The sequence below is a fragment of the Ailuropoda melanoleuca genome, chromosome X (genome assembly GCF_002007445.2).
Source record: "Ailuropoda melanoleuca isolate Jingjing chromosome X, ASM200744v2, whole genome shotgun sequence".
Classification (NCBI taxonomy): domain Eukaryota; kingdom Metazoa; phylum Chordata; class Mammalia; order Carnivora; family Ursidae; genus Ailuropoda; species Ailuropoda melanoleuca.
In genome coordinates this window covers 16,330,328-16,402,416 of record NC_048238.1, presented here as the reverse complement: position 1 = coordinate 16,402,416, position 72,089 = coordinate 16,330,328, and the positions used below count along the sequence as shown (strand labels likewise).

The following is a 72,089-nucleotide window of genomic DNA, read 5'->3' as shown; positions in this document are numbered from 1 at the left end:
ATCCGAGCTGCCGGTCCTCTGAAGAAGCTTCTGTTGTCCTATATAACTGGATTCCAAATTATTAGATCAAAATGTAACTGCATATTCCTAGTTAGTGTGTCGAACACTGGCCAATCTTGGTAGAAACATTAAAACGTTGGCCTTGTTAGGCTTTAGCGAAGTTTCATGTTACAGTTCTATTTATGAGCTTCAGCTGCTGATACAGTGCTTCCAGTACTACTTTATTATCTTAGTGATCCTCTCAATAACCCAGGTGATTCTGTGTTGGAAATTCACCTTATAGCTGTTCTTATTCCCAAAGTTGGAGTACATAGACATGTAGATGTCTTTTCCTGTAAATATTCTAGACATTAACCCAGACTCTACTTAAACATATATACTGAACTTGGGCTGCCTATCTCCTTGTCTGTGTTTAGAAGAAATTCCAGAGGGTTTTCCCCCTTCTCTGGGGTTTCTTTGTTGGAAGTTACTCTATCAAGAAGCTTTTTGTATTATTAAGCTTAGCCACCTGTAAAATGTGTTGCCCCACATTACTCCTTGGGGACCTAACAGAATATGTCTGGTTGATTAAGGAAACAAGGAGTGCAGAATAATTTCTGTTCACTTACGCACTTTCTTATAGACGTGGGCACCTCAGTCTAGCAAGGATCTTGTCATTGTTGCACCTTAAAAAAATCTCCAAGCCATCAAGTGGCTTTTGGGCCGAAGGAAGTTTGAGTGAATTGTGTGTCTCATGCACAGGTGGTTGGTTTTCATGTTTTTGCTATCGCTTTTCTCTTGGATCTTGGGACCCTTTTAGTTTGCTCCTGTGTTTGCCCAACTCTGATGAAGACTGGCACAAATGAAAATGATAGTGTTCTGGAACAAGGGGGCCCTGAACTGGACCCAATATATCACTTTAATAAACTTCAACATGAAAACATCTGAACGGGGGACAAATGACATGAGAATGTATACTCCACATGTTTCATGCCATATAATAATGTGTTTTCTTAATTTTAATTTTGTGGTGAAATGTGACTTTCAGATTAAAAAATCTGACGACTTTTGGAACTTTTTTTTTGAGTTGTATGGTAAAGCGTTTGAAAAAGATCCATAATTTTGACTGAGGTTTGCAACCAGGAGATAAAAAGAAGTCTCAATAGTAATCTTGTTCATGTGCTTTTAAAACCAGCTACAGTTTAAGGCTTTATTAGTTATGAAAACTGTGTATGTTTGTGTATGTGTATATATTAAATAAAATACATGCCTCCAGTAATGCAGTGCCATTGATCTTGATGAATATCAGGGGAAAATCCCTTTCATGACAAGCACACAGAAAATGACAGCATGGTCTGACTTTCAAAAAATGATTCACCATCTTTCTTACAGCTTTATTTTGCTAAATGTTTGTTTTGTTGTGATCCGTTGTACCTCACAGCACCATTGTGACCATGGTGATGCCTCATTTGCATCATCTGTACGTTGTGTTTAACGTGAAATACATTTTCATCGAAGAGTCTGATGGCTTGCTAGTGTTTTGTTTGTTTCTGTAGGCTCAGTGAAGAAATGTTCTGAAACCAAGTCACATCTTTTAAAACCTATGTGGAGAAAAACCAAAAATCCTGTGTTGGTGTCCTTTCCCTGTCAAACTCATTAAAATTTCTCTGTTGGCAGTTCCAAGTGCAGCCAACTGTGGAAATAAGCTTAAGTGATGAGCTGTCCCCAGGACATGATGAACTTCTAGGTACAGTAAAGTTGCTGTACTTTCATACCACTGATGTGAGGCAATTCTAGCTAACTAAGATGTGGTTATCCTTAATGTAATCCACAAAAACATTCCACATAACAATCTGGCATTTAAACAAAATTATAATGGGTATGGTGACCCTTATTTTCCAGTAAGCTAAAACCCAGACCAGCTTTTTTTTTTTTTTTAATCTGATTCACGAATTGTCTACAGCCTGGGAGACAATACCAGCCAAGACCAAGAGCCAGGAGGGCAGAACTGGAGTGGGAATGTTGAAACTGTCATGATAACTTTTCTGGGCTGCTATCTCTGAAGCCGGGGATCCAGTCAATGCAGCCCTCCTCAGCTCTGCTGACAAAGCCTCTGTTGAGTGCACAGGAGTGGACATCCTCTTTCCCTATGCTGGTCTTTGAAAGTAGCATTACAAGTAGCTTCTGTCGTCTTGAGCCCTGGCCATAAGGTCGCAGTGGTGGCCAGTCACTCCTAAGAGCAATTTTTATTTTGTGAACATCCTAAAATTTTCTTAGTATGTACAGGTGTTCTATTAGTCAAATGCTTTGTTAACTAAATTTGGAAAGCAAATGTAAGGAACTGTTTTGTTTCTAGAGGTACACTGTGGCACATTACCCATTACTTTGGGGGCACAACGCAGAGTGACCTCCATCCCTGCTCTTCAGTATTGTTCAAGAAACACAATTATGTGAGAAAGTAGAGTGAGAATGCTTAGGAACAGAAAAGAGAAGCCTTTACAGGTAGTGCTTGGGGGCAGGGCAGACCCAAAGAGAAACAAGTGAAAGACTCTTACAGTATTTTCACAGGTGAGCCAACTACTAAAGAAAAATCAGTAGTTTTCTTACCCATTAACAATTAATAGGAAGTTGATGCCAAGAAAACCCAGAAAATTCCTGGAAATAACAAACTATATCTAAAACTTGATTGAAGGATATTAGATGTGAATGGGAGGACGTGTCATGTCCCCAGGTGGGAAAACCTGTGTGTGTGAAGGAGACTCATAGTAGGAACACTCACTTTTGTGCAGTATTTATAAATTAAATCAAGTCCCAGTCAATGGAATTTCTTTTTTCACAACTTGTAAATATAATTATACAGTACATGTAAGAAAGTAAACACAAAGCTAAGAAACTTTAAAAAATGAGCTTTTAAAAAGGGAGCATTTCCCCCGAACAGCTGAATATTGTGATAAAACTTCCATAACTAAAACAGTGTAGTCTGATAAATAGAATTTGGAACCTAAAATAGACATCAATGACATTCCCAAGAGACATAAGAATATAATGTATGATGGGGCAGGAGTGGAGAGAGAGCATTTCGCTTCCTGTGGAGAGAGAGCATTTGGCTTAACGTCTCTTGAGGGTCAACTGAGTTTAGTATCTCTGATGGGATGGGAATGAGGGCCCAGAAGTCAATGAGGAAATTATAAAGACAGGAGCAGGGTCCAAGGTGTGGGTACCAGTTTTGGTTCAAGGTTTAATTCAGAGGAAAATTTAAGCACAAGGCTTGGCACAAGCCACTAAAGATCTTGAACTGATGCCCCGCCATGATCTCAGGAGGTGAGAAGCAGTGGCCTCTCCTTGCCATGGTTTAAGCTTCTTCTGCAGGAGTGAACCTGAAGAGCAGTACGTTCTCAGTTCCTGCTGTATGTGAGGTGGTCCTAAGACTTCTCCAGGTTATGAGGTTGGTAGGAGAGGATTACTTCCTTGAGGACACAGTGCTGGAACTTGACAGACTGGGGTAGCCTCCAGGGCCCCAGCTTTGGTACCCCCAGGGGAGTTGACAGGTTCTTCTGCCCCTGAGCAGCAGAAGTGCTTTTGCTAGAGCAGGTGCTTACAGCTGAGAAGGGCTAGGACCCCCACGGGGAATCTTCGTTCTGAGTGTGCTTTAAAAAAAAAAAACTATTGAGATATCATTCACATGTTATAAAAAATATCCTCCCTTTGTACAACTCCATCTTTGATTCATTCACAAAATTGTGCTGCCATCACTACTATCTAATTTTCATTTGAGTGTGCTTTTGCGAGCATGTCTTATCCATCCATCCACTCAAAGCAGCAGAGCGGGCTGTATTATTAGTTCACGTCCCCATTGTACCTAGAAGCAAGAACATGGGATTTGAAAGTAGTATTCCCTGAACCAATCACTTCCCCATCTTCCTGTCCCAACAAGCCAAATTAATGTGGTGTTTAGGTAACCTGATTTATGTGAGCTGTTTTGTGTTGTTTCACATTCTCTGTGCATAAATATTGGATCGACTGCCAAACACGGGCTCAGATACCCAGTATGGTCCTTCTAAGTCGATGAGAAACATGGAGTGGGTGAAACTGAATTAAAATGCTTTCAAAATTCTGAACCCTTGAAAACGTGCCTTTAACACTGACCATCAGATCTATGGGGCATGGAGTGGCTTTACTTGCTCTTGTTTTCGGGACAGATGGCCCATGTTAACCAGGAGGGAAATAGTTTTCTTTTTCGACCCTAGGATCCATGTCAGGGTCCAAGACAGTGCGCACTCCACACACGGTGCAAAGAAATCACCCTTGCTGCAGCCCAGAGTCTGTCACCTTGCAAAGGGCAGAGGGAGCCGATAGGCTTCAGATGTGACACCTAGAGAATTCACTCCCACCCCTCCCTTCAGCTATGCAGTAAATAAGAGAGAAGCTTCTGTGAAGAAGTTAGGATAGGCCAAAGTTTAATCCTTCCAGTTGGCTCTGAGGGATGGTTGATGTTAGGGAAAAAGTCTGAAGTGACCAGCCTTCTGGACTTCCAAGATAGTATTAAGGCAGTCTTTCCCCATGTCCCCTTATCTTAGGAAATGCAAAATATGAGGAATAGAGTTCCAAGAAATTGAACCTTTGTGTAAAATAACTTCTTTTTCAAATTACAGCCAGCAGCCCTCTGTGGTATCTGTCTTTTTTTTTTTTTAAAGATTTTATTTATTTATTCGACAGAGATAGAGACAGCCAGCGAGAGAGGGAACACAAGCAGGGGAAGTGGGAGAGGAAAAAGCAGGCTCCTAGCAGAGGAGCCTGACGTGGGGCTCGATCCCATAATGCCGGGATCACGCCCTGAGCCGAAGGCAGACGCTTAACCGCTGTGCCACCCAGGCGCCCCGGTATCTGTCTTTTAATTACATTTTCCTAGCAGTGTGTGTATGCTCATCTTGAAATGACCAGAAAGTTGTCAACAAAGAAGTGATAGCTAAGAAGCAGCTAGGTCAGGCACAGTAGACTTGTGGAGAGCTTGTTGGAATGAATGTGGTCCCCAGGGTGGGATGCAAAGATTGTTTTAGAACAAACAGAATCTTACTGGTGCCACCATAAGGAAAGGATAAATTTCATTTGCTTAATGGACCTGACCTTCGGAGGGCTTCTCAGGGGACACTCTTGTGCAGTGACGGCCCTGATGGCTGGTATGGGGTGTTCAGTGTTCACTGATGGTAAGAAATTATCAAGAACATGGAAATAAGGCCAAAAGATAACTGCATGCCCTTTCAAAGACCTGCTAAAGTGTGGTCTCAGCACAGCAGCCCGAGGGCCGCTGAGTCTCAGGGGATGCAGCTTTGTATGACTGGCCATGTGCTTGGACTAGGACCCGGGCTCTGGAGTTATTCACTTGTAGACAGAAAGTTGCAGATGACTTTCATCTTACAGAAAAGCTAACTAAAGGTTATGTCTCTGTGTTCCTGCAGGCCACTGAACAATTTTGTACCTAACTTTGTGATCTCATCCCAGCATTTGTTTCCCCACTGAACATATGTCCTGTGGTGATGTGTGTATACCTACATCCACGTGCCCAACAAGCAATCCCCATATCCTCCCCCGATCCAGTTCTGTCATCCTGCTCCTTAACAAATTCAACATATTTTTGACCCATGCTCATGTATATTTGCATCACAATTCTGCTTGTAATCTTTAGGAAGTTGTACTTTGATGATGAGAAAGCAAGCCTTAAGTCGTCGGCAGGTTTGGAAAATTTTAAGCAGCTGCTATAATGGCCTTAATGGTTTACATTAAATGCTGATGTGGAGGATGTCATGATGCACTATATGGATGGACCTCCTCTTTAAGCGTGAGATATTTATCCTTCCAGATGTCTCTTTCCAGATGCTGGAAGTACAGTTGGTGAAGCTTGTTGGTGGAGTTCCTCTCTAAGAATTGCCTTTGACTAGGGGAGGCTGCATCACTGAGGTTAAACCCCCTCACTTGGGTAGCCTGTATCCAATGGGTAATTTGGGTGTACAAAAGCCCTTGCCTCAAGGTGGGACAATTCAGAAGGGCTGTCTTAGCTTCAGATCTGCTTCCTGTGGGTTCACCTGAGGCCTTTGTTGAGGCTGCATTGCAGCCCAAGTTCTCCCTCCTGTTTCCTCCACTCCTCTGTGCACTCCCCCATGCACCTCCTGCATGCCAACTGGCCTCAGACTCTGTTCCTGGAGAACCAGACCTGAGCCAGCTAGGCATTATACTAAGGGCTTTCCATGCACTCTCTTAAACCTTAGGAATGACTTTCTGAGACAAGCACTGTTGTTATGCTCACTTTACCAGGAGGACCAAGGCAGGTGAAGTTGCTCATGTAAGGCTACATACAGTCAGGAAGTACTCAGCTGGGCTCCAAATCCAAAGTTTGCTTTTGAGCCCTTGCTTGCCCTGGCCTACTACACCTCAAAGTTCCTGCTTAGGGAAATCACACAGGCTCAACCCTTTGAGGCTCTTGCCCATCCACACAGCTCCTAGCTATATTTGCAAGTTTGCCAGTTGTCATTTGTACTTGTGATGGGTAATGAGGCCAGGTCTGCTGTTACATATTTGTGTATTATTACAGTTTGGGATGAGACATTTATTTGTGTGATTCTTTGACTAATGTCTATCTCCTTCACTGTAAGCTTCTTGACATCAAGGCTGCCTAACTGTCTAATATTCTTACCACCTAACACAGGAATTCAGTAAATATTTGTGAGTAAATAAACACAGTTGTTACTGAGGAAATCTATGAATTAAAATCCATGGCCTCTGATCTGCATATCTTTCTGCCAGACCGACATTCTTGCATGAGATGACACTCTCAAGGATCCTGGTTTTTGTTTTTGCTTTTAGATTCCCCAGCGCCTAGAACACCACCTGTCACAGAGTAACCCCACAATAAATCTTTGTTAAATGAATGTTGTTGTTGTTTTAATTGGGAATAAGTAAACCAGTTTGGATGGTTTCACTGAACACAGCAGGAAGGGCTTCAGTTTTAAGGGTATTTATTAACCACATATAATATATAATAAGCTCCAAAGGCAGCTCAGTGACATCAGGATTCTGGGGCAGCATTTCTCTGAGTGTCTTGGCTTTAAGAAGGTTGCTGTGGGGGCGACTGGGTGGCACAGCGGTTGGGCGTCTGCCTTGGGCTCAGGGCGTGATCTCGGCGTTATGGGGTCGAGCCCCACATCGGGCTCCTTCGCTATGAGCCTGCTTCTTCCTCTCCCACTCCCCCTGCTTGTGTTCCCTCTCTCGCTGGCTGTCTCTATCTCTGTCGAATAAAGAAATAAAAATCTTTAAAAAAAAAAAAAAGAAGAAGAAGGTTGCTGTGGCCAGCATCCCATCCTCATGCCATTATGGTCAAACGCATGAAGATGTTAATGGCAGGCTGCTCCTTGTACTCCTCCCTCCTTCTACCAGGAAGGAAACTCTATTGCAGAAGCTCCCAGCAGATAGGTACTTCTCCTTGGCCAGTACTAAGTCTTATACGGACCCCGAAGGGTCTTTCCGTGGCCAAAGAGAAGGGGATGAGCATGTACGTTAGTTAAAGTAATGCTAGCCTCTATAACAATTACCCCCCAAAGATGCCAAATGTCTAAGATACAACAGAACTTGTTTCTCCCTCATGAGAGGTCCAAAACAGATGTGCCTTATTATATCTCTCCTCTCAGCGGTTATTCAGGGACTAGGCTCCTTCTATCTTGTACCTCCTTCATCTTCCAGCTTTATCATATTTTTCTGCATGAAGCCTACAGAATAGGGAAAGAGTATGGAGAATACACACTGCTTCCCAACCAACTTGTCCTCTAAGGGATGCATACCATTTCCACTCATTTCATTGGCAAGAACTAGTCACATGGCCCCACATAAATGATAGATGATAAATAGATAGATAGATAGATGATAGATAGATAGATAGATAGATGCAAGGATTGCTGGGAAGTGTAGTCCCTGGCTGGTTTGCTTCCTACCAGAGATATTGCTAACCCCTAGCTTTCCAAAAATTCTGGTTATACCACTTCACTTTTACAAAAGACCTACATTCATATTTGTTTTTGCTAACTGAAAGAAATCAGAAAATAATTTTCACATTTGAGAAAAAAGCTGTTACCACACTAAGGTAGGTCTTTCATAAAAGTGAAGTGGCCTAATGCAAACTTTCAGAAAACAGGGGATACTCTTGGCTGTATGCTATTTTGGCTTAGGAAAGTTTTCATAAGAAGCTTGGATGGAAGGGGAAACCTGTACTATGCAAGGGGAAGCACAAGTAATTTGGTGTATAGTTCGTTGTTTCTGCCATGCCATCATTAACTTAGCCAGAGCTGTGTAATGGGAATATAATGTGAGCCACATATGTCATTCTCATTGTCAACTAGGGCACCTGGAAAGAGAGGGGCAGTAAATATTTTGATTGCATTATCATAAAATCTACCACAGGGTCCGTTACGTTCTCTTTCCCTACTAGTCTAAGGGAGAGTAAGAATTGGTATGAAAAAGTAGAAGAGACTATGGGTGGTACCTAATAAATATGGAGTTAAGTCAAATTTATCAGACAAATGAAATTCTTTGAGAGCTTAATAACTTTTGGATTGGGATGTGAGTTGTACCAGGACACAAAACCAGACTGCTTATGGTAGGAAGAGATATATGAACTGAATTTATCAAGGATCTGGGGGAAGAGCTTCAAGGAAGGGGCAGTAAAGATTTAAATAAGGGAATAATGAACTTTAAAAAATGTTTTGCAGTAAAATTAAGTTTTAAACCTAACCTCATTGTTCCTTTTTTTTTTTTAAGATTTTATTTATTTATTTGACAGAGATAGAGACAGCCAGCGAGAGAGGGAACACAAGCAGGAGGAGTGGGAGAGGAAGAAGCAGGCTCATAGCAGAGGAGCCTGATGTGGGGCTCGATCCCATAACGCCGGGATCACGCCCTGAGCCGAAGGCAGACGCTTAACCGCTGTGCCACCCAGGCGCCCCTCATTGTTCCTTTTTGACTTGCATCAATGTAGGTAGTCCATATCTTTTTTTTTTTTCAAAATAATTGCTGAGCTGTAACACGTTTTTAACACCACAAATGTGATATGACTTTCAGAATCAGGGGCAAGCTACTTCACATATTACATTACACAAGAGTTTATCAGAAATAATTTATGGGACCTGGTAGTAACTACCAAATCTTGTTTAGAAATTTGTCCTCCATCTCAGTAGGAAAACAGACATAAAGACAGTGACTAGAATGAGCAAAAAGGAATCTGCAGCATAAGCCTGTTTAAAAACATTTTCTTCCAAGCAGTATAAATCATTTGCTCCCTGTTGTTGACAAAGCCCTTAAAAACGTAAAGGTAAAGAAAGGACAACATCCCCCCCCCCAAAATGCCTATCTTATGGGACGGAAGAAAAGGAGGAGGAAACAGGGCCAGGTAGGCATTATACATCTAATTTCATTTACAGTAATAAGCAACCCAAAGTCAGATAGTTAAGGAAGGAGAGAACTCACCTGGTTTTGGCAGTCCTGGGTTAGAAGGACTAACGTAGATACTGAAGGCATGGCCAACACCATACAGCCATCTGTACAAAAACTATGAGAAATATCTGGGCCAACAGCATTGTCAAGGGATGAGAAAGCTATTTGTCCTACTTATTTCTAATTATCTAATACTCACATCAGCATTTTAAAAAGAAAGCTGTATAGAAGGGCAGCTGGAGAGACATGTCAGGGCAGCTGGCAGCTTTCCCCAGAAGCAGTGTCCCTCCAAAAAAAATGACAATGAGAGTGGGCACTTGGTCTAAGTCTGTATCAATACATGATTCCTTCTTCTTTTTTTTAATTTGACTTTTTTTCTGGTTTAATAATTCGTAGTCTATGAACATTGGGGTGCATATGGCCCTTCTCTTCACTACGTCTGTATCTTTGGGGTAAATACCCAGTAGTGAAGCTGTGGTCCATATATACAATGGAATATGACTCAGCCATCAGAAAGAACGAGTTCTCAACATTTGCTGCAACATGGACGGCACTGGAGGAGATAATGCAAAGTGAAATAAGTCAAGCAGAGAAAGACAATTATCATATGATTTCTCCCATCTATGGAACATAAGATCTAGGAAGATCGGTAGGGGAAGAAAGGGATAAAGAAAGGGGGGGTAATCAGAAGGGGGAATGAAACATGAGAGACTATGGACTCTGAGAAACAAACTGAGGGCTTCAGAGGGGAGAGGGGTGGGGAAATGGGATAGACTGGTGATGGGTAGTAAGGAGGGCACGTATTGCATGGTGCACTGGGTGTTATACGCAACTAATGAATCATGGAACTTTACATCAGAAACCAGGGATGTACTGTATGGTGACTAACATAACAAAAAAAATTTAAAAAAATTAGTAGTCTAAAAACTGCCGTGAATTTCAACAAGCCTCTAGTCCATCTTCTGGTTTACAGGGAATACAAGCCTCAGAGAAATGGTTCTTAAACCCAAGAGTGCTTCAGAATCCCCTGGAGGGGCTTTGTTGAAACATACTGAGCCACACCCTCAGAGGTCCTGATTCAGCTTTAAAGCAGAAGTTTTAAGATCTAGTGCACGGTCCCACTCTTGCTCCTTTTTTTTCTGATCAGACACCAGTAATGTCTCAGAGAGGGTCTATACCTTCAGCCTGCATCCCAGACAGAAGAACCAAAGCTGACCTCTGATAGACTTGAAATGTAAGCGAGAAATTAACATTTGTTGTTATAAGCCAATCAGATTTTGGGGTTGTTATTGTAGCATAATTTATTCTGACTAATACAGAATCCTTGTATTAAGTGTACTCAGCATTCAATAGCAGATTTGGCTTTGCAAAGAAAAAGAAAATAAATGGAAAGGCAGATAATAACCTATTTCTGTTAGGCTTGTTTTGTGTATGTGTGCATGTGCATTATTCATATACGCCCCAAGAGCTATGTGACCTTGTGCAAGCTACTTTAACCTCTCTGTCCACACAAGTGAACAGCAGATAGTGTGAGGGCTGTCTGCTTGTGCTGTCTATTAACCAATAAGTCTGAACAAAGATCACCTTTTTCAAAGATGATTTAAAGAATATATCTATATCTATCTATCTATCTATCTATCTATCTATCTATCTATAATAAAGTACACAAAAACTAATCACGGAAGGGAGAGAAGAGCATATTTATGAAAATTATTGACTACAGAATCTAAAATGAAAATTTTATCACCAGTTTAGCATCCTTTTGCAAGAAGGCAAGATGAGATGCAAAGTCAATAGGACGGTTTGAAAGAGAGAAAGAGAGAGAGAGAAGAAGGAATGAAGCAAGGAAACTAAAATCTCAGTAATAGAATTTAAGTAGAAACAAAAGCAGAAATAATGCTTTGGGAAACCTTATCAGTAAGGTTGAAAGCAAATTTGAGTTGTACAGAATGTCAAAAAAGGAAAAGGGACACAGATAATTGCTCTCCCTAAAAGAGAGACCAGAACAAATGGAGGAGAAACAATTCTTGAAGGTAGAATAGAAGAAAACCTTCCTGGACTGAAGCCATATACACGCAGAGAAAAAGGTCTCACACCTCTTAACCAGACAGATGGGACAATACGTGCAATGGAGTGGAAGCAAAAGCAGTATTTGCCTTAAACGGCAAACACTTCAGTATGGCCAGAACACTGAGTACAAGGAGCAGAAGCCTAGAGAGGTGAAGTATGAACCAGATAATAAAAGGCCTTATATGGTCCCCCACCATCTCCATCCCCCCACCCCCCGCCCTGCCCGCCAGTCCAGAACAGTCTCTGGGAGCAGTGTGGGCCTGCGGGGCTCTGATTGCAGTCTTCCCACAGGGGGCCTGCTGACCCACAAGTACAAGTATGAGGACAAGGACAGGAAACAACCTGTGGGCCACTTCTTTGGGAATAACTGGGCTAAGAGCTGCAGGAATCGCTCTGGAAGGAGCACCACTTCGAGGCCATTGCCCTGGTGGAGAAGGCCCTGCAGTCTGGCTACTGCGACAACATCCCCAGCATAACCTCGGCCGCCCTCCGGTGGATGTATCACCACTCCCAGCTCCAGGGTGCCCACGGGGGCGCAGTCATCCTGGGCATGTCCAGCGTGGAGCAGCTGGCACAGAATTCAGCGGTGACTGAAGAAGGGCCCCTGAAACCGGCTGTGGTGCAGGCCTTTGATCCAGCCTGGCACACCTGGTTGCCTATGAGTGTCCCAACTACTTCTGCTAGGGCCAGTCCTGGCTCAAGCTGCCAAGGGTTTCTCTCTTTTCGGTCACCTCTTCTGTTCTCTCATCCTGACCAGTCTGCCTTAAGTTGATTTAACATGGTCTTTTTTATTGTCAAAAAAAAAAAAAAGGCCTTATATACTATACTGAGGACTTTTCTCTGTGAAGCAGGAAGCAACATCACATACGAAGAGAGGAAAATGATCATTGCTATGGGGCTTAAAGAAAGTAGTAAGGGTTAATAACAGCAATTACTGGAAATGAGAGAGGTCACATAAAAGAGGCACCAAGGTTCTAGCAGGTATCCATAAATTTGTAGTGGCATCATTCTGTTATAGTTGTGTGACTTTTTCTTCCCAAGTGGTACTTGAAAACACAGATGTAGGAATGGAAAACGCAGATAACTGGAGTGTTTAAAGGTGGTGGTTTGATGTTACCATGTGTCAAAGGGCAATTCCAGGGGCTCTGCTTACAAGAGTGGTTGAAGTCAAAGGCCATGGACTTAAGTCAGGTAGAAGGTTCAGCAGATGTGAGAGCTCTCTGGTCTTTGAAGACCAAGTACATTGGGAGTAAGGGAGAGATAGGACTGCAAGGATGAGGATTGTGAGTCCAAATAAATAAGATTTGGAAACTTAAGGTTTTAGAGATGAAGAAGTATAAAGTGATGAATGTCTAGATTTGCTAGAATATGTGCCTGGGAATGGGTGGATAAAGTAGAGGAGAGGTAAAGTCATCTGGGTTGAGGAAGTTAAGGAAACATGGCTCAATCATGGGTGTTGGACTCATTGGGATGATGGCTGTAATTCAATTCAGATGGAGAGGAAAATTCTAATGCAATCAGCTGACAGTGACAAGGGAGGGTAAAAGGTGATACTACCAAATGAGGTGAACCCTGAAAGAGAAATCTTGCAAGGAGTAAATACTATATCAAAGTATCAAGTGAGAAAGCTCTAAGAGTGAGGACATACTACCTTTGGGGCTGGTGGGTGGAGTGAGGAAGGAGAGAAATCAAGAGAGCAGACAAAAGTGAGTCAGTATTTTGAACTGGATGGTGGGGAGATGTTGGTACCGTTAACCTACTTGGGAGGTCCAGAGCAGAGGTTCCGTTTTCTGGGTAGAAACTTAATGTGAGGCCATGGGGATGGACAGAGATTGAGTAGGCAGGGAGCGGCTACAGAAGTGCAGGTTCAGGTGGGCTGGTTCTGGAAGGGCCTCGAGGGCCAAGCCAGGAGCTGGAAAGCCGAGGCTCATCTGCTCCGCCACCTTTGCCTCCTGTGTATAAGGCTGGAAGGCCCATGGGACCAAGCTCCTGCACCTGAGTGAGGGATGAGTTCCAACTCCTAGGATCCCAGGATCGCAGGACCTAGAACGCCTCGTGCATTGCTTCTTTCCCGGCGGACTGGCAGCACATGGCGCATGCGTCCTGGACAGAGCGGCAGAGGTGGGAATGGCCAGCAGAGGGCGCAGGCGCTGTGGCCGGAGCAGCCCAGGCGGGGCAGCATCGCTGCGAAGGAGTTGAAAGCAGGGGTCGGTGGGAGAGCGGGCCAGCGCAAGGCCGCGAACAGTGGGCGGGGCCAGAGTGGGGGCGGGGCGAGGCGGTTCCGGAAGGAAGTGGTTCCGGGTCCTTGGCCCCACGGTGGTAGCTGTGGTACCTCTGCTGTGGGAGGCGGCGGCTGTGCGAGGGGCGAGGCCCGAGGGGCTGGCGGCTGGGCTGGCGGCTGCACGCACTTCCCGGCCGGGTGAGTGTCCCCGGGGGGCGGGCGGGGCGCGGAGGCCCCGGCCCGCAGGGAGGGCGTGTCCGTCGCCCGGGAGGGGCGGTCTTGGGGCGGCGGGTGGGGCGCGCCTTCTGGTCTCGGACTCCCAGGGGACCACTCCCCTCCCACTGCCTCAGGCCACTGGGCTGGTGCCTTCTCAGGCGCGGCGACCGGGGCACCTGCTGCCGTGGCTCTGATCCTTTTCCGTCGTCCGGCAGGCTGCGGCCCCGGCGGTTCGAAGCGACTGTCATGGGGACCAAGGGGTGGTGTTCAGGGACCGTGCCCTTGTCCCTGAGGCGAACCCGGACGCGTAGCCTGCGGGACCCGAGCCGAGGAGACCCTGCTTTGTCCTCCCAAGGCTCTCGGCATCTTCTGATAACGTCCAGAATGAGTCGTGAAGGATGCTCTTTATCCTGCATTGCAAAGTAAAACTTGTTTTTCGAAACGTATCTTGAAAATTGGCGCATCTCCTTGTGCTTTTCTAAGGTTATTAGGGAACTGGGCCGTTCACTGTCAGGATTGTCCTGTCGGTAAGTCAGGAGGAAAAGAAATGGGAAAGAAACTTCTTCTCCCAAATATTTTCCTGCCAAAGTGCTTTTTGAGCTGCCTCCTATGTGATTGCTTTTCTTTTCTGGAACAAAGTAAAAACTACAGGTAGAAATCAGGAAGGTCTGTCTGACTTCTGGCCCAGCAACCTTTTTAGCATTTTTCTGAATGAGAACTGGGATGAATGAGACTGGGATTTGGAAAGGAAAGATTTTGGTGGGGATTCATAACGAGTGCTTTATTTTTCAATGGTGTTTTAATTGTTATACTAGTGTTTATGAAATGTTATTTCTCAACGGTACTTTTAAAATGGCTACTAAAACGTTCTTTTGAAAGCCCCTGATGTTGTTTCACAGCTCCCCCCTTAAAGGTCTTATTAGAAATAATTATATATATTGGGGCGCCTGGGTGGCACAGCGGTTAAGCGTCTGCCTTCGGCGTTATGGAATCGAGCCCCACATCAGGCTCCTCCACTATGAGCCTGCTTCTTCCTCTCCCACTCCCCCTGCTTATGTTCCCTCTCTCGCTGGCTGTCTCTATCTCTGTCGAATAAATAAATAAAATCTTTAAAAAAAAAGAAATAATTATATATAGAAACATTTCGTAGCACATTTATTTACAAAATTTCTAAAATATGCAAAACCATGATGAAGAAGATACACTGTTTCACCAAAGTAACCATTGTGAATATGGTTACTGGGTATACATGTCCATTCTCTTTCTGTGCAGAGATGAATGTATGGATTTTTCTAAAGTGGCTTCTCTTTTGTAACCTTTTTTTTTACTTCATAGCATGCCATTACATGGCTCTAATAATTGATTTAGTTGGTTATTCCATTTTTCACTACTTAAATACATTGTTGAAGAAATGTAAAATCTGCACATCCATCATTACTTCTTAGTGTACATTCCTAGATGATAGAATTGTTGGGTTTGTTTTTTTAAAATGTAAATTGCTCAGTTTCCCTCTGGAAAGGATGTGCTATTTTGCACTCCCACCAACAATCTGTGAGTGTCTTTTTCTACACCCTAGGAAAAGGCAACATTTAAAGGATTTCTACAGGATCACTTTTGGGCCATTTCTGTTCTTCTCTCCAATGAAGTACCATTATCATTCTCCAACTATCACTTTTTAAAAATTTTTTTGATAGCTATTCAGTTTCTCATCTTCTATTCCTCTTTTACCAGTTTAGTAAGGAAGTGTTATCCATTTGAGTCAAAGGCATCGTAGAGTGAACAAGAGATTTGAACTCAGGACTTCCTTGAATTCCAGTGTCTCTGATTCCTTGAACAAATCACTTACTTTTTCTAAGAGGTGATTTCCTCAACTCTAAACTAGATATTATAGTGCCTTTGCCTTATCTTTCTTATAGGGTGGTTATTTAAGGGTCAAATGGGACATTTATGAAAGGTACATTTAAACATACTTTGTCTTATTAACAATTATCGCCATATTGTAAAAATTTCAGAACACAAAAGCATCTTGATTTTTTTAAGTAAAATTCTGAATTCAGAAAAGCCATTCTCTGATACCCTTTGCCTCATGCTCTTTCACTTCTTAAATCTGAAGTTTTTTTACTTCTGTCCTAGATTATATTCACAATGCTATCAGAGTTATGAAATTAGGTGAATAAATGAATCTGCACACATACTGAAGGAGCACATATTTAAAGGCACTATATATAAAGCTGAGGGGGACAAATATAAAGCTAAATAAAACACAATCCTTGAGATCATGGTAAATAAAACAGCGTCTTTGTGCCCTACAGCTACAGAACGTTCAGGCAGCTAGAGGGCAGAAAAGCTGCTTTCCAAATTTAGACGGCAATTTTAGATGTGATGCAGGATGTTAACTATTCTCAAGTGTCCTAAAGTCCAATTCTGCTGACCGAGCATCTGCGCAAATGACCAAGCAGTCTCTTCAGGGTCATCTTTCTAAAGGTAGGAATTGCGAGCTGGGGAAGTGTTAGTATTTGAGTCTGAGAATCTGTATTCTGGTTTCAGGTCCTTCACCTGGGGCAGATTGGTTAGCTTTTTTGAGGCTTGTTTTTTTTCACCTGTGAAATGGAGGTTAATTCCAGCTCCCTCGGAGTTTGTTGTGAGGATTAAATGAGATATTTGCAAGACACTTATTGAACCAGGAAGTACTAACACTCCCGTGGTCCTTCTTATCCACTGAAACCTTAGCATCTTGAGGAAAGAAACTAGGTCTCTTGCAACTTTGTGTGCCTCCCCACTACTAGTCACTGGCACTTAGTAATGTTTGCCAAATTAACGTAAACTATGACTGCTGATAAAAATTTAGTATGGACTGTTGAAGAAGGTAATATGTAAATGTAGGATAGTGAGAGAAATTCACTACAGTATTTGGAGTTTTATTAAGGAATAAAAGGAAACACTGAATTAATTGGACTCAGGTTCATCTCTACTATGACTGTCATTCTATGTTATATCCCCAGTGCCAGGCACATAGTCCCTCCTTATCAACAGTAAACCTACTCTCTAGACCCCTGTCACCCAGCCACAACCCAGTTTCTTCCTCCTTTTCCAGTCAGCCTGTTAGAAGGAGTTGGGTTTTCCTGTGTTTTGTTTTTTTAAGATTTTATTTTTTTTATTTATTCTTTTATTGAGCTCTTATTATGTCATATCATGTAGATACTAGGGATTTAGTGATAAATAAATGTAGCCCTTACCCTAGCGGAGGAGTTCATCTCCTGATATTTAAGAGAGACATTAAACAAATAACCTCAAATATAGAAAGATATAATAGAGGTAGGTCAGGAAGACTTAGGTAATAGGGAAACCTCTTTAAGAAACTGGCTTTTTGGGGCCCCTGGGTGGCTCAGTCGGCTGGGTGTCTTCTTTTAGCTCAGGTCATGATCCCAGGGTCCTGGGATGGAGCCCTGCTTCGGGCTCCTTGCTGAGCAGGGAGTCTGCTTTTCCCTCTTCCTCTGCTGCTCCCCTAGTTGTGCTCCCCCTCTTTCTTTTTTTTTATAATAATATTTTTTTATTATATTATGTTAGTCACCATACAGTACATCCCTGGTTTCTGATGTAAAGTTTCCATGATTCATTAGTTGCGTATAACACCCAGTGCACCATGCAATACGTGCCCGCCTTACTACCCATCACCAGCCTATCCCATTCCCCCACCCCCCTCCCCTCTGAAGCCCTCAGTTTGTTTCTCAGAGTCCATAGTTAAGATTTTATTTTTAAATAATCTCTGCACCCAACATGGCACTTGGCAACCCTGAAATCAAGAGTTGCTTGATACACCGACTGAGCCAGTCAGGTGCCCCTAGAAGGAGTCATTAATAATTAGCTTTCTTAAATCTCCTTACCTTCCACTTAGTCCTAAAGCCATGTGTTCACATTTTTTATTCCTTTTATTGGACCTCTATGCAGCTTTTGTCATGAAAGTCTCCTTTCTTGAAATATTCTTTAATTTATGAGATTCTGTGCTCTAGGGTTCCCTCCTTCCTTAGAGGATGTTCTTTGTCTGTCTCCTTGGCTGGTTCATCTTCCTTGAAAGGTTGATGTTCCTATAGGCTTGATCCTTCTCATGGTACATGAGGTCTGGAATGATTTATAGAGCATTGAGGCTGTCTGGTATTTGAAGGATTGGTAGAATTCTCCTGTGAAACTGTCTGGTCCTGATGCTTTTTCAGGGATATTTCCTTAATAACTTTATTTCTTCTATGAAAATCAGTCTATTTAAGCTTTTTTTTTTTTAGCTGTAAAAAACTAGGGTTTATTCATTTTTGGGGGGGGGGTTCGGGAATAGAATTTGGTGATTTATCGCTTACATATAACACTCAGTGCTCATCACAACAAGTACCCTCAATACCCATCACACATCTAGCCCATCCCCCACCCACCTCCCTCCATCAACCCTCAGTTTGTTCTCTATTGTTAAGAGTCTCTTATGGTTTCCTTCCCTCTCTCTCTCTCTCTCCTTTTTTTCTCCTTCCCATAGATTCATCTGTTTTGTTTCCTAAGTTCAACATATGAGTGAAATCATACGGTATTTGTCTTTCTCTGATTGGCTTATTTTGTTTAGCTGTTTAAGCTGTCTAACTCTAATGGGGTCAATTTTGGTAGTTTGTATTTTTCTAGCAAATTATCTCTTTTGTGAGACTTTTCAAATTTATTAGGTGGACAGCTACACAGTAATCTCTCATGATTTAAAGAATTTTCTATTTCAATGGTTGCTTTCTCCCTCACTCTGTCTTATTTTTGTATATTTGTGTTCCCCCTTTTTTCTTAATCACATTATATAGTGATTTATCTATTTTAATTTTTTTCAAAAACTACAGAATTTTATATTATTACTCAGATCTAGTTTTCTACTCTCTGTCTCATTTCTTCCCCCGTTTTTATCTTTTTTTTAAAAAAGATTATTTATTTATTTATTTGTCAGAGAGTGAGAGAGCGAGCGAGCACACAAGCAGAGGGAGCAGCAGGCAGAGGGAGAAGCAGGCTCCCCGCTGAGCAGGGAGCCCGAGGTGGGGTTGGATCCTAGGACCCGGGGATCATGACCCGAGCTGAGGACAGACGCTTAATTGGCTGAGCCACCCAGGTGTCCCTGTTTTTATCTTTATCATTTCCTTTCTTGTGCTTTCTTTTAGTTTACCTTGTTATTTTTTTTAGGTTTTTTTTCTTGGAAATGAATTTATTTGTATTACTTCATTTTTATTGATAAATATGTTTAGAGCAACAAATTTTCCTTTGATCACTGCTTTAAATGTATCCCGTAGAATGTGATACGTGGTGCTGTCATTGCAATTATTTCTTTAAAAATCAATAATTTCAGGGGCGCCTGGGTGGCACAGCGGTTGAGCGTCTGCCTTCGGCTCAGGGCGTGATCCTGGCATTGTGGGATCGAGCCCCACATCAGGCTCTTCCACTATGAGCCTGCTTCTTCCTCTCCCACTCCCCCTGCTTATGTTCCCTCTCTCGCTGGCTGTCTCTATCTCTGTCGAATAAATAAATAAAATCTTTTTAAAAAATTTTAAAAAATCGATAATTTCAGTTATTTAATAGGAGGTTTTTAAATTTCTTTTCTGGAAGAGCTTTGCTTTTCTTTTATAAGTAAATTCTAGTTTTATTACATTATAATCAGAGGATATTTGTAATTCTTCTATTTCGTGGGAGTCACTGATGTTTTCTTTATGATGTAATATATGAGTACTTTTGGTGAATGTAGCATGAGCATGAGATAAGAATGTATATTCTCTAGTATCAGAGTATAGAGTTTGATAAATATCGTTAAGATTTACTCTATTGATTATGCTGTTTAGATCTTCTATCTTCTTATTTCTGGACCACTGAATTGTCTAATATACCACTGAGAGTGCATAAAGTCTCCTGTTAGTAGGTGTTTCTCTTTCTCTTTGAATCTCAAGTAGTTTTCATTTCATAAATGTGGTTGCTGTGTTATATTCATGTGAATATGTGTATTTTTATGTGTTCTGTCTAAATCATGGATTGTGGCTTTCAGCACTATAAAGTGTCTTTTTCTGTTTTTGTTTTTGTTTTTTTGGTCATGATAAATGCTTTAGAACTTGAATTCTTTGCCTGACCCCAGAAATGCCATCCTGCTTTCCTTTTGTTACCAATTGCCTGGTATACTTTGGCCATCCTTTCATTTTTAATGTTTCAACATCACTTTGTTTTAAATGTGTCTTGTACAACTCCTTGAGTTTTGTTTTGCAAGGCAGATTGAAACTTTTCATTTTAATAGGCAAGTTAAGCCCATTCACATTTATTGTTAGGACTAATATATTTAGCCTCAACTCTATCAAAATATTTTGTTATATTTGCTGTTTCTTTGGCTATGAGGTGTATTTTTTTGCTCTTTTATTTAAAAAATTGGGGGTGGTATTTAGGAAGGCTTGTATTTTTGTTCTTATGGTTGACCTTTGTCCTTATACCTTTATAAATGTCCTTACTCCCCTGGTTGTTTATTTAACCTTTCGTGTGTGTGGAAAAAATACATTGTATTCATGAAATCAAAGTAGGTTAATGAGAGGCAGCAGTGAGATTCTTTATCCACTTCTAGCTCCTCCTTATTGAAAAATTGACACCTAGCCTCTGTAGCCAACAGCATTAATCCATGTTCTGGTCTCCTCAGGTCTGGCTGCCTCTGATTTGTTGGTCACCCTCTTGTTCTGTGGGCTCTGACTCTGTCCAGTTCTGTGTGATTGTGGCTTCTTTGTTGCAAAGGTTTTCCTGGGGAATTCTTTGCATTGTAAATGCTGGGTTCCTATTTAATATGAAATTTTTGTCAGCTGATTTTTTTTCTTTTTTGGTAACATCTTTACTGAGGTATAATTATACCACACAATTCACCCGTTGAAAAGTGTACAATTCAGTGTTTTTTGGTATATGCAGAGTTGTGCAGCCATCACCACAGTACAGTTTTAAAACATTCATCATCCCCCAAAGAATCCCTGTGTCTATTCCCAGTGCCCCACCATCCCACCACCCCACCCAGGCAACTGCCAGTCTACTTTTTTGTTTCTGTTTCTGTGGATTTGCCTATTCTGGACCTTTCATATAAATGGAAGCATACAATATGTGGTCTTTTGTAACTGGCTTCCTTCCCTTAGCGTAACAATTTCAAGGTTCATTCCTGTTTGACCATGTGTTAGTACTTCATTCCTTTTTATAGTCAAATAATGTTCATTTGTATGGGTATACCAATTTTGTTTATTCACTTATTTCTAAATGGGCAGTGGAATTATTTCTACTTTTTAGCTATTATGACTAATGCTGCTATGAATATTTGTGTACAAGTTTTTGTGTGGACATCTATTTTTATTTCTCTTGGATATATATGTAGGAGTAGAATTGCTGGGTCATATAGTAACTCTGTTTAATTTTTTTAAAGATTTATTTAGTTAGTTTTGAGAGAGAGAGCACGAGTGGGAGGGGCCAAAGAAGAGGGAGAGAGAATCCCAAGCAGACTCTGCACTGAGCGCAGAGCCTTACGCGGGGCTTGATCTCACGACTCTGAGCTCACGACCTGAGCCAAAACCAAGAGTTGGACGCCCATCCGACTGTGTCCCCTAGGTGCCCCTGTTTAATTTTTTTAAAAGATTTTTTTTAGATTTTGTTTGTTTATTTGAGAGAAAGGGAGGGAGAGCGCAAGAAAGCACGAGTGGGGGGAGGAGCAGAGGGAGAGGGACAAGCTGACTCCGTGCTGAGGAGCGGAGCCCAACACAGGGATCTATCCCACCACCCTGAGATTATGACCTGAGCTGAAACCAAGAGTTGGATGCTCAACCAACTGGGCCACCCAAGAGCCCCTCTGTGTTTAATTTTTTAAGGAACTGCCAGACTGTTTTCCCAAGCTGCAGCATCATTTTACATACCCCCAGCAATGTATGAGGCTTCCCTTATCTCTCCATCATTTCAGCACTTACTATAGCCGTCTAGTTGGTGTGAAGTGGTATCTCATGATTTTGATTTGCATCTCCCTAATGATTAATGTTGTTGAGCATCTTTTTATGTGCTTATTGGGCATCTGTATACCTTCTCTGGAGAAATGTTGATTCATCTCCTTTGCCCATTTCTTAATTGGGTTGTCTTTTATTATTGAATTGTAAGAGGTTTTCTTTTGTATGTTCTAGATACAATCCTTTATCAGATATGATTTGCAAAACATTTTCTCCCATTCTTTGGGTTTCCTTTTTGCTTTTTTGATAGTATCCTTTACAGTGTAAATGTTTTAAATTTTGATGATGCCTCATTTATCTAATTTTTTCTCCTGTTGCCTGTGTTTTTAATGTAATATCTGACCAAAGGTCACAAAGATTATTTACCTTCCTGTTTTCCTCTTACAGCTTTGGCTCTCACATTTAGGTCTTTCATCCATTTTCAGTTAATTTTTGTATGTAGTGTGAGGTAGGGTTGAACTTTATTGTTTTGCTTATGGCTATCCAGTTGTCTCAGCACTGTGTGTTGATTTGTGTAACCTCTTAATATCTGATTTATCAGGTTCCCCCCTCAGTATGCCTTAAACCCATCTTTTGCCTATACAACATCAACATTGAACGTTTACCATTATTTTCTTCTCCTGTGTCATCTTCTCCCATTTTTTAGTTGTAGTTTTTCTGTTTTGTCACAGTGTGCCACAATTTTACATTAGTCTTTCACCTTCATCCTCCTCTTTCTTTTAATGTCTTATATGTATATTTACATATTTTAATGCTCACCATTGGTCCTTTACTGACATTTTCTCACTCATAATTTGGTTGGATGAAGCTCATCCTCTATCTGGTAGATTTCTCAGAAAGGGCTAGTTAAGTACAGAAATTCCCTATGTTCTTGTATGCTGAAAACTGTTTTTTCTTTAGCCTTGGTATTTGAAGTATAGCTTGGCTGATATAAAGTCCTTGGTTCGCACTTAGTTTCATTGATTTTATTTTATTTTTTTATACTAAATGCTGACCCGTTGTTGCCTTGCTTTGTATGTTAGTTTTGCAATATATGATGCTAGTCTACTTCCTTTGGATTTTTAAGTTATTTATTCTTTTTACCTAGAGGTCTTGAGGATTTTATCTTTTTTTAAAGATTTTGTTTGTTTATTTATTTCAGAGAGAGAGAGTGCAAGAGCATGAGCGGGGGGGGGGGCGGGGGCAGAGGGAGAGAGAATCTCAAGCAGACTTATACCCAGTACATAGCCTTATGTGGGGCTTGATCCCACAACCCTGAGATCATAACCAGGGCCAAAACCAAGAGTCAGATGGTTAATGGACTGAGCCACCCAGGCACCCTGAGGATTTTATCTTTTTTTTTTAATTTTTTTTTTTTTAAAGATTTCATTCATTTATTCTACAGAGATAGAGACAGCCAGTGAGAGAGGGAACACAAGCAGGGGAAGTGGGAGAGGAAGAAGCAGGCTCACAGCAGAAGAGCCTGACGCGGGGCTCGATCCCACAACGCCGGGATCACGCCCTGAGCCGAAGGCAGACGCCCAACTGCTGTGCCACCCAGGCGCCCCGAGGATTTTATCTTTGAAATCAAATAGTTGCTACTAGGCTATGTTTCAGAGTTTATAGTTTTAGGTTTATTTTCCCAGGTATCTGGTGAGCCCTTCATTGTACAGATTCAGGTATTTTTCCATTTCTGAAAAGCGTTCTCTCTCTCTCTCTCTTTCTTTCTTTCTGAGAGAGAGACATAGAGCATGAGCAGTGGGGGGGGGCAGAGGGAGAGGGAGAGAGAATCTTAAGCAGACTCCATGCCCAGCATGGAACCTGACATGGGGCTCAGTCTCACAACCCTGAGATTATGATCTGAGCCAATATCAAGAGTCGGATGCTTAACTGACGGAACCACCTAGGCGCCCCTGGAAAGTTTTCCTGAATTTTAGTTTAAATGTTAGTTTATTTCCATTATTTGGTTTTTCTTCTCAGAGACTACACTAATACAAATATTATTCCTTCTTTGCCTGTCTTCTAGTTCCACTACTTTCTCTCTGACTTAATCTCTGTCTCACTCACTCACTTACTGTCATTTTCATTTTTTTTGGTTGTTTTCTTGCTTTTCTTCGATGTTGCTTAGTAAATTTTCATTTGAGCTTATTCTCCCTTGAACACCTTGTAATTTATCTTCACCTCTGTGATAATTTAGTCTTTTTTCTCCCATTTTTTCCTCTGAGTTCAGTTAACTTTTTTTTCTGTCATCTCACTCCGTTTTTTAAATTTATTTCTGTTCTTAGTTTTTAAGTTTCTGGTTCAAGGTGAGGTTTTTAAAAAATATATCCTTAAATGCTTTCGGATATATTTAATTCTGCTTGGAGTATAGACTTAGGGTTTTCATCTGCTTCCTGTTTTTGGGGGGAGGAATTTTCCTCAGTTGAGAAATTCTCTTTTTTAACTTTCTTGTAAACACATGGAAATCATTAGACTTTAAAAATTTTGCAAACCTTGTGAGTATGAAATGGTATCTTACTGTTTTAATTTTATCTTCCTGATTAGGTATGATTGAGTATCTTTTCAGCTAATTGGACATTTATGTTCCTTTTTATTGTAAAATCAAAGGGTAGAGCTGCCATTTACTGAGGTGGGACAGAAACCATGGGAGGAGCAGATTTTGGAGGGAGGTCAGGATTTTGCTCTTGGACATGTTTGTAGCACCCAGTAGTTTGTTGGATATGTAAGACTGCAGTGCAGAGGATAGGTGAGGGCTGGAGGTATAAATTTGGGGGTTGTTACTTTATAAAGAGTATTTAAAGCCATGAGACTAAAAGAGAGTGTAGACTGGGGAAAGAGTGTAGACAAGGAGAGGTCCAAAGACTGAAGTCACTATTTAGAGGACAGCTGGCTTCACTGTTTTGGGGTCAGAGTGATGAAGGGGGAGATAAGGAGAAACCAGCAAAGGAGACAGAAGGAATTGTTAGAGGTAAGAGGAAAACCAGGAAAGTGTAGTATTCTGCAATTCAAGTGAAGAAAATGTTTTTGGAAGGAAGTATGATTGACCGGCAAGTGCTACTGTAGGTTCAAGATAAGGAGGAAAAATAACCATTGTATTTAGTGACATGGATTTGATTAGTGATCTTGACTAGAGCCCAAGATGGTGCCGTGGTGGATTAGGAGGCCAGACTGGTGAGGGGCCAAGCAAGGATCAGAGAGAATGATTATGGTATCCAGGCAGCCCTTTGAGGAATTGGGTTATAAATGGAGAGAAAATGTGGTAGCCCCAGGAGGGTGTGGTTCTGGAGAGTTGGGAGCTTCACAAGGGGAAGGTTTTATGGTGATGGGAAGGATCTACGGAAGAAGGGGAAATGTTGTGGGAGGAAGAGGAGACTTGCTGGAGCTGGGTCTTTCACTTGAGTCAGGGAGTGTGTCCAGTGCTGTCGTGGTAGAGATGGCCTCCTTTGGAACCCGCATTCTCTTCAGCATCTTCCTGGGAGTGTAGGTCCTTGCTGTCTAGTCCCATCTTTCTGTTTTTAAGGGCAGGTGGGTTCATTCACTACCCCTGGCCCTGCACAGTTCACTCTGAAGTAGCAGTGCAAACCAGTTTATCTACTGTTATTGACATCTTCTTACCTGGTCACAAACCCTGCTGGTGTTTCAGTCTTTTCTCTCTTTGTGTCCTGAAGTTGGTTCCTTTGATTAATTTTGGTAGTCACAAATAAATTACTTTAAATCAGAGATTGGCAAACTTTTTCTGTAAAGGACCAGATAGTAAATATTTTAGGCTTTGTGCTCCAAGGACAGTTTCTGTTACATATTCTCATCCCCCTCCCCATCCTCCCTCCTCCTCCTCCACCTCCAACCACAGCAATAACAACAACCCTTAAAAATGTAAAAACCACTCTTAGGTTTTTACTCTATGGTTTTAAATGAACTCTCTTTCTCTCTCATCCATTAAGCCCTGAGCCAGTACTTTTCATTACTAGCTTGTGTATTAAGCAATTGCAAACAAAGTTAACTTTTTAAAAAAGTTTTATTGAGATGTAACTTACAGGTTTGAAGTGTGCAATTCCATGGTTTTTAGTATGTTTGCAGAGTTGTACAACCATCTTCATAATATCTGATCTAATTTCAGAGTGTTTTCATCACCCCATAGTTAACTTTTTTACAGCTTTGAGGTATAATTTATATGCAATAAAATTCACCCATTTTCAAGTGACTAGTTTGAATTTTAATAAAGCTAATTTTAATATATTGAAGGAATATATTCTGAGTAATACTTTTTTTTAAGATTTTATTTATTTATTCGACAGAGAGAGAGACAGCCAGCGAGAGAGGGAACACAAGCAGGGGGAGTGGGAGAGGAAGAAGCAGGCTCATAGCAGAGGAGCCTGATGTGGGGCTCGATCCCATAATGCTGGGATCACGCCCTGAGCCGAAGGCAGACGCTTAACCGCTGTGCCACCCAGGCGCCCCTGAATAATACTTTTTTAAAAGATTTTATTTATTTATTTATTTGAGAGAGAGCGCACGCACACGAGCAGGGGGAGGGGCAGAGGGAGAGGGAAAAGTAGATTCCCCTGCTGAGCATGGACCCCAAAAGGGGTTCGATCCCAGGACCCTGGGATCATGACCCGAGCTGAAGACAGACGTCCAACTGACTGAGCCACCCAGGCACCTCTGAGTAATACTTTTTTAAATCACACAGTTAGTAAATCTTATTTCCTCCGAAGTCACCCCCATCTTTTCCTTTAAACCAGTAGTTCTGTATTCCTTGAACCAGCAGCATCCATATCACTTGGGAACTTGATAGATCAAGTAAGTCCCACCTTTGGGGTAGGGTCCAGCAATCTGCGTTTTAACAAGCCTTTCAAGTGATTCTGTTGCACACTGAAGTTTGAGAGCCACTACTCTAAAGTCTATTGCTGAGTGCAATTGCAGGGCTATGGGATATGAGCATGTTCAACTTTAAATGGGTACTGTCAACTCCTTCCAAACTGGTTAATACTTCTGTACACTCCCTAGCAGTGTATGAAAGTCCCTGTTGTTCCACATCTTATGACTATAGGTCGTTAAAGTTTTGTGTTCTCTGATAAGTTGTTTGGAGTCTTTTGCTTATTGAAACAAATAGAGTTATTGAAACAAATAATTACAATGTATTCAAATAATCTCAGAATAAACCCAGAATTCCCAAGAAGAAAGAAACTCGGGGAAAATAAGATAGTCCAGGAAAGAATCCCTGGGGGAGATAATGGTCAAACAGTCCTGAAAGAATAGAGATTAGTCTAGCAGAGTGAGAGAAGGCCATCTGTGTGGTAGGGCGAGCATGGCTTGATCAGGGAAAAGCTAGTATGGTGTGGTGGACTAGTTGGGTATGTGGAGGAAAAGACATACATAAGGCTGGGGAAAAGGTAGGAAGTGACTATATATATATATATATTTTTTTTTAAGATTTTATTTATTTATTTGAGAGAGAGCAAGCACGTACAAGCAGGGGGAGGAACAGAGGGAGAAGGAGAAGCAGATTCCCCGTTGATCAGGGGCCTGACGCCGGGCTCCATGCCAGGACCCTGGGATCATGACCTGAGCTGAAGTTAGAAGCTTAACCGACTGAGCCACCCAGGCGCCCCTAGATATATATGTTTTTGTTTGTTTGTTTGTTTTTAATATTTATTCATTTGAGAGAGAGAGAGAGGAAGAGAGCACAAGCAGGGGAGAGGCAGAAGAAGAGGGAGAAGCAGACTCCCTGCTGAGGGGCTCGATTCCATATATATATATATATATTTAATTTGTTTAATCTTTTATCCTGGGCACTAGGGTTATAACTAGTTTGGGTGTTTTTTTTTCCTTTCCTGTTATAAATAAAGCTAATATTAAACATCTTAGTATATATAGCTGATTTTTTCCTTTTAAATTATCTTAAAGTTATAAGTTTAAACTGAAATTATTAGATTAAAAGAAAAGAGGTATGATTAGTTTCATAATTTCTTACATATTTTAAGATTACCCATTATTAGGGAAATGCAAATCAAAACCATGAAATACCACTTCACCCCATGAGAATGGCTATAATCAGAAAGACAGACAATAGCAATGTGAGGATGTAGAAAAACAGGAACCCTCATACATTGCTGGTGGGAATATAAAATGACATAGCTGCTTTGGAAAACTTTGGCAGTGTCTCTAAAAGTTAAACATAGGGGCGCCTGGGTGGCCCAGTCGGTTAAGCATCTGACTCTTGATCTCAGCTCAGGTCTAGATCTCAGGGTCATGAGTTCAAGCCCCACGTTGGGCTCCATGCTGGGTATGTTGCCTACTTAAAAAAATAATAATAAAAGTTAAACATAGAGTTATCATATGACCCAGCAATTCCACTCCTAGGTATATACTCAAGAGAAGTAGAAACATATGTCAACACAAAAACGGATACACAAATGTTCATAACAGCATTATTCATAATAACCAAAGCTATAGAAATAACCCAAATGTCCACTGGGAGAGGAATAAATAAATAAAATGTGGTATATCCATACAGTGAAATGTTATGCAGCTGTAAAAAGAATGAAGTACTGATACATGGTAAAACAGGGATGACCCTTGAAAACATTATAGTAAGGGAAAGAAACCAGTCACAAAATATATATTTTATGAGTCCATTTATATGAGAGCTCCAGAATAGGCAAATCTATAGAAAGAGAAAATAGATTAGTGGTTGTCAGGGGCTAATGAAAGGAGGCAAGGCAGGGGGAGCAACTGCTAAAGGGGTTTCTTTTAAAGGAGATAAAAAGGTTCTAAAATTAGATTGTGGTGTTGTTTGTACGTCTCTGTGAATATACTAAAAAACATTGAATTGTACCCTTAAAATGAGTGAATTGTATGGTATGTAAATTATATCTCAAAAAATCTGTTTTTCAAAAAAAAATAAAAATAAAAATAAAAAAGTAAAATGGAGGGGTACCTGGCTGCCTCAGTCAGTAGAGTATGCAACTCCTGATCTTGGGGTCATGAGTTCAAGCCCCATGTTGGTCATATAGCTTACTTTTAAAAAATAAAAATAAAAAAATTAATAAAATGAAAAAAATATATTATCCTTCAGAAAAATGATGTTCTTTCATCATCACCAACAATATTTGGCGTCACCCCCCCTCACCAACCTTGGAATTTTAATTTTTGTTCAGCTTCATAGGTATGAACTGATACCCAAAGCTTCTGTTAAGTTATAAACTACCTCAGTAAAATGTTAACAACAGAAGACAGGAATTTTTCTCTATTTCTGTCATTGCTGTATCCCTAGAACAGTGGCTGGCAAATAGTCACTCAGTAATATTTGTTGAAGGAATGCATTTTGATAGTTTTAATGAGAGAATTTTCCCCTTTAGTTAGTGTCTTAATTTCATAGTACCTCTGAACTAATTGTTCTTACTAGCGTCAATTTCTTTTTGGAAAGAGGCACTGTATAAATAAATGAATTGAATTCAGTGTCCTTCTGGTGAGTGATGTGGTTACAGTCCTTTAGCCTTACATACTTTTACTTTCTTCTGAAATTCATTGTAACAGTAGTTTGCAGATGTTTGACTGTGGGGACTCCCTTTTAAAACAAGTGTCCCCGGGGCGCCTGGGTGGCACAGCGGTTAAGCGTCTGCCTTCGGCTCAGGGCGTGATCCCGGAGTTGTGGGATCGAGCCCCACATCAGGCTCTTGGACTATGAGCCTGCTTCTTCCTCTCCCACTCCCCCTGCTTGTGTTCCCTCTCTCGCTGGCTGTCTCTATCTCTGTCGAATAAATAAATAAATCTTTAAAAAAAAATAATTAAAAAATAATAAAACAAGTGTCCCCATAATAATAGTTGTGCTTTTTATATCAGTCAGTGGAAAAACTACATAGTTACAAGAAGCCATTTATATTTTAACAATGACCATGCTATCTTCAGAAATTTGCAAAATAGAGGTTACAATATATGAGACACATACTTATTCATTCCATAGTCTGTACATGGGGGTTCCATGTGTAATTCATGGATCCATGGCAATAATTTTGAAAGCCACCGGTAGTTTGGGGCCAGTAAGTTGGGAACTACTCAATTATAGTATTGGAACTAAAGAGGATTACTAAAATATAAATAATAGCTAATATAAAAGATTATACCCTAATCACATGTTTAAAAAATTTGGTTCCTAAAGCTGTCAGCTTCTTTTAAAGACTTAATATTTTAAAAATCAAGTTTACGTAACTTTTAAAATGTATTTATTTGATATTATTTGTTTTACCAAAAAAATCAAAAGCAAACTTAATGTTTACTTATGCTTATGCTTAATCAAGTTTTGGGTTATTTATCTGGTGGAAGTTAGGTAACAATTTAGTACTATAATTAAGTATTTTAATTCTTATTATCCAGCAATTTAAAAAGCAAGGTGTATCATCAAGTAACCCTAAACATTTTGACTGTGATTATGTGAAGTATTTATGTACGTGGTGAAAGACAGGAAGTTAGTTGTGGTTCAGATACAGGAGTTCTGGGTAAGGATTTCCTCTTTTTGGAACACTTACTTAGCAGTTGCTGTGTGCCAGGCACCATTCTGAGCTCTCTTCATGACAACTCAGGGATCATCACACTACAGTGTATTTGGCTTTTGGGGCCTGTTTTTGTGTGGCCCTTGAGCTAAGAATGGTTTTGTATTTTTAAAGAGTTGTTTTAAAAAAAAAAAAAAGAAGAAGAAGAAGACGAAGAAGACGATGTGGTAAAGACCTTCTTTGGCCCACTACGTCTGGCCCTCTATAGGACAAGTTTGCTGACCTCGGATTTAATTCATTCTGTCCTCACAACATTCCAGTAAGGTGGGTTCTGTTATTATCATCCCCATTTTACAGATGAGGAAACTAAGGCACAGAGAACTTAATTTTTTGTAGGTGGTGTTCACTGCTTTTAGAGCAGATTGCAGGCTCTTTCTATAAACTTGATAATACTGTGTTTCTTTGCAGTGTAAAAGTGGATAGTGGCTCAAGTGTCAAAGGATGGCACGGTCACGCTCTCGATCCCCCAGGTGGAAACACAGGTGAGCAATTCTTAGTTTAATAGAGTAAGCTTGGGTTTGGGATGTGCTTTGACTTTCAAGTTCACTAGTACTGTTAAGAACCTATTTTAATAAGCTCATGGGACCTGGTTATTCACAATAGGTACTTCACAGTGAGAGAGGTTGTATTTCTAGATTCTGAAAGCTGACAGCTTTTTAAAATTATGGCTGGCAGCTTGAATTAATCCATAATAAAAAGAAAGGCAATGGCCACAGCAAGGGAGAATGAGAAACATCTTTGGATGTTATATATTTATTGTATCAGTAAGTGGTTTAGAACTCCTGAGTTGGTTTAGAACTCTTCCCAACTTACTGGCCCCAAACTACTGGTGGCTTTCAAAAACACTCAAGAGTTTTCAGTCTTTGAAAAAACTGGGAGTTAGAAAATCAGGAGTTACTTATTTCTTCTTCATGGCAGAATAATAGAGTTTTGAATAACTCAGTTGTAGTTCAACTTTCTTCTTTCCTGATTGGCAGTATCAATAGTATATATATATATAATTAGATTGGAACAGTTCAACCAGTATTTATTGTGTACCCGCTACAGGTTCTGGTGCTACAAAAGCAAGATGACACCTTCTGGGGCCTCAGCAAGCATGCAGACTGGCTGGGAGATTGGCACTACAGTCAGCTCTGATACTGTGGGTTAACTGCAGTGCTACCGACTGGGATAGAGTATTCTGGGTCCACAGAGAAGGAATAATTCTGCTTTTATGGAGGGAAAAAGGGGATGCTAAGAAAGTCTTCAAAGAAGAGATGAAATTTTAGCTGGCCATTTAAGGATGGGTAGAATTTGTAAAGGCAGAAACAAAGAAGAAAAGTATTCCAGTTAAGGGGGACAACAGGAGCAACAGCACAGAGCTATGAAAGTGCCTAGTATAGTCTAGGACTTAAAAAAGGACCATAATTACATACATAAAAAGCAGGCCAAAACTTCATGTTGATACGACTTGGCCATTATGCTTGTTCATTATGGTTCTACGATGACTAATCAATCATTGTAATTTGCAAGACCAAGTTGTAACAAGAAGGAGCTTCAGGAAGAAAAGAGAATGTAAAAAATGGATGATTTTAATATGGAGGGCATCACAGGTGGTTTTGTTTCACCCTTTTGTGATAGGCCCTGATGGAGGGGCACAGAAGACCTGCCAAACTTAGTGCCTGATTTCTAGATTCCTTCTCTTCGTTAAAAACCGTCAAGTATCTGATATTTTACGTTCCTTGCAAGCTAACACGTTAGCCTGCCACAGGGCACTCCTGGGTCAGAGACAAAGGCCTTTATGACTCACGGTACAGCAGGCAGCCTGAGCATCGTGTCCCTGTGTTTCCCTCACTCCCAAGTCTCCTGAGGGTGGGAGCTGCAGAGCAAAGCCCTGCCGTGACCACACAGCTGAGGAACCCAAGCCTCATCAGGGGCTACAAGCAAAGCCACTCAGCCTTTGCCTTGGAGGAGACATATCCTGGATAGCAAACAAATTGATCCTCTTTCCCTGAGGGAGGCCCTATCTCCATCTTCCCAGGCTGTGGTGTCTTGGAACAAAAGCTGTCAGTTCCTCTGCTTACCAATGCTGAATGCAAGAGACCCATGGAGAATTGTCTCCCAACAGACTCCTCAGATCTGTTTTGTTTCTTCAGGAGAATTGAAAATGATAGTAACCATTCCAGCAATCTCCTTCAAAAAAATGGGTTTTTATACAATAAAACCCCTGATGTGAAGTATAATAACAAAGCAATATTCATTATGAGGTAAGGATTAAAGTAAGAGATTGAGTATTTCATCCAGTCTGGAAGACCTCTGTCTCTGGTTGCCAGCTTTTCTCCTTAGCGATGGAAGAGATGCAGTCTTCCAGATGGTCCTCAGAGGCTCTGCCTGCTTCTTCCTGTGATGAGGTGCCGCCAGCTGGATGACAGAGTTCCTCTTTAAGCTAAATAACGCCCTTGCTAGTACGTCTAGCTTGGTGACTCCAGAGGGAGATATTGCCAAGTCTAGTATATAATCCCAGTATGTACATAAGGAGGATAAATCTGCCTCCATTCTTATAGGGAAGACACAGACAAATGGAAAGGGTCTGACTTGTAGTTGCTCCGATTCCCTGGCAACTTCTGAAGGTGGGTTGTACAAAAGCTGCAGGGGTAGCTGCCTCATTGATTAGAAGACATTAAGCCCTAAGGGAGGAGATTGGGAAATTGGACAGGTTAGTTGGGAGGAAAGGCCCCCAGGTACAAAATCAAACTTTATTGTAGTCCAGATAATGGTGCTCTTTGCTTTTGAAGTCCAGGCAACTCAGACTTGTTTCCCTGGATATAGGAGCCTTCTTCCTCCTCCATGGGAATGAAGTCTTGATGTTGGCAATGCTGAGGTATTGGGGAGGGTAGTTACAGAAAAGATACGCTGTTCCTGGGGAGCATGATGGCTACGTTAAAGTCCACATTCACCAAAGTTATATGCTCTATTTCAATAGCACATGTAAGGGAACAGGTTCAGAAAAAAAAAGCAATTTATTGGGGCACCTGAGTGGCTCAGTCGTTACGTGTCTGCCTTCGGCTCAGGTCATGATCCCAGGGTCCTGGGATTGAGCCCCGCATCCGGCTGCCTGCTCAGCGGGAAGCCTGTTTCTCCTTCTCCCATTCCCCCTGCTTGTGTTCCCTCTCTCACTGTCTCTCTCTCTGTCAAATAAATAAATAAAATCTTAAAAAAAAAAGAAAAGCAATTTATTTATGTTAGTAATATTTATGGAGGAGCTAAGTATGAAATTCAGGTCTTAATACCTTCTTTCCCCTCCCACTGCACACACTAAGTGTGTAGTTTTTGGCCTTAGTAGAAAGAATAGTCAATCAATTGGGGAAACTTCAGGGTCAGTCTTGAGTCTGAGTTTGGGTTTATTGTGGTATCATAAACTCTTAGAATCTAATTTAATTTCAGAGGTTATGTTCAATTTCCCAGAGACTCTCCTAAACATTATTTGTGTGAATCTAGACTTCCTGTTGCTTGTTTCTTCCCTGACTGTTGAACCTGATACAGGCTTTTGCTGACTGGCTCTTTTGCCCAAACTTTGCTGTCAGCAGTCTTCCAAAATGAATCTTACTGTATACCTAAGCTGGTCCTCCTCCAGCAGGATGGGTGTGCTCAGCCCATTTTAATATGCACATGGGATACATTAGTTCAGATAGAAAGAATATGCTTGTTGAATTGGCCAGAACAGTAATCAGACACCCAAATGGACAATTTAGAATACAGATATAGCAAAGTGATAAATTTGGTATGAGTGGAAGAAGCAGTGGAAAGCAAAAGTCTTATTTAGGTAGTTAATATTAAGATAACCTTTGTTTATTGTCTTTAAATGAACTGAACTTTTCTATTTGTTTACATAGGTCTTTATCACCAGTACCTAGAAATTCTGACCACTACAAGCAAAGATATTTTCATGGGCATTATGGCTGTGAATATAGGAAGGATCCAAAAAGACCCATCACTTGGCGAATGGACAGTGAGAAACATGGACAGAGTAAACCAAGGATTCCTTCTCGTGGAAATGTGCATTACCGATCTTATGAACATAGATCACCTTCCCCAAACCTAAGAAGAAACTCTTTAGAAAATGCTTATACTTATAAGCCTTACCGAGTACGCTCATCAGAAAGAGGAGATGGTAACAGAAGATCTAACTATATGCCGAAATACTCAGAGGGTGTACCCTACGAAGAACACCAGAGGAATTGTTATTCCCAGAAAGTACAAGGAAGGTATATTCCTGATGACCACAGAGTCCAAAGAAGTGGAAAAGGAGGGAAACCGCCTCAGAGGTCAATAGCAGATTCTTCTAGGTTTGAAGGAAAGTGGCATGAAGATGAGTTGAGGCACCAGAGGGTACAAGATGAAAACCATTCTCAGTCACTTAGAAGAGGCTCTGAAGACTTTGAGAAAAGGAGCTCTTTTCAGAAGAGGTATAGGAAAATATTAAACCTGGGTAATTTGGTATAAAGCCTCAAGAGCAAAAGTCTGTTTACTTTATGGTTGAAGAGAACCACCTTGAAAAGCTTTTGTCTAAAAAGATAAAAAGTATTGTAATGTAATTATGGTCTGCTGGTAGTAATGAAGTATTTATTTTTAGAGTAAATTGTGTTGATGGCTAGAATTGTAACAAAATATGGTATTTTCCTCTTTTGCTACCTTGTGCCTCTATGAGTTGGCTTGAGGGATTATAGTTAACTTGCCACTGCATTCTGCATTTAAAGCCATGCTGCCCAACATTCCACACATATAAATTCTCACTTTCTTTTCTCTAGTGCAAGTGTAAACTGCTTTATGTCAACACAGGTATCCTGAGGATCGTGATTTCAGAAAATATGGACACACATCAAAGAGACCTAAAGATGTGGAGAGGTATGAAAACAGAGAGTCTGCCAGGAACCCACAGTGGAAGTTTGGGCATTCTCTTCCATCTTACCAAGAGAAGAAAGAGCAGCGGAACCTTGGACCCCAAACTCATCAACATGCTCTGTGGGAACCACCAGAGACCAGTTCAGCAACCAAGGTATCCTGTGACTATCACCACAAACGTCGTAAGACCTCAGGTGGGGACCAGGAGTTTCCTGATGGAAGAATTCAGAAGTACTCTAAGGAGGAAGATAGAAAATCCAGTTCTCAAAAAGGCCCTGAAAATAGACACTCCGTTTGTTTTAATGCTGGAAGAGGGAGAGACACTGAAGGTGGGCAAGTCAAAGAACCTTCCAAACCATCTAAGAAAGACTGCACTGACTGCACGTCCTCTACCCATTCAAGTAAAAGTGATGTTGGCTTGAGACCCTGCAGTGACAAACAGAAGGAGAAAGGAAAGAAAGAAGGGGATGGCAGAAAAGAGAGCGACTCTTCCAGTAACCAACTTGATAAAAGTAAACTTTCCAATGTGAAATCTTCTTCTGCCAGTCTTAGGAAGAAATCACTTACTATTAAAATAGATGTGAAGAAAACAATAAATACATCCAGGTATTGTTTTTGTTTTTTCTTAGCGCTGTTTAAGAAAAGTATCTATTTCCACCACCTTTATTTGAAGCTTTGAAAATGGAATTAACGGTGTGTTTAGAGTCCATTGAGTGGGGAGGGAGTGCCTGGATTTTTCACAAAAGCCCTGTAATGAGGATTAATCCCACGATTAGTAATACAGTGTGATCTTATGTCTGCTGGTTTCTGCACCCAATCTCAAGATACTTTTTGGGTGCAGGGCACTCTATGGAGTTGTTTCTCTTCATGAATTTATGTGTTTTTATGCTGCTGGATTTTCTGTAGCCAGGGATAGGCTGGGTGGAGTTCAAGGAGACCTATTCCTTGCTCAGTTTCTCAGAGCCTGTTTTCCCTGTTGCCTCAAATCCAGAGAATTTTTTTATCTGGAAGGACCATTCACTGGCCCTGATTTTATAAAGGAGGAAAGCAAGGCCTTGAGAGATGAAGCAGCTTGTCTAAGTCAGAGCACCTGCGGCTCAAGGAGGCAGGTGACCTAATGTGGTTCTTGCTGCCATCTCAAAACAGTTGGTGCTCAGCCAACTAGATTCTCCTAGGTGGAGGAAATTAGGCTAGGGTCTAGAAAGAGGCCTATTTATAAGACATTCACTTTAGCTCTTAATGATTCTTTAAGAAAAAATAGACTACCCAGCAGTAGGTTATATTCTTGCATGCTTTGTTCCATTATGCATATTACCTCTGTTTATGGATTCTGGAAATAATAAGGCACTGCAGTTGGCTGTGTCAGCAAAGTCTGTTCTATACCTTAAGACACTACCAGTATGTGAATAAAAAAGTGATGGGCCATGCTGATTTGGTGCATTTACGTTCACAGTTCACTCATACTTGTGTTGTAGTCAAAAACAAGATAAAACAAAATATAAGGTCAGGATGTGATAGGGAAGGAGGTAAACCCACAGTCTCTCTCTCTCTCGCTCTCTTTTTTTAAAGATTTTATTTATTTACTTGACAGAGAGAGAGACAGCCAGTGAGAGAGGGAACACAAGCAGAGGGAGCGGGAGAGGAAGAAGCAGGCTCCCAGTGGAGGAGCCTGATGCAGGGCTCAATCCCATAACGCCGGGATCACGCCCTGAGCCGAAGGCAGATGCTTAACGACTGAGCCACCCAGGTGCCCCCCACTCTCTCTCTCTTTTTTAAACAAATATATTTTGATCCTTTTTTTAAGTTAGATATGTCCGTCCCCCTCCCTTGTATTCATTGTACTTATAAAAATATTATAAAATATACATTCATATATTTGTATGTGCACAGAAAGCACTTATAAATGACTACATTATAGAAAGTTGGACAAATAGAGGGAGGAAATCACCCATAATTCTACTACCCTAGAACAGTTTTATTAATATTTTAGTACAGTTCCTTTGGTTATTTTTCTGGGTATATTTATACATGGTTGTCATAGTACTATATTCATAATTTTGTATCCTATTTCATATAATAAGTCCTAAATTATTTTGTACTATTATATTTCCTTCTAGTTCTTAACCTTAAGAGCACAAAAGCCACTGTAAGTGTCAACTTTAAGGATGTTCCCTCAAGCTTTTTTCTTTCCAACATTATGCTATGAAAATGTTCAAACACACAGAAAAATTGAAAGAACTGTACAGTAAATACCTATATAGCCACCACTGAGTGTCTACAATTAACATTTTACTCTACTTTCATAATCACCTATCGGTTCATCCATCAATCATTCCATCTTATCTTTTCCATACATTTCAAAGTGAATTGTAGATATCAGTGCACTCCCCTTTAAATACTTCAGTATTTCATTTTTGCTCACAAGTTTTTCCTTTGGAGGCAATATTGCATACAATCAAATCATAAAAATCTTGAAGTTTTTTAAAAGAAGTAATGATACCCCCATATTTAATAATGATGTTAAAAAAGAAACTTAATTCTTTAATTAACTTAAAAGAGAATAAATTGGCTTAACACTTTTAAAGGATGCTAGAAATACCAATTTTGAAGGATTTCACTGTAATAGACCTCATTAGAAATATTGAACACAGTTAATTTTATAATTGGAAGAAGAAATGGAAGCTCGATTTTCATCATGTGTCACAAAAATGAACTTCTTAAAATTGAAGCAGCTGTATCTTTTCTTTTGAATTTATAAACTATAATTTTGTGAAATTCATGACCTGTTAGCACATGTCTGAATTACCTGACAAGGACCTGTAGGATGATGGCTTGTTTAGTAGAGCTAACACTGCAAATCCTTCCTTTTCGAAGACCTGAAGAATAAATAACTTTATAAATATATGCATCTTATCAGTATGATAAAGCATAGTCAACAAAATCTTTCTCTCTGGTGATAATTATTTATTGATGAATGGTTAAGTTGTGGAAGACTTTTGTGGGGTTGGATTTAATTATGTATGGACTGATGAAGTAGCCCTAAAACAAAGGCAGTTAATGCCCTCAACAGAGTCATGTTCTCAACTATTGACATAACTTAGATTTTCCTCTGCTTGAAAAGATTAAAATAATCACAGAGTGGAGAGAGGTTTATTTGTTCATTAAAATCTAGAGGGTTTATCCATTTTTTCGGAAGTCCAAGATGGTTGTTTTATGCATTCATTTACTTTCTTAGCTTTGGTCACATGTCGATGTATGTTCTTCCACTTATCAGTGTAGTTGAAGACTTACGTGATTAGGCTAGTGATTTTTCTAGATTCCAGTTTGTATTTAGAACAGCAGTAGGTAGACACTTGCTTGAATGTTCACTGCATTGTTAATACTTCTGTTAACAAAGGCTATATTCTAGTGACCCACTTTGTCAGAAACTACATTATCAGAGTAGAAGTTAAATATGAGTCATAATTATATGTTTCAGAATGTAAGTTAGGGAGTCATAATATGAAAATTTCTACGAATGCTATTATGAACTCCAAACACTGTTGTGTACATCTTGAAGTCTTTAGGCAGATGAAGGGAGTTTTGCTTTAACGTTGGGCGAGTAGGTGAGAGACTGAACCTTGGTCAGGCTAGTAAGGAAGTGGGAGGGAGGAGCAGGGGGGGCAGTCTCTGGAGAAGAATAAGCTGGTGTGGATGGACCTGAGGCTCCTTTAACCTCTCTGGCTGCTAGTACTAGGCATCTAGGATGGGAAGGTTGATTAGCAAAGTTGATGTTGGACTGAGTTTATCAGTCACATTTGCATATAATCCTTTTATTTCCCAACCCCCACCCCAGAAGAGATACAGGAAGGGTCTCCCTACCCCCATCATGTCTGTCCCCATTCTGAAGGGGGATGAGGTGGGTGATGGGACCCAGAAGACATTGGAGCCCTGATGCTCTAAGGAAAGGGGTGCTGCACAGGGGTGAGGGACTGGGGGGAGGAACAGTGTGAAAAACCATAGCAAGGATTGAAAGAAGGTAACCCAGTGACACAAGTTTCCTACCTATGATAAGCTGTGGGTGGAGATACTTTTGTGATAACACAAACTTGCTACCTCACTGTTTAGTATCACAAAAAGCTAAGGTTTTTTTCCCCCCTAATATTTCTAATACACATTTTTAAAGATACAAAATCGATTGAGAGAAGCTTCCCTTTCATTTCTGTTTTTCACCCAAGCTTCTCTTAGTGAACATTCTGTTTCGGGTTGGGGTGCGTAAGTTTTTGTTTTCCACTGGGTCCCTGAGCAGCTCTGTGACATCGGGCAGACCACCTGGCCATGCTTTTTGGGGCCCAAATTAACCTGCAGTTCCTCCTGGCCTTACAGCTTTGCTTCCATTGGCCATGTGTTGGTAACTGTTGAAGCTGGGTTGACAAGCTCATCAAAGGATTTTCTGAACTTTTGTATATATTTGAGATTTCATATCATAAGAAATGAAATATTTAAAATTTAAATTGGTCTAAATGAAGTTATAATTTTAAAATGTAAGCCAAGAAAGTTTAAAAAACACAGTTAAATTGGCCTCAATTAGAATTTCGAAGTCTGTCATCTTTTTAGCTGAAACTGTCATTACAAATTGTCCAAGTTGTTTTCCATTTATCGTTTATTCATTCAGCGGGTACTTTTTTGAAGACCTACCTTGCGTGAGACAGCCTGTTAGGGTACCCTGGGATTTCAAATCAGCATGGGATTATGTTTCTTCTCCTCTGGTCTAATAGACAATAGGGCGATGTTGGTAATACCGTGGCACAGTGAGTGATACACAAAGTGGGGCTCAGATGATTCCAAGCCTGGGGTTTCCGGGAAGGCTTTTTTCAGAAGTTGTTGACATGTGAGCGAGGCTTCAAAGAGTTTAAACATGTGGAGATGAGATGAAAGACATTTTATGTTTTTAGGTTAACAAAGGCAGACAACACACACAGGAACTTTGAGGTGTGCGTCAAGTGGTCGGTGAAAGGGAACAGAGGGACAGGAGGCTGCGAAGGTGAGGCTGCCACAGAGCCAGCCGGATTTGACAGAATTAGCTGATCAGAGAGGTCAGGAAGCTCAGTTCTGGCTGCTACCTTCTTTCTGTGAGGTGACTTGGAAGGGCACTGGGGTTGGGGAGGCCTGTTACGGGACTTTTGTGAAAAAAGATGCTGAATTAGAGGAAAAACAGTCTCCCTGACCCTTTACCCTCAGCTCCAGAAATGCTAAGTGTCTTCTTAGGAAGACAGGAGCAAATGAATAACTGGGAGAGTGCTTTATGAACTATAAGATGGTGTACAAAATGTTAGTTCTTAGGAGAAAATGGAGGAAGAAAAGCTTGATACGTGTCACGTGGATTCTGTTATATATTATAAGCTTCCAGAGTGCAGGGGATCATCCATTAGTTTGGGTTGTTGTTGGGCTTTTTGTAATTGTTGTTTTGCCATGCAGTTGTGTTTTTTGGTGGGTCTTAACTGTGAATAAAAGGAAATTAAGGTTAACGTGGCTTTTTATGTTTTACTAGTTAGTATGCACAACAGTCAGTGAGAATGTCAGGGGAAATATCCATAGAGAGAAGAAAAAATAAAACAGGTGGAGTTGGAGGAGGGAAGAGAGGAACCTAGAAAATTTCATTAGACCGGTATCAGAAATAGTACTAGAATACAGGTGTTTGGCTATATTTTAATTTTTTAAACTGTCTAAAATGCATCCCAAATGAGAACATTTAGTCTTTTTAGCATACCTACTTGTGTTGGAAGTATTTCTTGAAATTATTAATTTATTAATCAATACCTGTCTTAGGAAATAGTAAAAAGGAAAATGTGAACTGAGAGGTGATTAAATGTACAGATGTAAATACCTAGAACATTTTGCATTCTCCAGTTTCAAGAAGCCTTTTCTTATAGCAAAGCCATCATAATTGTTTTTAAAAGACTAAAATTTCAGGTGATACAATCTTAGTATTTCCTATAAAATGACAATTTTAACATTTTTAAATTAAAAATCTTGCAGTGGAGTAACTCCAGGATAAATTGATAGGAAATGCAAACTCGAAAATTTCAGGAATTAAGTATAGCTATAAACTATACCATAGCACTTCTGGGGATTGAGGGTTGGGCATGGAGTGGGTTTAAGAGTTATACCAGTAATTAACTTGTAATCAGTGACAAGTAAATTTTAATAATTACTTGGTGGAAAACTGGAAACCTTTATCAGCTAGTTTCCTCTTGGGAGAAACCGAGGCTGCAATACAAAACGTTATCAACTGATTTCCCCTTATGGACAGATCATTTTTGTAGTTCTATTTGAACATCTTATTTATCTCCTGTAAAATGTTTTTAAAAGCAGGTTTTTTTGTTTGTTTCTTGTCTTTTGGGGTTTTTTAGTGTGTGGGGCAGGCTTTTTGTACCGTTAAACACAGTATTTGTAATTCTTTGTTAGTGGAGGTTGTTACAGGGCCATTCTAGCTTTTAGTGTTTATCACTGAATGTCTCTCAGGTAGTTATAGGATACACAGTGGGAAGCTTGGAGCAAATAAGGAAGAAAGAAGGGAAATGAGTCTTCTAATGAAAATCCTTCTGATGAATCAAGGAAACCAAACCAGTGGCATCAACCTGCTGCAAGATCACTTCTCCACATTTCTACTTCGCAGGGAGTTGTCTCGACAGTGCTGGTTTGAGAGCAGGAAGCATAGAAAGTTGTATGGAAGCCTTGCCTCTGATAAGTTAAAAGTAGGCACTTAAAACTGTCTTATTAGAGAAGTTAAAAAGTTTAAAGAGTATCTGTAAGCTCATTACCCTGGAGCAGTGTTATATATATATGGCTGTTAAGTGACTTAAATAAGTAAGTGAATCTGTGCATATGTAGACCCACACCCCAAGATGTATCCATCTGATTATTTGTTATTTATTCCAGGGGTGCTGCTGTTATTTAAAACATATTTTAGGGCTCTCTTGTGGGTTTATCTTCAGAGTCTGTAACATACTCATAAAGAACCCCAGCACTTGTTAATCTCAGTTCTTTGGGTAGTGAACATGCTTTTTGGGAAGAGGCAAAAGCTATTTAGAGTTAAATGCAGAGGAGTAAGATGGCTGTAAGCTAGTTAGTGGCGTTTTGGGTCCAAAATGAGGTATAAATATAAATAAAGAGACATTTTCTTCTGTGACACATAATCTGCCTGCAGACGAAGAATTCAAGAGCAGCTTTCTTGGAATAAGGTATAGTTTCCCATTATGACACTTGGAAGGATTATTATACAAACACCTTCTGGGATGTAAAGCAAAACAACGAAGACATCCATTGTCCCAGTGTCATAGCACCTTCCCTTTAGGGCTATTTTATAAAGATTAAATGAGATAGTGTTTGTAAACGAGTTTTGAGCCCCTGTGTTTGGCTTGCAGTAAGCCTTCAGTAACTGTTAGCTATATGTCGTAATCATGACTTCATGATGATACCTGAAGGTCAAGAGAGCTTTTAACACATGTTATAAAGATTCAGAAAGCATGAGAGTGGTAGGATAGCCGGGGTTATATAGTAAATGGTAGCATTTCTTTAAGGATACATTTAGGGTGAACACTAATTGGTTCTAATGATCTTAACTTTGCTAACAACTAAGACTGTTCGCTGACAGTTTAGTGAGATTTTGTAAGTGATTAATCTCAGCAGAGTTTGATTTCAAAATACTAAGTTTCTCATTGCTGGTATAGAGGTACAAGGATTTTTATGAAGTCAAAAAAGTTATTATGTTTGATATCAGCTTTTAAAGTGTGGTAGTACTTCAAGATAGTATAAACTTGCTGAATATACAATTTTATGGACATTTGGGAGTAGAAAATAATCTAGTTGATTGTTTTTTGCATATTGACCTTTAATGCCTTGCTGTATTTTTGGAGGTAAAAATTGTTTAACTTAGAATTTTGAGGATTTTATTATTAAAGTGGCAAATATTTAATGATCTCTGATTTGAAAAGGAGGTCTCAAAACCATGTGTCTAAGGCTATTTCCTCCTAGGCATTATTGCACATGTTCTATGGCATACAGTTTAGTTCCTTAACTATAAGAAAAGATAAACATCTTTTTAGTTTTATAGCTATCTTGGTTAATTTTAATAAGTTCTTTTCTCAGTAAAATAGTTTCAAATTTAGTTAAACATTTACAAATTATTCTAGGGTTGCTTCTAGCTATTCCACAGAGAGACAGATGTCACATGATTTGGTTGCTGTTGGCAGGAAAAGTGAGAACTTTCATCCAGTGTTTGAACATCTTGACTCAACTCAGAATACTGAAAACAAACCTACAGGAGAATTTGCTCAGGAAATCATAACTATAATCCATCAAGTTAAAGGTTGGTATATTTTGCACATACATTAGGGATAACACAAAAATAATGTACTGATTTTCACAAGATATAGGTAAATATCTGTGATATAGTAATAGTAATCAATATTTCATTATAAATTAGGTCATTAATAAGGAAATCTGTTATAGAGAGTGTAAGGTATTAATTCAAGCCTCGTTCTTAATGTGTTGTTCCAATAACCTGGTACTTCAACTCATAGTAGATTACAAATTGAAAGTCAGAAAGGGAGAGGTTGGCTGCTGCAAGACACAGGACTACTGAGAGTCGCAAGAAACAATAACTGATAACCAAACAGGAAGGAAGAAGCAACAAACACCGTATGTGAAACTTGACAAGAACTCTGGAAGTCTAGGTATTGTGGTGATATTCTTAAAGTCCCCTGAGGGGATTGCTGGGCCTTTGTGCCATAAGGGTGAACACGAAGTGATTCATAAAAGATTCCGGTTTGATTTGGCATACTTTATGGCATCAGGGAGTTGCATCACAAACACTTTAAATATTTGCATTAAATTGTCTCATTTTAGCTTCTGGCCAGTTTCCATTACTTGGAAAATTCAGTCACGTAGAACAACTTTCTTCATTGATGCTGTATAATAAAGCAATCATGGGTATAATAAACTGGAGACCTTCAAGAATTTCAAAATTTTTATTTTATATTTCTTACTGAATATTTGCACTGACTTCATTTTTACTTTCATGCAACATAGTTTGAAAACAGATTATTTTCTCTGCATCCCTCAAACTAAGGCACATACTTACTTTGAAGCATGCAATTTATCTGAAACAGTTCACCTTCTCAGTTCCAGCCCCTCTCACCCAAAGGAAGTGTGATTTTTGGCAGAAAGGGAGGTGGTATTGCAGAAAAATCCAGGAGATTGTCCCAAAACAGTAACAGTAAGTTAGGGAAAAGGACTGCTTAAGTAGCATTCTGATGGGTCAAGTGTATTATCTTTCTCTCTATCATGTTAAAAGCCTTGTAGCATAGCTGATTTCATAACGTCTTCACGAACTTCAGATGATGTTAATTAAAGTACAATGGCAGTAGGACTCCTTCTGTGATATGTAAACAACATTTAGCATTTGTTCAGAACTGTTTTGATGTTTCAGGGTTGTTTTTATTTTTTACTCTAGGTGAACTGTAAAACTGTACCATCTTTACTTGCCAGTATACTAAGGTCTTACCTGGGAGAAGAAAGGTCCTCACTTTGAGAGAGCCACTATCTTTTCCCCCAACAAATAAGCAGGCATGTCAAATAGGAACAGAATCCTTGCGTTCATAAGTCAGGCATTTCGGTACTGTTGCTTAGGCTTGGGGGAGCATGTGAACGCTACAAATTAGTCTGTGGAATAAGTTTAGGTCCCACATATTTTCAAGAGAAAACAGATTGGACTTTTTTAACAGTCCCTTCTTCCTGTGCTTATATATAATCTTTTAAGTGGAATCAGTTTTACACTGAGATAAAACTCTTTGTTTCCTTTTTCAGCAAATTATTTTCCATCACCTGACATTACTCTACATGAGCGTTTTTCAAAAATGCAAGATACACAAGCTGCAGATGTAAATGAAATTAAATTGAATTCAGATCCAGAAATTCACAGGTAATGATTGATTATTGTATGCCCATTTAACTCATGGGAGTAGGCCTCAGAACAGATTTGGGAATGTGCTGCCTTCTGGGCTTGCTGTAGACTCTAGGAGGACTGCATTTCCTACCTAAAAGCCAGGACTAACCCAAGCAGGTACTGGGCCAGTGCACTTTGATGGAATAGGTTGTATTAAAGCCATTGAGTAGCATTGTTTAAATGTGTAGGACTTTGACAATCTTTACCTACCTAACTTTGATTCTGCTGTGTCTATAGTAATTGCCTACTGAAGTTATCACTGGAAGAATGAAAGACAATTGTCGAGCCATTGAAATCATGGGTTGCTTCATGTGGTCAGAAATGGCTGTTCTGAGGGCAGCCGGATGAAACCTATGTCTTCTTCTGCTGGCACCTGTCCGAGCAGGTGGTGTGCCCTGTCTTGCGAGCTGAGCTGAATCAATGTTAGAATGCAGTAGATCACCGGAGCAAAGTTTAAGGTTACACAGACTAGTGATTTGAGAACCACTAAGGCGTCACTGTGGTGTTGTTCACAGGATATGTATGTCCTGGGAGACTGCCGTGTAGATGAAAACCCATCTGGTAGTGGGTTTCTTTTGCTTCCTCCAAGGCACACCAACTTTATTTCAAATTCCATTCTCTAGTAATGGAATCAAGGTATCAGTGTATAACATAATTATTTAATTATAATATGCCTTTATTATTTTAGGAGAATAGATATGTCTTTGGCTGAGCTTCAGAATAAACAAACTATGGTATATGAACCAGAACAGGTAAGTGAATACAATTTTTGCTGAAAGATTATCATATTGTTGGCATATTGATGGAAAAGCGAACTGGTAATAGAGAGTGAAAAAAAGGGATTTAAGTAGATGAGAAAGAAGGATTGAGACCCAGGAATCTGAAATTTACAAAGCTCTCCAAAGGTTCTAGTTACTGGCCAGTTTGCAGAGAGAACACTGACAAAAGACAAAAATATTCCCTAAGAGAGACAATCCCTAAGGGTAACAGCTTTGTAAAATTGACCTACAGTTATAGCGTTTAATATTCATTCCAAAACTTCACACTGTAAAGCTTGTGGAAAGTATGTTTGATACCTACATTTTTTCCCAAGCAGTCATGTGGAATATTTTTTTAAAATCGTACATGGATGAATGCAGAGGAACTTAGTTTAATTTGATACTGCCCTTCTGTTTACTGTAGAATGTATGAAAAATTCTGTGGAATATGAACTAGCAAAATAATGGAAATAATACTGAATTTGTGTATTGCCATGCATTGTATTCCCACCTAATACTTCCTTAACCTGTACATCCCCCCCCCATTTCTTTGCTAATTAGAAAAGCTCTGTGGACTAGTCAGGGTGGGGGAGCAAGAAAATTGGCTTTCGTTTTAAAAGTATATCAGGTTCTCAAAGAACTGCTAATTTATTCACTGAGAATAAAGTGTTTCTGTAGAGGAATGGTTTTAATACATTTCTGATAGAATATGTAAATAATTTTTTTCACTTGTGAATGGTTATAATTTTTATTAAACTTACAGAGGTAGGTTGGTTTATTGAATAGGTGCTATTTTCAGAGAATTTCTATTCATCAAAATACTGTAATCAACTGATAGAAAATTTGAAAAATCGCTTCTAACTCAACCACTTAACATCAAATATCATTTGATCATTTGACAGTCTTACATCTGGCATTTTAACATAGCTGCTATCATAGTATATTAGTTTCAGATGTTTTTTGCTTTTTACTTAATAATGTTGCTTTTATGTAAAATCCCTGAGCTTCCCATGACTTTTTATGATTGAAGCTTTTTAAATTTTAATTAACTTTTCTCAGTAATTTTTTTTCACGTTGACTTCCACATAGCCTATTATTAACCATAATTTAAATGTTTGTGAGTTATTACTTTGACTTAAATTTCCCGTGAATTCATTCTTCCCTTCTCCTATAAATTTATTTTACATTTAAGTTGCTTTCATTTTTTGATGATTTTAAATATAGCACTTTGAATATATTTGGATAGATAGCCTTTTCTTTGGGATAGAGTCCCAGAGGTAGGATTCCTGGTTCATTGTTATGAACTTTTCTGTCTGTGCATTGTCAATTGTGTCTCAAAATATTTTAATCGATTTACACTACCATTAGCAGGGTGAATACAAGGTAACTTATTTAGGACTTTTACTTAAGGTTCTTATTAGATATGGTCTTTGTGCAACTAACAGTAATGTGAATGGTTTGTCTTCTGTCAAAATTCCTCAGACTCTGGTCAAAATAATAGATCCAAATGATCTACGACATGACATTGAAAGAAGGAGAAAAGAACGGTTACAGAATGAAGATGAGCACATTTTTCACATAGCTAGTGCTGCAGAGAGGTAATCAGTAGATGAAAAACATCCTATTATCAGGGAGCTTTTGGTTTTAGCGTATTTTTCAATTTTTGTGTGTGATGATTTTCATTTTAGTTTAGGGATTTAATCCTTCAAATCCATTTTATATGTTTAAGTGAAATCTTTTAAAATGTTTCAAATTTATTCAGTGATCATCATATGCTGTTTGATTGAAACAACAAAAACTCAGGGGTAGGTGAGTATTTGAGGTCTTTGTAATTCTAGAAAAGAGTGTAACCGCTTTTTGATTATTAGCAGGTGCTAATAATCAGGACCTTCAAGTTTATGGACTATGTGACTCAACCTCATTGAAACTCTAACGTATTCTGCCCTTTAGATTCTGGTGCTCTTTGAATATTACAGAATTTCCTGAGGTCAATACAGTTCTCTTTTGGAACTCTTTATGGATGTTTGTCCATGAAGCAGAGGCTGGGGTAGTAGAAGATGTGGAGGAGACAGGAGTCGGAATCCCACCTCTGCCATTTTATAAGCTGTTTGCTCTAGAACTAATTTATGATGTGGACAGGTTAGAAATATTAAATGAGCTGGCACAGGCAAAGTACTTAAGGCATGCATGGCAAATTGATTATCAGTAGACCCTTGTTTTTCTTCCCCAACTCTGTACTTCTTTTCTGGGGCTCTGAGTATTCTAGATTGGCCCCAATTTATCTCTAGTTCTAAAAACTATGTGGGATTCATGGCAACTCTGGGACCCTGTATGATTATGAGGTATAATTGAATAGGACAAAATTTCTATTCCACCCAAAGTTCTTCAGACTATTTGGATCTCTCAGAAAGCAGGACTGTGTGAATAGGAAGGGCCAGTGCTAATTCTCTTTCCATATTCCTTAATATCAAATTACTAAGATAATTGACTAGACTTTTAAATCAGGTCTATGGATAACTAGGTCTTAGTCACAATACATGGAGCTTATTTAAAACTGGACTTGATGCTGATAATAAGTTTGGGACTCATTAAAAGATAGCAAAACTGTGTGTTGAGGCATATAAAACAACTGAAAATAAAATAGTTAAAATCTCATCCCTTGGTGGGTGAAAGTCCCCAGTTTCCTAATATGACACAGCACGATTGTGCTCTTAAGTAACATAAGCTCTCTCTCATTCTTTTCTTAACTCAGCAAGTGTAAGAAACTCAGTATGCCGAGAAAGAGGATTTTTAAACCAGATTTAAGATAATCAGCATTTTATAAAAACCATGTAATGCTTCAGAATGTATATTCACCCTTTGAGGTGAGAAAGGGCTTGAGCCCTGGAGTTGCACCTCAGTTCAACACCTGGCTCTGTAGACACCTAGCTATGTGACTGATCTGAGGCAAGTTATTTAATCTTTGTTTCCTCATACATCAAATGCAGATGAGAATTCTACTTACCTCACGGTGATAGTGAAGATTAACTGAAGTGTCAGGTGTAAGGTGCAGAGTAGCTGGTCAGCATTAAGTATTATTAATGTTCGCTTTGAGGATGGTGCATAGCATGCAAAGATGTCTTTCTGCAGTGTCTTCTGCTGGGTGTGTTGGACTTCCTTTATTTGTGTTGGCTAGCTGGTGTGGCATAGTGGAGCCATGAGGATTTTTTTAATTGAGATATTACTGACCATAAAATTCGTCCTTTCAAAGTGAATTTACTGGTTTTTAGTATATTCACAAAGTTGTGCAGTTGTTACCACTGTCTAATTCCAGAACATTTTCACCACTCCACAAAGAAGCCCTGTAACCATTAGTTGTCATTCCCTATTTCTCCCTCCCCCCAGCCCCACAGCAACCACTAACCTACTCTCTGTCTCTGTGGATTTTCCTGTTCTGGACATTTCATATAAATGCAGTCATATAACATGAGGTCTTTTGTGACTCACTTCTTTCATGTAGCATATTGTTTTCAAAATTGCTTCATGTTGTAGCATGAATATTCCTTTTATGGCTGAATAATATTCCATTGTATGGATAACCATATTTTGTTTATCCCCTCATCAGTTGGTGGATATTTGGGTTCTTTCCACTTTTGGGCTATGGTGAATTATGGTGCTGTGAATATTCATGTGCAAGTTTTTGTGTGGACATATGTTTTCATTTCTCTTGGGTATATACTTAGGGTTGGAATTGCTGGGTCCTATGATAATTCTGTGTTTAACTTCTTGATGAACTACCAGACAGTTTTCCACAATGGCTGCCTCATTTTACATTCCCATCAGCAGTGTATGAATGTGCCAGTTTCTTCACATCCTCACCAGCACTTGGTATTGTTCATCTTTTCAAAAAAAAAAAAAAGGATTTAGAAAAAAATCATTTAGAACCTTTAACTTTATCCTAATTTGATTTCCTTCTTAAAATAAGAAAGAAACTGTTGATTTTATACTTTTGTCTCAAAAATTCAGTCTATGAAATTGATCTTGTTACTATTTTTGCATAAACCTGTTTAGTCAAGTCAGTATTTAGATATCTGTAGAAATTCAGAAGAAACGAAATATGAAATCATAAATCACAGGATGTAGCAATTTCCCACCTGTGTGATCTTTTTTTCCCTCCGTTATATGCAAGGTCTGCGTGTATGTTTGCCCACCATTGTATCCCCACTGCCTTGAGCTCAATTCAGAGCTGTTGAATAAATGAAGACTTTGCAAAGGAGTAGATCTGGACAGAGGATACTTACATTGTAATGCATTTAAGCCTTGATTAGTATTTATTCCCTAATACATAAAGTAATCTTTCCCAAGCAAGCCTAATGCTTGGACATTCTGTCTAGTCTTGAAGACCCTATTCTCTCTTTTTTCTCCCACTTTTGAATAGTCTCTTACCCTAATATCTCCATGTCTTCTCCTGACCCACTCTTTCTCTCTCTCATATCCCGTTACTAAGTTCCATACTTAATATTACCAAGGTGTTGTGCTGTATATATAGGCATGGTGTGTGGGAGATAAAGCAGCTTCAAAATAAAATCAGTAGACTTTGAGAGGACATCAGACTGCAGAGCCTTTCCTTTTAGCTACACAGGGTATAGAAAACATACAGTGAAAAAGTATACACAAAGTCCTTGTCCTCATTGAGCTTACAGTTTAATGGTAGGAGAAAATAAATAAATCCATGTTGGTGAGTGATAGGTGAAAGTAAGGCAGAAGAGGAAACTTAATAGGACTGAGTGATACATGTGGTGTGATTTTATTTAGGTAGTTATGGAATGCTCTTAGGATTTTTTAAAATTTTTTAAAAAGATTTTATTTATTTATTTGACAAAGAGAGACAGCCAGCGAGAGAGGGAACACAAGCAGGGGTAGTGGGAGAGGAAGAAGCAGGCTCATAGCAGAGGAGCCTGATGTGGGGCTCGATCCCATAACGCTGGGATCACGCCCTGAGCCGAAGGCAGACGCTTAATGACTGCGCCACCCAGGCGCCCCAGGATTTTTTTTTTAATTAAGCAGGGATGTGAATTAAGTGAGGGAGTTAGTCATAAGTTTTTTGGGGGGGATAGTATTTTAAGAGAGGGAACTGCAAAGGCGAAGACCCTCAGGCAGGATCATGCTTACTCCTGCTTAAGGACTAGAAAGCAGACCAATAAGATTATAACACAGTGGGAAAGGAAGAGAGTAAGTAGGTGAGGCCAGATTGCAAAGAACCTTGGAGGACATGATGACTTTGTATTTTATTTGAGTGAGATTACAAAACATTTTGGGTTCTAACCCAAGAAGAAATATAATCTCATTTAAATTTTAAAAGATTCACCCTGGATGCTGGGTAGAGAATTGTAAGAGCAAAAGAAAAATCATTTCCTTCTCATGTAGAAAAAGATGACAGTCAGGAAGTCAGAGCATAGTAGGTAGAGTAGACCCATCAGGAAACTGGCCTCCTTAGATCTTGCTTCTCAGATATCCTCTGCACATGGTGTCTGCCTCATGGTCCAGGATGGGTGTTTGTGCTCTGGCCATCATGTCCATATTCTAGCCTTGTCTTTAAAGTCTTTGTGGAGTTTATACATGCAGCTTTAGCAACATTGGTCAAAATTTAGTCTCATGACCATACCTAGCTGCAGTGAGGCTACGAAGTAGTTTTTTTTAACTTGGACACTCTTTTGCCTGGTCACAAATCAAATATCAAAAGGTTTAAATTTTTTATTGTGGCAAAATATACATATAATAAATTTTACTATTTTAACCATTTTTAAATGTATGGTGCATTGGCATTAAGTACATTGACAGTGTTGTGCAACCATCCACACTATCCACTTCCAGAATTTTTTCATCTTCTCAAACAAAAACTCTGTACCATGTAAAGAGTAACTCCCTATCCCCTTTACTCCCAGTCCCTGGTAACCTCTATCCTTTCTATCTCTGTGAATTTGCCTATTCTAGGTACCTCATATATATAAGTGGAATCGTGCATTAATTGTCCTTTTGTGTCTGGCTTGTTTCACTTAGGATAATGTTTTCATTCATATTGTGTCATGTGTCAGAATTTCATTTTTTAAAACATTTCACTCCTTCATAAGGCTGAATAATATTCCATTGTATATACCACATTTATTTGTCCATTTTTCTGTTTTTGGACATTTCATTTGTTTCCATCTTTTGGCTATTGTAAATGATGCTGTTAGGAACATTGGTGGCATCTTTTTGATTGTAGCCATCCTAGTAGGTATAAAATGTTATCTCATTGTGGTTTCGATTTGCATTTCCCTAATGGCTAAGGACGTTGAGCATCTTTTCATGTGCCTTTTGTGTGTCTTCTTTGGAGAAATACCTATTTAAATCCTTTGCCCATGTTTTAAATTGGATTATTATATTTTTATTATTGATATGTGAAGAGTTCTTTGTATATTCTGGACATTACTCCGTTATCAGATATATGCTTTGCAAAGAGGATTTTTAAAAGTCCATTGTTTTATTTATAAAAGTAGTAGTATATGCTAATGGCAAACATTTGGAAGTATATAATAAAGTATAAAAATAAAACTATAAGGCATTCTTAATTTCATGAGTCAGAGATGACCACTGTTAATACATTTCCTGTCATTTATTTTTTCTGGGCATATATGTAGTATATTTTAAATAATTAAAATTATCCTCAGGGCACCTGGCTTGCTCAGTCAGTAGGACATGTGACTCTTGGTCTCTGGGTTGTGAGTTCGAGCCCCACATTGGGTATAGAGATTGCTTAAAAATAAAAAATCTTGGGGCTCCTGGGTGGCTGACTCGGCTAAGCAGCTGCCTTCGGCTCAGGTCATGATCCTGGAGTCCCAGAATCCAGCCCTGCATCAGGCTCCCTGCTCAGCAGGGAGTCTGCTTCTCCCTCTGCCCCTAACACTGCTCTCATGCTCTCTCTCACTCTCTCTCAAATAAATAAAATCTTTAAAAATAAATAAAAATAAATCTTCTTTTCAAAGTAGGCTCCACACCCAATGTGGGGCTCAAACTCATGACCCCGAGATCAAGAGTCAATTGCTCTACCAATTGAGCCAGCCAGATACACCCACAAAAAATTTTTTTAAAAAAATTATCCTCCAAATACAGCGTTGCACCCTACGCTTTTGACTTACTATCATATCATGAGCATTTTGACAGAACATGAGAGTTTTTAACATTTCATAATACCCTGAGTAGCTATTCCATGTCAGGTTTGGGGGTCAAAACTGTGGGGCCACGAAGTGAACCACCCACAGTGCCTCCTGTGAAGAGATCACAGCTTGCTGGGTAAGACAGGAAGGTGCACCAGCATTTACAAACATGAGTGATAAGTGTGAAGACCCCCAAATGCTTCATGTGCACATAGCAGAGTATCTAGTCCACCTCATAGGGGTCTGGAAAAGTCTTCCTGGAACACTGCAGTTGGAGCTAAATCTTGAAGTTGATCTAAGTGAAAGGAAATTACAACAGAAGGGATTGCTCATGCAAACTTGAGGAAGCAGGAGAAATTGTGTGTGTTGGGAACTGCACGTGCCTAAATGTTTCCAATGCCCAGTGTGCACGTGGGGGGGATGGGAACAAAGCGACCAATGAGACAGCAAGGGCCAGAGCAGCAAGGGCCTTGAAGATCATGATGAGGAGTGTGGATTTTATCCTGATGTCAGTGGGGGACCCATGGAAAGGATTGAGGCAGGGTCGAGGCAGTGAGCAGTTTGTTCACTACAGAGCAGGAAAAGTCTGAGGAATATTGTGGGGAGACGTGGGATGTGACAGGGAGAGGACTGCCCGAGGGCTATGAAAGTGAGGCCCCACCATCAGAAGAGAAGCCCAAGGAAGGACCTTCCCTCCCAGGTCTGGCTGCCTGAGAAAAGGACTTGGTGGCCTCTGGACACTGTGACGACAGGAGAGGGGAGCTATCCTTTGCTCCTGTGGCCCAGCAGTAACAGAGGTCTCAGCTCTGCCAATGAGGGGACCTGAGCCAGTCATATTCTTTGTCTCTGGTGCTTTCATTAATAAAAGTCTGTCAGCAAGGGGGATGGCCCAGTGCTGCCAAAGTCTCAAGAGCAGTGATGATTTTCCCTTAGAAAACACATTCCACATATGGTTTCAGGAGGATACTACTCCCAGGAAACCTGTCCTTGGACCCCAGGTTGAGAACCCTGGTCCAATCCCTGTTTCCTCCTGTTGCTGACTTTCAACTTAGCTAAATAATATTTGTTGAAAAACGAAAGTTTTAGCCCTGATAACCATTATTTCACTTGTAATTTTAGTAGTGATAGATCTTTGAGGTTTGTTGTTGATTGTTTTTACTGTTGTACTGCTTTAATTGTCTCTGAAGGGAGCAATTTGATTTCTCTTTTTTACTTATTGGGTAAAGATAAACTAATAAAATATTCTTATTTTGTCTCTTTCATTTTATTAGGAATGATGAGCATTCTAGTTTTTCGAGGTTGAAGAATACTCAAGTTGAGGAATTCCAAAAATCAAATTTTAGAAAATTTATTCAGAAACCTCACATGGTAAGATTGCAGTTCCAGATTTTTCATTTTTGTACACTCCATTCTCCTCACATATATCTATATGTATAGAGATCACCAGTATTTTTCTAATTGTTCATTAAGTACATGTTATGATTCTTTTGTTCAATGTTAATATTCTTTTGAGTCTTACACTTGCGACAGAGGAAATAGTTATCTCTGATTTAGTAGGATTTTATTTCATTTATTATAGTACTAGCTTTCTTATGATTTTTTTCTTAAGATTTTTTGAGAACTTTATTAAGATATAATGTACTTATCATAAAATGTTCACCCATTTTAGGTATACAATTTAATGATTTTTTATAAATCTACCAAGATATGTAACCATCAGCATAATCCAGTTTTATAACCTTTTCATGACTCCCAGTAATACCCCTCGTGCTTGTTTAGTTATTCCCTGTTCCCACCCCTAGCTAACCACTAATCTCTCTCTAAAGATCTGCCCTTTGATAAGACAGTTCAAAATATTGCAGCTGGCTTTCGAAATAAGAGCAAACAAGTGACATCTAGAAAGCTGGAAGCCAGAGTTTGTAATCTAATCTCGGAAGTGATGTTCTATCATTTCTATCACACGCTGCTTATAAGAAGCAAGTCACTAGGTCTGGCTCACACTCAAGGGACAGGGGATGACATAGCGGCCTGGATACTAGAGGGTGGGGCTCACTGGGAGCCTGGTCAGAAGTTGTCTGGTACAGTCCTCCTGCTGAGCCTCAGTGATTCACATCCCTTCACTTGCAAAATACAGCCTTTCCTACCACAGTCCTCCAGAGTCTCCTCTCATTACATACATGACTGCTATGTAAAGGGTTTTATATGATTTTTTTTAAGAAAAAAAGAGAAATAAAGGTGTGAAAGAGGAAGATTTGTGAGAAGTGCAGCAAATGGAATAGCAAATGGAATGAATAGAAGGTTATAAGACTTGATTTTGGAAAAAAGAAACTTCAGAGTGGGCCCCATCTTTTCTGTTCCCATTAAAGGATTCCAGTTCTTTGCAGTTACAGTCTTAATACTCTGACTTTTGATACTTTCCTAATGATGGCAGGAGCGTCACCTCCAAATCAGTTATCTGAGTCAGCAAAACCTGCCTCCTGAAGTATTGAGAATTTGTTTTCTTCTTAGGCAGTGGGAACTCTTTACAAACGGTTTGGTTCTTTCCTGGATGCCTGAATAAATGCTAGATGTATAGTCCATTTCCCAAAAGTCATACATTGTGTTATACAGGAGTATTTTTTATACTTCTCACATTCATGAATTAAACTAGCCCTTCACAAACTAGCATGCGTTACTTGAGGGAAGATGTATATATGTTCCTACAGCTAAGCTACATGCTACATGTTTTGTGTTCTTAATCCTATACATTTAAAATGTGTTATTTTTTAAAAAATTAAAAAAATTTTTTTTATTGAAGCGTAGTTGACACACTGTGTTATATTAATTTCAGGTGCACAACACAGAGATTTAAGAAGTCTTTGTGTTATGCTGTGTTCACCATAAGTGCAGCTGCTGTCTGTCACTGCACAACATTATTACAGTACCATTTACAATATTCCCTATGCTGTACCTTTCCTCTCTGCAACTTATTCATTCCATGACTTACTCATTTCATAACAAGCCTATATCGCCCACACCCTTTCACCCATCTTGCCCATCTCCTCACCCCCTCTCCTTCAGCAACTATCAGATTTTTGTGTCTTTTTCTGCTTTTTGTTTGTTTATTCATTTGTTTTGTTTTTCATATTCCACATAGAAGTGAAGTCATATGGTATTTGTCTTTCTCCGACTGATTTAATTTAGCGTAATACCCTCTAGGTCCTTTCATGTTGTCGCAAATGGCAAGATCTCATTCTTTTTTATGGCCAAGTAATATTCCATTGTGTATATACCATATTTCTTTATCCATTCATCTATTGATAGACACTTAGGTTGCTTCCTTATCTTGGCTATTGTAAATAATGCTGTAATAAACTGGGGTGCATATATCTTTTTGAATTAGTATTTTCATTTTCTTTGTGTAAATACCCAGTAATGGAATTGCTAGATTGTATGGTATTTCTATTTTTAATTTTTTGAGGACCCTCCATACTGTTTTCCACAGTGGCTACACCAGTTTGCATTCCCACTAATAGTGCCTGAGGGTTCCTTTTTCTCCACACCCTTGCCAACACTTATTTCTAGTGTTTTTGATTCTAGCCATTCTGACAGGTGTGAGGTGGTATCTCATTGTGGTGTTAATTTGCATTTCCCCGATAATTAATGATGTTGAACATCTTTTCATGTGTCTTTTGGCCATCTATATGTCTTTGGAAAACTGTCCATTCACGTCCTCTGCCTCAAACTTGTATTTTTTAAATGGCAAGATGAACTTTTAAAAATAAACTTTAAATATATTAATCTATACTAATACTTTTTTCATGAAGAATTATCCTATACAGAGAAAAGGCACCATTACTCAGAAACCCTTTGGAGTTGAGGGAAGACGTCAAAACACAACAGGCTTTAGAAGACCTATTAAGGTATTGAATGTTATTTTCCATCTAATTCTAGCTTTGGGTTTATGCTTTGAACATAATGTTCTAAGTGTTAGTAAATTAAAAGCTGCTTTTGTGATATTTCAAATAGTAGCTATAAAATAATATTTCTGGATGTAAATTGATAGTTAACTGTAATCAGTTTAATGATAACCCCTTTCCTTAGGACTTGAATTTCAGATTTTTTTTTTAACCATTGGAACCCTTTTTCAAAGATTACATGGAAAACACAAATATGTAAAACAGAAGCAGATGGGGTGGCTCTTGATGAGGAGGCAGATAAGGTCCTAGACCTCCCCTTCAGACCTGCCCCTTTACCTCTAAGGTGTAAATGCATAGCTTTGTAGCCTCCAGGGTTCACAGACTGAAAAATCCTGTCCATAGCCGTACAACCCTCAGAGGCCTTCTGCATCATCTGAGAAAGATTCTGGTCCAGTAAGCTTTGTTAAAGCCTGTTTCATTGCATTCTAATTGTACAGCTATGTCTGATATACGTGATTAATTGTTCAGAACACCTCATTCCACAGACATATGGAATAAGAATTATAGCATAAAGTACTATATTTCTCTCTCCTTGTTCTCAGAAGTTGACATACTTTTTGAGGTGCCTGGGTGGCTCAGTGAGTTAAGCGTCTGACTTCGGCTCAGGTCATGATCTTGGGGTCCTGGGATCGAGTCCTGTATTGAGGTCTGTGCTCAGCAGGGAGTCTGCTTCTTCCTCTTCCTCTGACCCTACCCCCCACTTGTGCTCTCTCTCTCTCAAATAAATAAATAAATCTTTAAAAAAAAGTTGACATACTTTTAAAATCCATTTTGCCTGAATTTCCTGCTTATGATAGGTACTTTATTAATATATATTTTTGAAGATTTTATTTATTTGGGCAAGAGAGAGAACATGAGCCGGGGGGGAGGGTAGGGGCAGAGGGATAGGAAGAAGCAGACTCCCAGCTGAGCAGGGAGCCCAATGCGGGGCTCGATCCAGGACCCTGGGATCACAACCTGAGCTGAAGGCAGACACTTAACTGACTGAGCCAGCCAGGTGCCCCACTTTATTAATATTTTTAACTCTACGGTATCTCTTTTCCCCACCCTGCCAAAAGATAGGAAAATAATCTAGGCTTTTTTGTGAAAGTAGCAGGCAGGCTGGATAGAGTAGTTAGCTCATTAGGAGGAAATTAATATGAGATAAAGGTAGTATAAACTGTCCCCAAACCATAGACTAAGAGGTAGTTGAGTGGTCTTCTATTAATATCTGGATTGTTGAGAGGAATAATTTCTAGATGTTGAAAGGTTTTTTTCATTTGTAATAACACAGTTTGAAGGCGTTGTGCAGATAACACTTCTAGCCAGTGTTTCATGTACCTAAAAACAGGTGTGACATTAGGTTTTCAAAAATAGCAATGGCCATAGAATATAAGCTTGTTTTATACTGTCTTTTAATCTCTTGAGTAATGAGCCACAAAATCAATTGAAAATGTGATGTCTGTGTAACTTAGAGACAATGTAGCTGGGCTTTCTGATATGAGTGCTTCCTACATGTTGTTCTTGTCGTTGGTCAGTTTTAGTTGTTTGCAGTATTTTTCTAAGGTCCTTACAAGGCCTATTTCCTGTTACCCTTTCTTCTTAAGGGAAAGTTCTTTAATATTAATTATTTTTAAATGTTTTTAAAAATACATGCAATAATCTCTCCTTTTGACCAATCTTTAAAGCTGTGTAATGTTATATGATTGTTTAGAAATTCACAATTCTTTATAGTAAAATAAGGAGAAGAAATAATCCTTTCTAGATTTTCTATTTCTATTTCATTAAAATTTGCTTTTTAATGGACTAATTCAAAGCAAGATAGTAGTCACTTTATTATATACGTAAAAATGAACAGTGTGAATTTCAAGATTAGCTCTGATACATCGTTTGCACAGTTTTAATGAAACTATAGTGTCTCATTCTAATTCTGTCTTACCTAAATTTTTTGTAGCCTTAAGAAAATAATTGGAAAATAGGCCTAGCATAAATGCTTTTTTAAATAAAGTCATGTGCTTCATTATGTATGACATACCCATTTGTTAAGTAATTCTCGAAAGAGGAATATGCTTGGTTTTTTATAATTACTCCATTATAATATACCATTTGTACATTTCCCACATGGGAATCAAACAAATATTCATTGTTCTCTTATGTCTATTGTAATACTAGGCAGTGTGTGGGCAAGAAATGGTCTTTTTCAGTGTAAACTCTTACCTTGAAAATATTTGCTATGATGGTATTTTTATGGTAAAGAAAGATTGGCTTGAAGATACTGAGGGAGTGAAGATACTGACGGGAGTGAAGTTAAGAGAGTTTTTTATTCTTAAATAAATGTTGATACTTTATGTCCTCCCCCCATTTGGTATTTGATATATTTCGTTATGAATAAGAAGGATAATTGTAGCTCATTAGATAAAGTTTTAAAAGTTGCATTTGTTTTTACATGATAAATTTAAAGAATTTCAAGTTTTTTTAACTTAGTTTTTAAAATTGCTTTTATGTAGGGGCGCCTGGGTGGCTCAGTTGTTTGAGCATCTGACTTCGGCTCAGGTCATGATCTCAGGGTCCTGGGCTTGAGCCCCCTGTCGTGGAACTCTGTGCTCAGCGAGGAGTGTGCTGTCTCTCTCCTTCTCCCTCTGCCCCCCCCCCCGCTCATGCTCTCTCTCTCTCAAATAAATAAATAAAATCTTTTAAAAATTGCTTTTATGTAAATTTAAAAAATCATTACGTAAAATAAACTATGAGCCTAGTTTGAAGAAAACATACTTTATAACCATCATTACCTCTTCCCTTTTAGTATATGTAGTGCCTAGAATCAAGGGTGGCTCCAAGTACCAGACATTTTTCCATTTCTTATACTAATAGATTTGGAAGCTGTAGTTTTTACATTTAATTGTTTTTTTCTTTACAGATCAACTTTAGAGGTGGCAGATTCCAGCCCCATTATAAATCAGGCCTAGTACAGAAGAGCTTATACATTCAGGCTAAATATCAGCGTTTACGATTTGCTGGCCCAAGGGGATTTATCACTAATAAATTCAGAGAAAAATTACTGAGGAAAATAAAGGTTAGTTGCATTATGGTCATTTAAAAATGTAGAGTGACTTTTGAACTCCTAAATTATTTCTGTTTAATAGATCAAGTGTTTTTTTAAATTTAATTTTGACTTAAGTTGCAACCTAGATCTCACAGATGTTCTTATTGCATGATAGTTGAAGAAAAAGTTCAAGGAGTGATGGTAATAGAGTTGTGAGACTGTTTAATGTTGAAATGCTTTTTGCTGTTTTGCCTCAAATACTATGAACATGTCAGCTGTTTGAACTTTTTACTTTGGAATGTCTGTTATATGCTTAATCTTTGAGATGGAAATTCAGGTAGAGACTTTTAACTGGTATATTTTAGCCTTATACAATGTGAATTACCTAAGTACCAAAAAATATTGAACTGACTGTATAAAAAGGGCACATAATTGCAAAATACATTAATTTTTCTTCCCCCCATTCATGTGTTTTTTATTGTGATAAAATGCATATAACATAAAATTTGCCATTTTAACCATTTTTAAGTATACAATTCAGTGGTAGTAATTACATTCATAATGCTTTGCAACCATCGTCACATGTGCTAATTCTTAATGTTAATAAAAAGTTTCTTGATAATTTGAATTTTGTTCTCTTTTAGTTGTGGATTGATTTTATTTAAATGTCATGTTGGTATTTGAAAATGCAGCATAAATATGATATACATTCTATATACATTCTATATATTTTAAATGAGAACGATAGCATTACATCAGTTAAGTGAGGCATATTTGCCAATTTTCTGACTCATTTTTGTTAATTTGGGGCTATATTTTCTCAGAGAAATATATGTGTATCCAGTGTTGTTATCAAATAGTCCAACTGTGGTTTTATAAATTTTCTAACCATAAATGTTTCTTTACACTGAGCTTGCTTAGTGATTTTAGTAAAACTTATTTTTCGAAAGATGGACTAGTAGAATGGAATTGACAACTGTTTTATTTTTTAAGTTTTAGAGTTAACTGTATATTCTATAATTTCTCACCCCACTCCCCCATCCCCCAATTTTAACTGAATACTTTAGGCGAAGTTTCTAATTTCACCTTGTATGTTACTCTTGATGTTATTGATGTTATGAAAGCCATCTCTTCTTTAAAAATGTGAATGTAATTGGGCACATTTTCCCCTCTTGTACACCTGCCTACTGTTGAATTGAGTTGCTGCTTTTCTTCCTGTCTTGGGTAGCAAGTTTCTCTGCAGCATATCTTCTAGGTATTTGTCCCCAATCACAGGTGGCAGCCTGGCTGTTCACAGGGAAGCAAGTCATTGATGTCCACTCAAGGAGAAAGGCTGGGGCAAGCCTTATTTTCAGTTGCAAGGTTGAGTTTCAGGTACATGGGTTTCTCTTCTGTTTGCTCTGTGTTATCTTCCTTTTTTTTTTTTTTAAAGATTTTATTTATTTATTTGACAGAGACACAGCCAGCGAGAGAGGGAACACAAGCAGGGGGAGTGGGAGAGGGAGAAGCAGGCTCCCAGCGGAGGAGCCTGATGTGGGGCTCGATCCCAGAATGCCAGGATCACGCCCTGAGCCAAAGGCAGACGCTTAACGACTGAGCCACCCAGGCGCCCCTGTGTTATCTTCCTTTGATTCCACTTTTACCTCCAGTTTTTGGATGACTGGGGGTTCCTGAGTGCTCGACTGTCTGCCTCAGCCTGCAGTTTCTATGTGTTCATTGAACTTGTGCCATTTAGTCATTCTTTTCTTAGCCTCACTGTGCCCATTTCTTACTGACTACCCAGTCCTTCCAGACCACATTGACCACCAGCTTCACTTAACAGCAAATAGAAACCAGACATCAAGCCTTCATCTTAGGACATAAGAAGTGTGTCCCAGAAGGGCACCTGGGTGGCTCAGTCGGTTAAGTGTCCAATTTTGATTTTGGCTCAGGTCATGATCTCAGCGTCCTGAGATCGAGCCCTCCATTGGGCTCTGTGCTCAGTGCAGAGTCTGCTTGGGTTTCTCTCTCTCTCCTTCTCCCTCTGTCCCTCCCTCCACTTGCTTGCGCACTTGCTGTCTTTCTCTCTGTCTAATAAATAAAATCTTAAAAAAAAAATGAAAGAAATGTGCCCTAGAGGGAGCCACAAGCTGCTATGAGTCTCCAGTCGTTAGGGCCTTGGCTTTTGTATCATCCAAAATGTAGCAGTTACAGTTAAGGTCCAGTGCAGCTCATAGCCTCCCCTCCTTTTGCCGTTTGCTGCTGTCTGAGTGCTTTAGAAAAAGTAGTCCCAACACACTGCACTTTTTAACAGTCGGTGTCTACTACTCTTTTTCTTAGTCCTGCCCTTCTGGATGCTACTTCATATGTCTTTGTATTGTAGCTACATTGACATGGGCTTTTCCATTCTGGCTACTGTCAGTGCCTATAAGTAAGGCATAAATAGACTTTTTATAGGTTTGTGTTTGAGCAAGACCCAGCTCTACACATATGGCATGAAATTAGGTACATACCCTACTTTTAGCACCCTACTTAACTGTTGAGTTCCACACACACCAACCTTTTCAGAAAGGAATGAGGCATTGCAGTTCTCTGTTTTCTGCCAAGGTCTGAAGTAAGGTCCTTAAGGCTTTCCTGGCCTGTGGGCTGTCCCAGTAGTATTGTGCTACTCTGAAACCCCATTCCATGTGTATAAACTGGTGAATTAAACCTAATCATTTCACCTCATCCTTTATGCCCTAAAGAAAAGAGATGAAGTCTTGTAGTCTTCAGTTTTTCCAGTCTTGCGTACGTTCCCTTTCCCTTAGATTAGGGACACTTGTGCTCAAATAGAGTTACTGAGTATGAGGTACCATTTGTATCACTTTTCATCTCAAGCTTCCGTATTGGAGGGAATTTTGAAGGTCCTGTCCTGGAGAGAAGCTGTAGTCTGACCAGTATCTGTGCACTGGTCTGGCTTTTTGCCCTAATAGTGAGTTCATTCTTTTTATTGTTATTAGATCACCACCTAGATTAAGTAAGGATTCATGACCAATTAATTTATCTAGGTGCCCTGGAGCTGCTTGAGCCTGAAAGTAGATGTGAACCTACACATGCCTCATTGTCCACCAGGAAGGTTTAGACTGATCTTGTCTGGACTGCTCACTCCCTGACCGTGTTGAAATGCCGGGGCTGATCATTCATGGTTTGAAAGTCTGGTGATGCTCCTCTGTATTATGATATGGTTACTGTGCCATCAGACATGTGCTTCCTCTCTCCAACACCAAACAGCCTCAGGGAGGGGTGGGGGAGATCCTAGATGTGCTCCTAATATGTCTTCTTGTCCTACTTAACAAGAGCAGTTGTGGCTCCCCAGCTGCCTACAAAGGGGCAGGATTCCCAAGCAGTATTAAGAAGTACAGAACTGAAATTCTTCTCCTAATTGATTGGCACTTGTCATTATTAATTGCATTCTGGCACCCAGATTCCCTTTTACTGTGTCACCTTTCTCTTGAATTCTGTGCTTGGGCTAGAAGATGAGGGGGTGGGAAGAATGTCTGTTACCACCTGGAATAAGGCTGGTCTTTTATTCACAGTCATTCACAAGTGACCCCCTAAATATTCTCTGCTCATCACAAAGTTTTCAGAAACTCTTTTGAGGGTCTGAATATGTACCAGAGTAGGACAAAGAATGCAGTAAAAATTCGTGAAGCCACCTCTCAGAACATTGCCTCTGAAAAAATACTAGCAGTTGTGTGTTCAGTCAGGGAGACCTAGAGTTCCTTAGCATCATAGATACTCTAGCGGTCCTCAGGGTGCCTGTCAGCAAGGTCCCTACCGGAGCTCTGCCCATGGATACAAAGGGGAGAAAGGAGAGAGCATAAAGACACTGCAAGAAGGAAGTTAAAGACTGGAATCTGTGGCACTTGGGCTTGAAAAAACCCTTGAAAGTCGTGGAGTACATAGAACGGGATCCAAGATCAGGTGACTGACAAGAATCTGTGACACACCTGCTCTGTCCCTGGAGCTGAAGTGTGCCAGGGTGGCATCATCACCTTCAGACGTTTCTGACCTCTGGAGCCTCCAGTTTTACTCTCTACCTCTCTGACTTCTTTGTCTTATTTGGCGGTTTCTCTTCTTCAGTGCATCCTTTAAAAAATACAAGCATTCTCTAGCATTATATTCTTTCTTCTCTTTGTTTATTCCTTCTACTTGCCTTGATTGCCCTCACCTCTTCCCAAGGTCCTAGCCATTACCTGTGGTAATGTCTTCAGCTCTGACCATTCTCCAGAGCTCCGGATTTCTAGCTGCCTCCAAGATACCCTCACATGGCTGTCCTGAAGGCACCTCAAATTCAGCTTGCTCAAAATCAGACTTTCACCGATACAAACTATAGCATGGGTAACCCTTAAAAACATGATGCTAAGTGACAGAAGTCAGTCACAAAGATCACATATTGTATGATTCCATCTATATGAGATTCTCAGAATAAATGAAGCTATAGAGACAGGAAGTAAATTAACGGCAGCCAGAGACTGGGGAGTTAGGGGAAAATAGGGGTGTGTGTGTGTGGCTGCTAACAGGTAAAGGGATTCTTTGTGGCTGAGAAAATACTCTAAAACCAATTGTAGTGACTGATGGTTGCACACCTCTGTGAATATACTAAAAAACTATTGAATTGTATGCTTTAAATGGCTGAGCTCTATGGTGTGTGAATTAGATCTCAGTAACACTGTTAAAAATAAAATCAAACTCGCTCTCCTCCCCAGACCGCTGATTTCTCCTTGCAGCCAGCCAGCCAATCTAGAAACTTCTCCTACTAATCCTCCTAGTTCTCCATCCAACTTCAGCCAGTGGAAGTCCTCTATCACTCATTCATTACTTCACTCATCTCATTCATTTTAATTCTATGCTCACATACCCTGAAATTTTGAAAAATTATTTACCTCCTTGCACACTTTTAGGTCAGTATCTAATAGTTTTTTTGTCATAAGTTTAAATTGTTTTAAGGGATATATATAATTTCTGGCATATAAATAATGAGAGTGTTAACTAAAACTTACATCATTCTTTGTAAGCTCTTCAGTGGAACCTCACACCACAGAAATTTGATGATTTAACATCATTCATTTTCTAAAATATGCAGACAACCTCTTTTAATGTAAGAAATTTTGTATCGTTCCCTTTTTTGCCTTGAATTTGGATTTCTTTCTGTTTCCCCCATAGACTTTTATCTTGGGAAGTCTTTTATTGATCACCAAATCAAAGTTGACGTATAATGTTAATAGATTTCTGTGACTTTTAGGTGTTAAATATTTCCTCTGCATTCAGTTAACATTACAGTTGATCAAAGTGGCATAAATATATTATAGGTTTTGATAAGTATTGATTAGACAAAAGTTATATTGGAATTGCATTTCTCTTTTAAATTAGTTCATGTATTCACATATAAATGTTATTTATTGCTAGTAGAATAGTGTTCTAAGTATCCATTCTAATTCTATTTTTTCTTTTTATAGATGTAAGTCCTGAGAAACCTTGTCTATATGATTATATAGATAAGAATGAAAGGACTTTTATTGTAGCAATGCCACTTGGTTCTTTGGACTCACTCTGAATTATAGGCCAAAAAAAACCTTAGTGATCAGTCATCAAAAACTATTTTGAATGTTCTTTTACTGACAGCTTGATTTTGTCCTCCTTCAATTTTATTAAACAAAAGCAAAGAATCAGAAGCCATGTGACTTGCAGAAGTTTGCTACTTATTACTAGCTGCTAGAGCAGGTTCATTTTCTTGACACCATTGCCAGTATTTCCAATTGCCCTGTTTTGGGGGATCCCCAGGTAATGCAAAGTAGTGAAATTCAGGATGAGAAGGTGTATCTTTCTCATATAAAATGGGAGGTGAGGGACAAGCCCTAACCAGTTGTGCAGACAGGTTAATTTTGGAATGTGAACACTGGGAATTTGAAGATCTAGATATTACTTCTTTCCAAACGATCTGTCCCCACATGCTTCTTGGAAAGTCTTCATATGTCCCTAATGGTAGGCATACCCATTTGATAATTACTGACTTACTTAACCAAGCCTCTGCTGATGACTTCGGGATAGCTTACAGGTTTTCTTCATTTTTCGTAACACCACTGGGCACACTGACATTTTGGTACCTTGCCATAGTCTGCCTTTTACTCATTTATACTCTGATCAGAAGTACATGAAAGAGCCTGTTTACTACACCATAGCCGGTACTCCACGTTATCAGTCTTTATTATCCACTGTCAATCTAATAGCAGAAAATAGTTTTCATTTACTTTTCTTTGGTTATTAATGATGTGAGCGTATTTTTATGCATCTATTGGCCAATTGCATGCCTTCTCTTAATTTTCTTATTTCTGTGCTTTGCCAGTATTTCTGTTGAAGGATAGTACTTTTTCTTATTTATTTGTAAGAGCTCTTGATTTACTGAGGGTATTAACCTATCGTACATTTTGCTGGTATTTATTTTATGTTTGCCAGTTGTTTGTGGTGGCTTTTACATTATAAAACTTGTGAATGTTCATCTATTTGAGTTGGTCCTATATGGCTTCTAGATTTCATATCATACTTATAAAAATTCCTTACAATGTTTTCTTTAAGTTGTTCTATGGTTAATTTTTTAAACATATACATATTTATTCCTTTTAGAATTCATTTCTATGATACAGTGTGAGGTTAGAATCTAATTTTTTCCCCAATGGATCATCAGTTTTTTAACAGTATTTACTGAATAATTTGTCCTTTGCCCACTGATTGAAAATGCCACTTTTAGCGTAAGCTACATTTTTATGTATTCCTGATCTGTCTTTGGAATCTTTGGAGCCTCTCACTTGTTTCCTTGCCTGCTGTGATTTGCTTATTCTGTCCATTCGCTACTAGCACAGTTATTGTCCCAAAACACAGATTGACTCATGTCACTCTTATGCAAACCCCTTCCAAGGATTCTGTTGCCTATAAGTGAAGAGACTGGACTTTTTCACCAGCTCCAGTCCTAATAAGCTGCCTTTGTAAGCACAGTTCTTCATGGACCCTCTGCTTTTTGGAGCATACCAGAAATTTTCATGTACCTGTATCTTTGCTCCTGCTGTTCTCTTGCCTAGAAATAGCCTCTTGATCCCCATCATTTTCTTATTAAACCCTGCTTTCCTTTTAAGACCCACTATAAAGCCTTACCAAAGCCCCTTCTTTAGCTCTTGTTTCATTTGGTTTCTAACTGTTGCTGTTTACCTTCCTGTTTCTCCAAATAGATCATCAGCTCCTTGAGGTTAGAGGGTATCTCATTAGTCTTCATATCTTCCCCTTTTTGCCTTTCATATAGTCTGTCTTCAGAAAATGCCTGTTGAATAGAATCAAGCCTAATCATATATACATACACATGCTCTCACACATCCATTTATAGCTCTAAAAAGTTAGTGAATAGTAGCCATTGTGTCGGGGTCCCCAAGACCAGCCCCAGTTCTGGTGATTTGCTAGGAGCACTCGGGACACTGAGCATATGGTGGCACTCACAGCTGTGATGTGTTAGAGTAGAAGCTGCACAGCACACCTGCAGAGGGAATTGGCACACGGGCGAAGTCCAGAGGACACCAGGTGCAAGTTTCCAAGAGTCCTCTCCCAGTGGAGTCACACAGGGCGTGCTTAATTCCCCCAGCAACGAGCTGTGATAACACATGTGAAATGTTGCCAACCAGGAAAGCTCGTTAGAGACTCGGTGGCCGGGGTTTTATTGAGGGCTGGTCACGTAGGCACCCCCTGCCAGTTACATACCCGAATTCCAGACCCTGAAGGAAAGCAGGTGTTCAGCATAGACCATAGTGTTTGCACAGTTTAGATACTCATCAATGGTGGGGATCCTCCCAAAATCTAAGTCCCTGGCTGTTAACCAGGGGCCAACCTTGGAAGCAGGGCTTTCAAAGGATAGCAGTCAGGTGTGCTATATTAACTCACCTGTACAACCATAGTTTTGAAGAGCTTAATTTCACAGATGGCAAATGTCTAAAGAGAGATGGAAAAATCGCTATGTTAGGAATGGCCAGGGAAAGTATGCTAAGTACTTTGATTTTTACTCTCCTCTTACAGAGGAGGTAAACTGAGTCATAGAGAAGAGCAGGGCATAGAAAGGACTACAGCTGAAGATCTGTATTTGGTGGTAGAACGTAGAGAGTTGGGTAAAGGTAGGAGTGTGCAGTCTATAGAAGGCCTCAAAAGCCGGGTAGGATGTTGAGGATGTGATATATTAGTAGAACATCTTTCTAGACTGAGGAGAAAGTGCTGTTGAGGATGATTGTGTGGTGCGCAGTGGGTATGCAGATTCTGGGGAAGAGATGAGATGCAGGAAGACCCACAAGGGAGCATTTGCAGTGATACCAAATGTCAGCTTAAGAAAACGTAGACCATCCTGGTGCTCGTATATCTAGTTCACATTCTGCTTAAAATAGGTTTTCAGATAACTGGAAGAATGGAGGGATCAAGCTGAGAGATGGTGTGGAAGAAGCTATGTCAATGGTGAATGTGATTCAGAATAATTGTACATTTGTAAAAACAAGGTATTTCAGTTGAAAAATTTTTATGAATTATTATAGAGTTTCCTTTTAAAGCTGTTAGTAGGCAACAGATATTTTATTTGAAGGTCAATGTATATGGTTTTTAATATTATATAACAAAGGAATGGGACACAATGAAGTCTACTTCTATTTAGAGGAATGATGTTGACTACACACACACACACACACACACACACACACACATGTATTTTAAACATTTCACTAATTAACCAAAATTGAAAGAAGAATAAGAATTTTCTATCAGCACTGCTTTTGTTTGGAATTAAATGTTTCCATACTAATGTAAATGCCAAAAAATAAATCAACTTTTAAATTTCTTTCAGTTTTAATAATGTAAGATCCTAGTAAAAGGTAAGGATATATGTATTAATAAATATTTTTAATGTCCCAGAAAAACATGCCATTTACCATTTTTGCTCTTTTATTGGTTGCATGGTATTCTGTCCAGTTTGTGGTTGATAATTTAATATTTTGCATAGCATCACAGTATAGAATCCATGTTTCATTACCCTCTTCAATCACTGTTTTATTGTTGTGAATTCCTTTTCCTGTGTTTACAGAAGGCTTACATCTTTTTATGTTGTAGGTAACCATCCAAAAGCAAGAATGCTTCCCCCACTCCCCAGTAGCTTTCTCTGTCAGCCAAGCTAGAAGAGTCCATGTCATTTTAAAATTAAAGATACCATATGATGACAAAGATCAAATACCAGTTTGAGATTGTGTGTGTGTCACACCAGGCTCCGTGCTTGAGGGGCTAACTTTTAAGAGTACTGATTTTTTTTTTAAAATCCCCAATGAAACTCACCCAAATAGCAGAATGCCTTTTCATCAATTTACTAATACCAGCGTGCTGAGTGTCATATATTTTCTTTGTCCTACTGACTTAACCATTTGATATCTGCTTTGATGTGTTCTGTTGTTACTTTACGTCTTTGGGGTTCCACATACCTTTGTGGGGGTCTTGGCTGCAAGTGGTACTACATAAATTAAAATATCTTGAAAATTGCAATGGGAAAAAACTCTAACTCAGATGTTATAACTGACTCTTCTTTTGAAGTCTGTATTTCTTTTGTTTTCTCTCAATAGGAATACGCAAACACTGCCCCAGCAATCTAATCCAGAGCTGCTACAGACGGAGACGACACTGCAGGATGGTATTTGGGAGCATCTCTTTTGTCAGGAGTTAGAATTGGCACTAAAGCACTAATACTGTAACTTTCTTGATAAAATAACTTTATTTTTCTGTAGTGGAATGCTGCAACTTTTTTACACTTAATTGCTTTTAAATTACAGTATTCAATTTAAAAGTTGTATTAACTACAGTTTCTTTTGCAAAAAGTCTCAAAAGGGCATTATTTGTTGATGCATTTTTCTCTGAGCATGGTTTCATATAGAACTTAACTGAGTTATATCCACACGTTTATATGTTGAAAGTTTTGCTTATGTAATAAAAACAAAAGTATCTGAATTGTATAGTGTCTGTACATGAAAGAACTTGAAACAGTGGCCTTATGGTAGCAAATTTTATACCAGATTTTTCTTTTTTTCTGATGACAGTTTGGCTTAGAACTGGAAGTTTTCTTAAGTTTCTGAAGATCAAGGCCTATATAATTTATACATTTCATATTATGATAAACAAAGGCACAAGAAAAGGTGCTTCACAATTTCCATCAGGTAGTTATGAGTGCACTGAATTTTTAGTAATTGGTTCATTCAGTTTTTTTCACCACTATTTGCTCTTTCCAATTTCAAAATGCTATTGTGGAAAATATGTAAAGATTTTGTAATTTATATTCCATCTTACTTTCCCTCAGGGCAAGCTTGTGCATATCATATTTTTAAAGGCTTTTTAAAAATCTGACAGACAAAATCTCGTACTTGGAAATTGTACTTTACTACTACAGCATTATAGATTTTGCAAGCACATATTATAAAGTGTTTATTTTCAGTTCAGTTGTGTGAGTACCTACTAGCGTAAGATAAAATTGATGGGATTTTAAATGATATTTTAGGTCCTAGTACCTTATTTCTTTTTGTTTTCTTTGTTCTGCTTAATAGTACATATACATTCCCAATTAAACTTTTGTGAAAGTTTATTTGTAATAAAATAAAATACTGTTGCTCCTTCTGCTTGAAGTTACTTGCCAGTTTGTGAGAACATTATTTTAATTTCATACAAAGGCAGAACTTTTAAAATCAAAATCTGGTAAGAACTTGATTTCTCATGACTGGATTATGAAAAATCTCACTACAAATATTTAATTTTTTTTTACATATCTTTGTAAGATAGGGCAGCCATTCCTTATTGGGTCAGTAGTAAGTGAGGGCAAGAGTACTAGGATTAAAGCTGGCTAATAAATTTAGGTAGACAGCCTGTCTTAATGCTGTGTACCATCTCTGTAGGTCAGGTTTTCCAAACATATTTAACATTCCACTTACAGCAAGAAAGAAATACATGTGTGCAGTAGTATGACAACTTTATATTGTGTGAGCTACTCATAACATCTGCCTTAAATTTCAAAAGAATTCATTTATTCTCATATTCTGGGGGACACTTATAAGCCTTGAATATTTATTTGGTTAACACATATTTATTGCACAGATTCTGTGCTAAAATTACAGCAGTGATAAAGAGAACAAGACACATGCAGCCTGCCTTTATGGTCTGAACAGTCTGATAAGGAAACCGGACATTGAACATGGAAATGTAACTTGGTATACGGCATTAATTCTCTGACTGTATTTATCATAGCATAGCACATAAGGCTAAGACAGTTGACTCGATATTAATCATTCCACAACTGACTTCCTATTTAGGCATATAGGAATATACTTCTGACATTGTCTCAATATGCAATGCATGTTATTTACAGAATACCTGTTGGTAACATGGGTGTATTCAGAAAATATTGAGTGCATTAGATTTAAAGCCTAAAAAGAAAGGCTTGCTTTATAATTTAGAGTATAAAATAAGGACAGGGACCGTGTCTGTCTTGTTCACCATAGTATCCCCAACTCCCAACATCCTACTTGACACACAGTAAGAAATCATTAAATACTAGCTTAATGGATGAGTAGCAAGTAGAATATGTTTATTAAGAACTAAATAACTAATTTGCATGTGGAGGCTGAACAGAAGGTTATCTTATCCATAGCATTTTTTATTGACTGAGAAGAATTCAAATTCTCTAATGCATAAGACTATAGAAGTTTTGATAAGTCGCATACCATTGCCTTCTCCTCTTCCTCCCTTGTAT

At 39.2% G+C, this 72,089-nt stretch overlaps 2 protein-coding genes across 23 annotated transcripts in view; both read left to right on the top strand.

The window, feature by feature from the left end:
* Positions 1-1,492, top strand: part of MAP7D2 (MAP7 domain containing 2) — a 115,175-nt gene extending 113,683 nt beyond the window's left edge. For all 8 annotated transcript variants that reach the window (XM_034649450.1, XM_034649446.1, XM_034649445.1 and 5 more), the window contains one exon: positions 1-1,492. This exon is cut by the window's left edge and continues 38 nt beyond it. The gene's annotated coding sequence lies outside the window, so the exon portion shown is untranslated.
* Positions 1,493-13,787: 12,295 nt separating this feature from the next.
* On the top strand, positions 13,788-70,079 carry BCLAF3 (BCLAF1 and THRAP3 family member 3). 15 transcript variants are annotated; one of them, XM_034648974.1, is made up of 15 exons: positions 13,806-13,942; positions 14,176-14,382; positions 30,609-30,758; positions 30,903-30,976; positions 31,542-32,740; positions 34,367-34,939; positions 35,313-35,981; positions 43,550-43,725; positions 45,225-45,339; positions 46,052-46,115; positions 47,604-47,719; positions 54,568-54,664; positions 57,103-57,198; positions 60,149-60,304; positions 69,919-70,079. In XM_034648974.1, the coding sequence occupies exons 5-15, from the start codon at positions 32,580-32,582 to the stop codon at positions 69,946-69,948; spliced, it is 2,253 nt and encodes a 750-aa protein (XP_034504865.1). In that variant the 5' UTR covers positions 13,806-13,942; positions 14,176-14,382; positions 30,609-30,758; positions 30,903-30,976; positions 31,542-32,579; the 3' UTR covers positions 69,949-70,079. The 15 variants fall into 15 exon arrangements, 12 of the variants coding, with proteins under 12 accessions (XP_011234932.1, XP_034504872.1, XP_034504867.1 ...); XM_034648973.1 differs by having other exon boundaries at positions 14,176-14,487; XM_034648981.1 differs by lacking the exon at positions 14,176-14,382 and having other exon boundaries at positions 13,803-13,942; positions 31,542-31,635.
* The last annotated feature ends 2,010 nt before the right edge of the window (positions 70,080-72,089 follow it).

What these genes read in the sequence shown, in the direction of transcription:
- BCLAF3 (XM_034648972.1), top strand. Translation starts at nt 32,580, where the DNA reads ATGGAGAATTGTCTCCCAACAGACTCCTCAGATCTGTTTTGTTTCTTC. An exon ending in TGGTATATGAACCAGAACAG is followed by an intron (nt 46,116 to 47,603) that starts GTAAGTGAATAC and finishes AAAATTCCTCAG; the next exon opens with ACTCTGGTCAAAATAATAGA. An exon ending in AATTACTGAGGAAAATAAAG is followed by an intron (nt 60,305 to 69,918) that starts GTTAGTTGCATT and finishes TTCTCTCAATAG; the next exon opens with GAATACGCAAACACTGCCCC.